General features: G+C 38.2%; 2 protein-coding genes and 1 pseudogene across 4 annotated transcripts in view; all 3 read left to right on the forward strand.

The window, feature by feature from the left end:
- Positions 1-3908, forward strand: part of Rsrc1 (arginine and serine rich coiled-coil 1) — a 304871-nt gene extending 300963 nt beyond the window's left edge. Inside the window, exons 9-10 of the mRNA XM_051199552.1 lie at positions 2805-2957; positions 3543-3908. Of these exons, the coding sequence (XP_051055509.1) occupies positions 2805-2957; positions 3543-3635 (246 nt within the window). The 3' untranslated portion in view covers positions 3636-3908. The remainder of the gene's footprint in view (positions 1-2804; positions 2958-3542) is intronic.
- Positions 3909-19618: 15710 nt separating this feature from the next.
- LOC127232887 (RNA-binding protein with serine-rich domain 1-like) lies at positions 19619-20603 on the forward strand (annotated as a pseudogene).
- A 17296-nt stretch (positions 20604-37899) lies between these two features.
- On the forward strand, positions 37900-60609 carry Mlf1 (myeloid leukemia factor 1). 3 transcript variants are annotated; one of them, XM_051199034.1, is made up of 8 exons: positions 37900-38051; positions 49071-49218; positions 51449-51493; positions 53406-53489; positions 54472-54600; positions 56403-56562; positions 58541-58679; positions 60488-60609. In XM_051199034.1, exons 1-8 carry the CDS (start codon positions 38005-38007, stop codon positions 60591-60593), a joined length of 858 nt encoding a protein of 285 aa, XP_051054991.1. In that variant the 5' UTR covers positions 37900-38004; the 3' UTR covers positions 60594-60609. The 3 variants fall into 3 exon arrangements, with proteins under 3 accessions (XP_051054991.1, XP_051054992.1, XP_051054993.1); XM_051199036.1 differs by lacking the exon at positions 37900-38051 and adding an exon at positions 38551-38635; XM_051199035.1 differs by lacking the exon at positions 51449-51493.
- The last annotated feature ends 339 nt before the right edge of the window (positions 60610-60948 follow it).

Consider the following 60948-nt stretch of genomic DNA (forward strand, 5'->3'; position numbering starts at 1 on the left):
CAGCATGAGATTTATTGACCTCTATAATAAGAATGTTATCTCTGAAGAGAGAAAATCCACAGCTTCACCGCATCTTTTCAAGGCAGTTCAACGTGTGGTCAGCATCTCCTGCCAAAGTACTGTGGGAACATACTGGGGTACAAAGTTTTTATGAGGAAACATGGACTACCAAAAATTGATTTATTGAGTCTTATTTAATTCCCTGTGCAGAATATTGGGCTTGCCTTTAACACAATTTCATAAAATGTGTATCGTAACTTTATTTCTAGGGCCATGTACCTTCTAGGCCCAGTAGATCAGAGATATACAAATATTTGAAATCTGGATAGCATGGTAGGGGGGTGAAATGACTATAAAATATAAGAAAACACCAAATAAAATTTAATAAATATTTCTCTTTAATGCCTATATATAAAAGTTAATGTTGTGGTTCACATGAATGTCATTAATTATTTGGTTTAGTGTTCCAAAAGGATACCTTCATTTGGAAACAATTTGTAGCATAGATTTCTCTAGTTTGTAATCATTTCTGCTCTTGTTTGATGACTTCCCAGAAATATAGCCTTCAGGGACATTTTGTTTATAAAAGAATAAAAGTCATTTATGCATACAGACCAACTTTCTTTAGCATGAAAATGAATTCATGCTTGAATCAAATAAATGCTAAAACAATGAATGAATCTTACCATTATGCATTAGTTCTTATTGGATGGTTGAGTACATCAAGATGAAGGGATGGTTAAGTGCATCAGGATGAAGGGATGGATGGTTAAGTGCATCAGGATGAAGGAATGGTTGAGTACATTGAGATGAAGGGATGGTTGAATACATCAGGTGCTTGTCATGTAAGTATGAGTACCTGGGTTCCATCTCCAGAACCTCATATAAAAGTGTAGTGATGTGCTTGTAATCCCAGCACTGGGGGAGGCAGAGACAGGTAGGGTCCCTTCCATCATTGACCACCAGGCTTAGCCTGTTTGGTGAGCACCAGGCCTGTCAAGAGACCCTTTATCAAGAAACATCTGGGAAACAGCACCAAGTGTTGCACTTTAGCTTTAACATGCATGCACATACATGTAGGAACTGGCTACTGACCACCATATAAGGACTTTCCCTTCTACCAAAACAGTTACAGAACTAGAAAAGATGTATGGAGCAGTTTTCAGGTTTCTGACATTAGGTAGCACAAAAGTAAACCTTATGATGAGTGAAGCAAAGTATGATTCTCCCAGTTCCTGGCCCTTCTGCCTGGAACCAGTTTCCTGCACTGGTGCTGAGTAGAGGTGTGGCTGGGTTTAGCAAGCAGCCATCAAGGGTGTAACTGTACACTATCGACTCTGGCCTCCCTGCTGATGTTTCTTCTTTCAAGTTGTACACACTGCTCCCTATGACTAAAGCATTCTCTTCTTTTCTCTCCATATGTCTAGCTGTTCATATTCTTCAGGTCTTAAATTTACCTCCTAAATAAAAAATAATGTGCCTAGGCATCGGATTGAAACTAGACTCACCTCTCCAGTCCCCTTCATTCTTATTTATTTCTTGCTGGAGTATACTATTATTAATCATTATGCATTTATTTTTATATATGTGTTTATAATCTGTTCATTCAGTCAACAACGAAACTCACCAGCCCTTTTCTAGTTTATTCTCCCTTTGTATCTGGGACTTACCAAGCAGTGTGTAAATTTTCACTTCAGATTCTTATCCAATTCATTTCATATAATCCCCAAAACCTTACTGCTTATCAGTCACTCCTCAGGCCACCTCCTCTGTCAGGGAAAATTGAAGTTTACCTGAATCAGTACATGCCACTTATTCCTCAAAGGAACAATGATTTCTCAGTCTTTGTGTTCCCAGCACTTACAACAATGTGTGGGCAGCCATGGCATGTCATTTGCAAAAAAACACTGCATGTAGTTTGCAAAAAAAGTGACATATTTAGTTTTATTCTTATATAATGTGATGTTCCTTTTTTAAAACATTTATTTCAAGATATTTAAGTAATCTTAAAGATACCCTATAAGGCCAGCAATAGATGATGCACAAATCAATGTGTGCAGATCCATACAATGGAATATTTTTTAGCAACTACAAAAAATAAAGTACTGGTATACTATAACATGTGTGATTCTTTAAAATACTAGGCTCAATGAAAGAACCAGCCACAGAAAACCACTTAGTGCATGCATCCTTTACACAGAGTGTCCAGAAAACTAGAATATCCAGAATAAAAAAAGCTGTCATCGAGAGGTTGAAAGAAATAAGGAGTGATTACTAAGAGACATGGAATGTTGGAAGAAATAATGAAGATATTATAAAGTACATCGTGATAACTGTTTTATAATTTTGCAAATATGCTAAAACCCATAGTATGCTATGTAAATTATAGCTAGCAGAGATAGATATGCATTTTAAGGTTAACTTTTGGATTTGTCTTTATACCTGAGGCCAACCAAATATTAGAGGTATATTGTAATGTTTTTATTATTATAATTTAGACACCAAATATGTGTATATGCATGTGTATGTGTGTCTGCATGTGAGTATATTTCAATTGTATAAGTCTATACACTGATTTCCTAAGAAAAGCACACTGGTCATAGGAAATGAAAAAAAATTCCCTCCACACTTGTATTTGTATTTTTGAGTAACAATTTTTTCCTCATTCAGGAATGTGGAACCTTTTGAGATGAACATCATCTCAGAGGAGACTTACTACAGAGCAATTATTGTTCAATATTAGATGTCATGAAACCCAACTTCTAAATGTGTATCATGCTTAGATTTCTGTGCTGCATTTTCAGTCTGTAGAACCATGTGAAGTGAAGCATGCGACTCCAGCATCAGGACCAACATCAGTAGCTGCTGACCCGCCCAGCACTGGAAAGGAAATAGACCCTGACAGCATCCCCACGGCTATCAAGTACCAAGATGACAATTCTCTAGCACATCCAAATGTGAGACCCTTAAACCTGATGAATCTGCTCACTGAGTCACCCAAGCAGTCATCACTTTGTTCTGACACTAGAAAGACATGCAGGAAAGGGTTCATGGCTTCTCTTTGCTACAAATGGGCAGCTGCTCAGGCCTTAGGATTGTTTACGTATATTTGAGTCTGGTGTTGTCTACAGAACAATTCTATACTTAAGAAAAATGGTCAAAAAGGAAAATGGTTTTCCTTTGTTTAACTGACAATAGAAGTTCTAATGCTAGCTCAGTTCTAGTTTTTCAGCTGTGAAATATCACTAACATCATACTTTCCTGTCTTTACACACTGATAATGTCTTTACACACATGTCCTCAGGAACATGGTAAGAAATAAACTCACAAACATAGGTTGTGAAACAGCCAGCCAGTGAATCCACTATTGCTGAGTGCTAACTCACAGTGGATGGGTTAAGCAGTGACATGGCCCTCAAGGGTTAAGCAGTATACACTGCTATTCCGGGAGTCTTCATTCTATCAGAATGATTTGTGTTATGTAACATCAGTTCTGAGCTACTGACACACAGTAACGTTCCTTCTCCTTTCTTTTACTGTAGTTATTTATTGAAAAAGCTGAAGCTGAAGAAAAGTGGTTCAAGAGATTAATTGCCCTCCGTCAAGAAAGATTAATGGGCAGTCCTGTGGCTTGAGGAAGAGACTTATGGTTGAAATGACAGAAGTCTTGAAAATTGTGGTTTTTAAATACAAATATTAACTTTTACTCAAAATAATTTAGCCAATTACATAGAAAGAAAATCTCATTTCTTCCCTCGTGTTCAACTGAATATTTGTTGACTCAAATCAAACATTGTGAATAGTGAATCTATTATAAAAGGTATGAGTGCATGAACATTATCCTGTTAATAAAGCTAATCACAAAAATGTCATTGATGAAGTAAATAAATATTCAGTAGTGTTTCTCATTATGGTTTTTACAAAGTTATGTTTTTCACCCTTTTATGAAATCTAAGCAATGACCATGTCAGATTTGAAGGCAACATTTTCTGCTAAAACTTCTCTTGGGCCAAGTGTAATGTCAACCCTCTAATCCTAGTCCTCTAGAGGCTTAGGCAGGAGGATCTCAACTCCAGTCTACAATACACAGCAAATGTTGAGACATCTTGAACTACATGGTGAAGCCTTGTCTGAAAATATTTTAATTAGAAATCAATTTGTGCTCTTTTGAAACCAGTTTTGAAGTCAGTTAAACAAAGGAAAACCAGTCCTTTTCTTTGGAAATCACATGCCCATTATATTAGTCACTTTCCATTGCTGTGACCGAAAGGCCTGGCATAACTTCAGAGGAAAGGCTTTCGTCTATGGCTTGAGAAGATTCAGCCCATGGTCAGCTGGTTCCACTGCTTTCAGATCTATGGCAGGCAGAAATACAGCAAGAGGGCAAGGCACAGGAAAGCCTCCCTATTGGATGTCAGGAAGCAAAGAGACAGGAAGGAGCTAAGGTCACATTGTACCCTACCTTGGGAGATACACTCCACTCACCTGCTCCTAGTGTGCTCCCTCCCTCCTGGCCACCCATTAAGCTGTGGGCTTAAGCATTAATCCATTGACAAAGTTATAACTCATATGATTCAGTAACTCCCCCAGTAACACCACCAGTGGGGATCCAATCCTTAAACATTTCAGCCTTGGGAAGACACTTCATATCCAAACCTTAACAACTGTGCTAGACCTATTTGATTAACCAGATACCTATGATGAAAAACCATTTCTGAGAAATAAGAGCTCTCACACCATTCTTGCTTAGCCAGTTTCTGTTCCCTCCTGAGGAAGCATCATGTGCTGTGTGTAGAATTCCTTTCTCTAGTGGTTGAGCAACAGAACTCACTACAAGCCATAGCAAATAGACTAGAGAAAAGACTTGGGTCCTTGCTGTACAAAATTGGATTTCAACCCCTGGCACAAATACTTCCTTATTCTATTTTTCTCTGCTTACTTTCAAAGGTCTCTATGAGAACTAGAGCTTAAGACAGTTATGGAAACTCCTTGAGATTTACATAGGACATTTTGATTCCATCTTTTTCATACTGTAGTACTACAGAAATTCTTGGCTCTGTTAAAAAAATGAAAAAGTTGAAGTATTTACACTCAGTTGCAAGTGTTGTGCAGAACTTTGTTTTAAATGCTTGCTTTTATGAATACATTTCCTTTTTTATGAAAACATTTTAGTAGAGGCTGTCTCCCTCAGCTCTATAATTAAACATGGCCAGTATGAAGTCAGTTCTGTGTAGTTGTTGATGCAGATACACGGATATACAGTAGTGGTTTCAGAATGGATTAATGTTTCTGAAATATTTTGCTTTTTAGTTCTTTGTATAATATGTAAACTGTAACTATATTCTCACCCTCTTAGGAAATATATGTCTATGAAAGGATATAGGTTTTCAATTGGCCATAGGGAGTCTCAATATGCTTGAGTCTCCCCATCTGTACATCAATGAAGATACTATGACCTACTTTATAATATACCTTCCATTCATATTCCTTGATAACAGATATACCAAAAACAGATGCTTGAATTAGAATGAGTTTGTATTTTAAAGATAAATGCTTTGTGGAAAGAAAATCAAGTTGAAGTTTGTTGTTTTCAGTGAACAAATAAACTTGGTCCTAAAGAACTCAGTGAATACCTCCTCCCTTCACTTTGGTATGTCATTAATTTCATTTCCTTCTAAAACTACAATATGACCACAGAAGCCAAATCAGATTTAATGAAGAGACTTCATAGGACATTTCAAAAGCATTTCCAGACTCAAGCTGGATGATGCAGCCTGGCCATCTTTAATATCCCAAGATAATAAGCTTGTAAAACACAACAATCCTTTTCATGTTACTTGATTAATGATAATAATTTGCCTTATATGTGACCTTAAGTGCATTGAAAAAGGATTCCTAGCAAATGATGGGCGCTAATGCATGTTAGGTGTTTATTCCCTGCACTAGGTACATTGTTAGAAAGAATAGACTAAGAACAATGTTTCTGGCACTCACTGTTGATGAGAAGGCCCAAATGATGAGGGGACAGAGTATTTTAGGTCATTTACCTACTTGGCTTGAGCATCCTCTCTAGCATGTAAAGTGAGGATATTAATAAATGACCTTCCTGCTTTGATGTGGTTTGGTTTTGTTTTGTTTTGTGGAAGGAATAGCATTAAAAATGTTCATAGAAAAGTACTTTACTTAGCCCAAGTGAACATTTTGGCTTGGGGAGCATTTTTGAAATACAGAATAAGCAGTTGCATGGGTAATAGTTTAAAAGCTGTCCTCCGGCTGATGTGTGTTTCTTTGTACTTGGATCTGTTCTTGGTTCTGTTCTGTCAAAAGGAATCCAGAACTTCTTCATGATCATATTTACCAATTTATTTGTGAATATTATTTTGAGTGCTTAGTTTATTCTCGGTACACTATAGGGACCTTTAAACATACACAAGGTGTGTCAGTGAGGTTTAGCTACAAAGCCCAGACATGGAAATAATATAAGAAATCTAACACAGGAGAGAAGACTGAGTTACGAAAAAAAAAGAAAGAAATTAGTCTGAATGAAAACAGTTCAAGATGGCGCCTCCAGCTCACAGCTGCTGTTTATCCCTCCCAAAAATGACTTTGGGAGACTGGAAGCTTCCCCAATTCTTTTGCCAGTGGTTAGTTCTTTCCCAAAGTTTTTGGTTTGGACATCAATCAAAAATGTTTTGGTGAAATGACCAGATAACTATTAAATACTATCCTAACAAAACTTATTCTTGGACTCACTTGTGGGAAATCCTGTTCTCTTTCTTTATAACAAGCCTACTCAAGGCTTTACAAGAGATCAAGAATAAACCATAGGTAAAGAATACTGTGGGTTGGGCATTATCTTAACCTTTGCCATGAAGATGGACTTTTAATATTTATGCTCCAATTTGTGGCAGTTTTTTTTTCCTAAACCAAATAAAATGTCCAGACATAATATATTTCAAAACTGCTTTTGCTATCATTTTACCCCAGAATTTGACCCAATGTTTGACACAGGGATCACAACTGTTTTTTGTTTGTTTTGTTTTGTTTTTGTTTTTTGTTTTAATTATGAAAAATCCCCATTCTTTTTTCTTGTATTATACATTTTTTTATTTTTATTATTTTACATATCGATCCCAGTTCCCCCTCCCTCCCTCTCTTCCTCCCATGTCCCCCCCACTCCCATCCCATCCCCCTCCACTCCACAGGGAGGGTGATGCCTTCCAGGAGGGATCATCAAAATCTGTCAAGTCATGCGCCTCTAGGTTAAGGGAGTATCCCTCCATGGGGAATGTGCTCCCAAAGTCCTTTTCCTGCACTGAAAGACCAACAGAGCGTGGACCTTCACGCTCCCATTCAGAAAAGGTGACACCCTAAATCACTCACGAGAAGCGGTCTTGATGCAAACTGCATGAGGTCTGGTTTATCCCAAGTGCACTGGGATCCAGTCATACACCATGCAGGGGTGGAGGACTGAGGACCCTGAGTACAGAATTGAGACAGCTGTTATGGGTTTACAACAAAGCCCGCACATCCTAAACCAATCATCTCATAGCATCCAGAGCCTGCACGGTGCGGACCAATCAATTTAAACCATCCAAGCCCACGCTTTATAGACCAATCAGTTTTCTATAGCCCTGGAGGTCTGCATTTGTGTGGACTCCTAGGTGGGGTAACAAATTGCAGTTAGGTTAGGTCACTGGGGCGGTGGTTTCACAAGCAGTTTACAAAGTCAGATAAGCAACAAGGAGTGTGACCTTTCACTTATTTACTGGTTGAGGACAGGGTCTGGAATTTAAGGTATTTAGTATTTTTAAACTTCTTGCTTCCTGGGGTCATTGGAGAGTTAGGCTGTATTTTTCCATCCTTACAGCACCAGGGATACATCGTGGTCCCAATATTAGAGGCCCCTTATACTGCCCAGGCTTTTTAACTGAGACCTATGTTCATGGGGTCTGAGTTGGTATAATGCTGGTTTCCAAACTATCAGTCTGGGGATCCATGAGCTCCCCCTTGTTCAGGTCTAGTACTCTGACCCACACACCACCCCACCCAGAACCTGTCCTCCCTGTTGGGAGCCGTCTTTGGGGGCCTGCAATCAGAGCCAGTCCAGCGGCCCCAAGTGCATACCTGAGTGGGGGAGTGTGGATAAGGGAAAGGCTAGCTATAGATAATAAAGAAAGACAGAGACAGAATAAAGATCAGGAGGGCAGATCAGTCAATACTAAAATGACGCGAGTTTATTTTTTTGCCACTCTTATATACCATAACCAAAATGTGTAACACAGTACCATGTATATGGAACAGACTTTTTTCTTCCTCATTCCAAGGGTTCAGTAACCACACCTTAGCTCTAACTTCTTGTTCCCTAGCCTTGAGGTCAGGAGTAGCCATACCTTAGATTCAACTTCTCCTTCCTTAGCCTTGACAGCCAGGAGTAGCCGCACCTCAGATTCAGGTCTGTTGTTATTTAGACTAAGATGGCAAGCCGAAACATTCTTCTTTAGCCATACCTTTGACCTTTAAGTCTTGTGACTTGCTGACAGCTTTGAACTCTGCCCTTGTGCCAAGATGGAGTGCAGCCATCTTTATGGGCTGCACAAAAATTTCCCATTTCAAATAGCAAATCTTATTAGCTGTCTGTTTATTTATACTGTTCGATTGGGGACAGGGTATTTATGTTCATTTCTTATTGCTGGGATAAAAATCCCTAAGGAAAGCAGCTTATAGGATGGAAATTTTTCTATTTCTTCTAGGTATGAAGGTTTCAGTCCATCATGACAGCAGAACATGGCAAAATAAATTATATGGTAGTTAGCAGGAAGCGCAGTGTATGCCTGGCACTAGCAAGGTGTTTTCTTTCCTCACCTTATAGGACAGTGACTCTCAATCTTCCTAATGAAGATTTGTGGTGACTCCAGTTATAAAATTATTTTTTGTTGCTACATCATGACTGTAATTTTGCTACTTTTGAATTATAATGTAAACATTTTTAGAGACAGGTTTCCCAAAGGGGTTACATCCCACAGGTTGAGAACCTTTCTGTTTTTGACTATTCATGTTACTGAGCCTGTGGGATGATGACAACCACATTCAGAGGTCTTCCTCAGTTAGTCCTTTCTGGATACATGCTTGGAGATACATCTAAAGGTTTGTGAAATCTTAGATACTTCTCTAGCTAGTTAAATTGACAATTAGGTTAACCATCATTGTGATGGAGTGCAGGCTATGGTTTCAAGCTTCACCACCAAAAATACACAGAAAATGTAATAAAATAAATTTCTTAAGCTCATTGTAACAAGTATAAAAACATAGACTTTACAACAAATTTAGTTTATTTTCTCTGATTTATATATCCAATGTCTCTAACCCTACAAAGTTTTGCTCCCATGAAGTACAAGATACATGGTACCTTCTCTTCTGAATTCTGTGCCTACTGACAGTGACTCTAGACTTTGAGCAAGCATCTCATTAGTCTCATATTTTCCCAGGCTTTCATTGCATAATTTGCATTGAAACTTTTTTAAAACATAAATGTTTTTTCAAATACCAGCACAATGAATTTATGGGTAGTTTTGTTTATTTGTTTGTTTTTTTTTTAACAAATTCTATGGATAGATCAAATTATGTGAGTATGGTCATTCAGGATCTACCCTATGCTGCCCTCCTATGACTTCTTATCCTTCCAAAGAGATAGATCAATTTTCAAAAACTAAAACTTGCCAATGTAGTAAGACAACACTTTAAACTCCACAGTGTACCGCTTTATTTTTAGGTCTTTGAGCGGAATTGCAAAATGATACCACTGCAGTTCTCAGAGTAGTGAACCGAGCTGACCCTCTCTCCCTTCCTGGATCCTATACATGGTACTCAGTTAAACCCCACAGTACAAAAACTCTGACTTCAGAAGCTTTTCACAATGAGCTGCCAAGGCCTTGTGTAGAGCAAACTCCATGACTGTGTCTGTCTCCATGTTCCAAAAATATGAAGTTAAAATGGAATTTTTTAGAAAGCATAATTGGTTTCCAAATACCAGGACAATGTACTGAATACTTATATTAAAGATGGGGGTGTTCTTGGGGGAGGGGGTATTGCTTGAATTTGTTTTGTTTTGTTGTTTTCTAAAAATATGGATAGATCATTTAGACTTTTTATAGCTTCTTGATCTGGAGAAGATAAGTCTTAGAATTGTTAAGTTTGTAACAGTTTGATATAATATCTTTCTTTCAAAATACAGTATGTTTGAATGACTAATATCTACTCACAGGGGTAAAAAAAAATAGAAGGCCATCTAAAATCTTCTAAAGTCATAAATATGCTTTGCTGCATTTCATAAGAACGTGTTTTAGAAAAATACTACAAAGCATAAACAGCAATGTGAGCCTGGTGTCATTTAGTACTCTTTACCGAGAGCACTTGACCCTTCAAGGAGAAACTCATTTTCACATTAGCACCTGTTCTCTGTGCCTATGCTCATCTTCAACTTTGTGTGGCCCACCTTCAACAGAGGCACTTATGCAGACACTTTCAGCATGCTTTTATAGTTGACAATGAGAAGGTGACAAGTGACTGGCACTTATATTACTGTTCACCACAGGCTTTAACTTGAAGTTCCAATTTTAAGGGTTTTTTTTTTTTTTTTATCTTAAAGTAGCTGTGATACAATTTCCAAGAAACATGGATCCACTAATTCCTAAGTTCCTAGGAAGGGTATTAAACATAGGCCTGTGAGATCTTTGAATAGGAGTTATATGAAAACATGTCTTATGTGAAAACCTATTTTGAAGTTAGCACGATCTATAACAAAAATCTCTGTCCCTTTTTTAATAACAAAGGCAGCATAGATCAGTAGGAGTGAAATGGTAGATTTCAATTCTAAATTGAACTTTGTAAATTAAATGATTGCCTGCCATCTTACTAGATTTCACAAGTTCTTCAAAGTTCCCAATGTTTGCCAATATATTTTAGATAGATTATATAATGAAAACATTTCAGGTAGCAATGCAGCTGCTCGTTTGCTACCTTTGTATACAGTTAATAGCTTTCTTAAATAATGTAAGATGAAAGTTATACATTAAATTACTATTTTCCTTGTCACGGTTGCATGGGTCAGTCTGTAACAATACCTGCCACTGAGCCTTGCACCCTGAGTTCAACCCCAATAGTGCACATGATGAGAAGTGAGAACTGACTTGCACAAGTTGTTCACTGAGCTCACCTCAAGGGAAATAGGAAGCGAGGAAGGTGAGGTCATGGGAGCAAAGTATATACCTTCAAGGGCACACCTTACGTGACCTACTTTCTCTAACGAAATCCCGTATCTCTCTACCAAAAAATGCTAGCAGATTTTGAAGCCATTTGTGAATTAAACCAATGGATTTAGGTTAGAGCTTTCTTGCTCTAAATGCTTCCTACAAGTCCTACTTTTGATAGCTACACTGGGACCACACCTTCAGCACATGAATTGGGGGAATATTTAATATCCAAAACAAAGTGGGATATAGTGTTTCAATTTGTTCATAACAGAAAATTTCCTGACAGTTCTGATGTGAAGTTATCTCTAAAAGCCAAGTTCTCTTAAGAAGCCACGTTTTGTTGGGAGCTGTCTTTGCTGGTCTGCAATTGGAGACAGCTGAGTGGCCCCAAGTCCGTACCTGAGTGGGGGAGTGTGGATGAAGGAAAGGCTAGTTATAGATGATAAAGAAAGACAAAGACACAAAATAAAGATCAGGAGGGAAGATCAGTCAATACTGAAATGCCATGAGTTTATTTTTCACCACTCTTACATACCATAACAAAAAAGGGGAACACAGTACCGTGTATAATGGAACAAATGGACTTTTCTTCCTCCCTTATTCTAAGGGCTCAGTAACCACACCTTAGCTCTAAACTTCTTGTTCCCTAGCCTTGAGGTCAGGAGCAGCCACACCTCAGATTCAGGTCTGTTGTTACTTAGACGGCCCCGAAACATCCTTCTATAGCCACACCTTTGACCTTTAGGTCTTGTGACTTGCTGACAGCTTTGAACTCTCTGTCCTTGTGCCAGGATGGAATGCAGCCATCTTTATGGGCACCCACAACATTTATATTGAAGGTCCTACAAACTCACTAAAGGACTGTGATTATGGAGAGCTGGAATACTAGAGATCAAGAGCCAAAATTATCTTAGGCTATCATCAGTACCTTTTAATACCCACTTACCATCAATATCCGTATCTAACTAACAAACTCATAACTATGAAGTGAAACTTTTAGGATCTATTATTGAGCTGAACAGAAAGCTAGCTTCCACAGATCTTTAGTTAAGAATGCTATATGGTAACACAGAGGTTTCCCCTTGGTTCTACTGGGCCTTTTTGATACCTCCACAAAGGCATTTGGTAAAGACACTGTGGTGTCTTGAATGACAATAGCCCCAATTGTTCAAGCATTTGAATGCATGGTCCCCAGATAGTGGAACTGTTTGTGTAGGATTAGGAGGTGTGGCCTTGTTGGAGGAGGTGTGGCTTTTTAGAGGAAGACACATCACTGGGTTTGAGTTTTCAAAAGCCCACACCTGGCCCAGTGTTTCTCTTTCTCTGCCTGCTGCCTGCATATCAAAAGCTACTGCTCCTGTGGTGATATATTGTTTATGGTTTATTAAAGCCACTGGAGATTAAAATAGCAAAGCTGCCATACTACTTAGCCATAGAGGCCAAAGCACACAGTGGTGGCACACACCTTTCATCCCAGGACTCAGGAGACAAAGGCAGATGGATCTCTTTGAGTTCAAGGCCTCTCAGGGCTACAGGAGATAAAATCAGTCTAAAATAATAACAGAGCTCACACCTTTAATCCCATGACTCATAAGAGGTATTTAAGACAGGAACAGGGTCTCAGAGCTGGCATTCATTGAGATTGATTCTCCAGCCACACTGAGGAAAGTCAGCAGTCTGAAGATTGGTGAGAGCTCATGGAGACAGGATCAGCCCTTTCAGCCTGAGGTAGTGGTAGAAGCTAGTGGCTTGGCTGTTTTACTTCTTTGATCTTCCACTTGAAACTTGAACCCCAATATCTGTCCCTGTGTTTGTTTTTTTTTGTTGTTGTTGTTGTTGTTTTGTTTTTTGTTTGTTTGTGTTTGTTTTTTTTTTTTTCTGTGCTACATGCTTCAGCATCATGCCTGTCTGCTTTCCACTTCGATGATCATGGACTCAACTACTGGAACCATGAACCCAAAATTAAATGTTTTTATAAGATTTGCCTTGGTTGACCTGGGCAGTGTAAGGGACCTCTGACAATGGAACCAGGATGTGTCCCTGGTGCACAAAAGGACTTTGTGAGCACATTCCCCATGGAGGGATACTCCCTTAACCTAGAGACAGGAGGGAGGGCCTAGACCCTACTTCAAATGACTTGACAGATTTAGATGACCCCTCCTGGAAGGCATCACCCTCCCTGTGGAGTGGGGGGGAAATGGGGGATGGGAGGGACGTGGCATGGAAGAGAGGGAGGAAGGGAGGGAGGAAGAGGGAACTGGGATTGATATGTAAAATGAGAAGAAAAAAAAAATAAGAAAGTGCTCCAAAAAAGAAAATTTTACCTTAGTGATGGAGTCTCTTCTCAGGAATAGAACACTAACTAAAACAAGCACTTATTTCTTTCTTTGGTTCTATGACTGTAAAAGTTCACATGGCCCTATCCACAATAAGTAGCATTGTCCAGGTAACCTGAATTTCTGTCCCTGAAAATGTTCATTTGTTTTTGGCCCACCATAATGTATTTTCTTTCAAGAAACATCTGTGTTTTACATCAAAAACTCATAAGCAAAACTTTATCCAACAAACAACTTAGCTATACAATACATCTACCCCATTCAAATTTCTGTTAATATGAGGAAAAAGCTTAATCCTTAGCCTTCTCTCAGCATTCCAAGTGCTAGACAAGCTCCTCCCAGTGAATTTACACTAAATATAATAGCCATGGCCTTATACACATTTCAGAAGTAAAGTGAATGACATTTAAATGCTGAGAATTGCTAACCTCCTATGCTCTTCAACACTTTATTGCAGACTGGTCCCAGCCAGTTAGAGTAGGTTTGTAGGTTTCAGCTTGACTCTGTCTTGAATGTATACATCCGTGGGATGAAGGCCTAAGGGAACATCATCAATTTAACTCTGGCTTCTGTCCAAATGACAACTTAGGTGCATAGTCTTTTAACTAAACCTTCTCTCTTTTCAGAGGAAAACCAAAATGAAGTTTTTTCATTCATCATATATTCAACACATAGAAAGTGCTCAGTTCAGTTCCAGTTCTACATTTTCTAAACAAACTTTGCTATGTGATTTCTGTCTTCACTGGACTTATCTCTCCGTCAACAGGTTCTAAATTACTACTGACTTACCCAGATGTGTGATCTCATGTAAATGAAACTTTCAGTAGGTCTTACTAAGTATTGTCATTGTTTTTAAGCCTGCACTTGGTCCTCAACTGACAAACAGAAGGGAAATAGGAGACCTAGTCTTGTTCTCTGCATCCTCAGGAGAAAGATTCCCTGGCCAACTTTCCTAAGACGCCAGCTCTGGAAATCAAGGGCACAAATGCCTGAGCATCCCCTACTTATGTGTATGAAAAACATATAAGTAGGGATATGTATGAAAAACATATAAGCAGGAGATAACTGGACAAACACCAACAATCCACAAGTAGCATTTTATAGTAGACTCTTCATTACTCTCTGTGATGGCTTTGAAACATATCCAAATTTGTCATGACTGAATGTTTATCTGTCTCCATGACTTGCAAACAACATAATGCACCCAGCTAGTTCAGAAAGACTTTTGCCTTTGCCCAACTCTCCTGGAACACTCATACTTTCAAGACTTGAGAAGTCACAGAAAATGACTAGACCCACCGTAATCTGACAAAACCAAGCTCCTGTAGAATCCACTGTTGGTGTTATATAGGAAATAGTCTCAAATGAGTTTCTAGCTCTAAACCCGCCCTGCATCAAACATCAGAGTACAGACCCCTTTGGGCACACAGTCTTCCCACTAAGGCCCCAACACAAGCATCATCATTTGTCTGTTAGGTTCTTCATCCACTGCATTTATGAGGCTAATAATGTGCTTGTTTAAAGCACAGGGGTTGGTGTTTGGGATGCAGCAATAATAAAACATCAGCTATACTGAGTCACTGAAATCTGCTTAAGCCACATACTGATGAATACTAATATTTATATGAAGGTTAGTGAAAATGGACCCCATAGGCTCATAGATGTTACTGCTTGGTCATCAGAGACAGACAGTATTTGAAAGGATTAGGAGGTGTGGTCTTGTAGGAGAAAGTGTGTCACTGGGGGTGGGCTTTGGGGTTTCAAATGTTCCCTTTCTTTGTGCTGTCTAGGGATCCAGATGTAGAACTCTCAGCTCCTTCTCCAGCACCATATCTGCCTGTGTGTCACTGTGTTACCAACCATGATGATACTGGACCAAATCTCTAAAACTGTAAGCCAGCCCCAACTAAATGCTTTCTTTTATAAGAGTTTCTGTGGTCATGGTATATCTTCACAGCAATGGAACACTGGCTAAGACAGTCAGCTTTATGCTGGGCAATTGCTACTATTATTAGAGAGGCTACCTGACCTTCTGCCCTGAACTTGAGCTGTAGAGTTCAGATTCACTGTTGCAAGCTTCTCTGTTTCATGAAAACAGAAATTTTCCATCATATCAAGTTCCTACGTGAGTGGGAATTTATATGTGTAAAATATTTAACATAATGCTCAGGAAAAAAAAAACAGAGCCAATAAAAGTAGGAATAATACAATTCTCTGAGTTTATGTTTGCAGTCATTTTGCTTTTTAGGGTAAATTTTTTCTCATGAGCAATTTTCTTATTTTTACAAAGCAGGTTCATCATAGACATTTATGGGCAATACCTTGTAAATGTGTTTGGGCTAAATGACAAGTAGAGTTAGAAAATGAGAGACCTATGTTATAACAAACACTGGGTTATTTAATGTCTTTAGTTGAAAAGCAGCAGGTTCTACAAAGCTGACTGTCGTAAGTAAGGCTCTATGAGCCATAACCATCAAAATGACTGTGAATTAAGAGAGAAAATTAATTCCCAAAGGAAATCACTGTAGATCTCATTATTTCAGGAATAACCCACCTTAGGACTTTAATTAAAAATAATATTTATTCAAAATAAATGAGTGCTGGCAGGTTTCTGCAGAAGCCATAATCTTGGTTATGCTAAATCTTCTTATATTAGTGCTGACATCATTAATCTCATTTGAGGTGCCCTCCAGTCTGACAGCCCTTATAGCACTGGGGCAATTTCTTGCAGAAGCCTTTTTATCTTCACTGAAGAGTTATAATTCATGCAGATACCTAATGTAAAAAAGGCCTGGGCAATTAGAGACATCACTCTGAGATCGTCACTGGCACTTTATCATGTCAGCGAGTATCCCTTAATGAGTTTGTTCTCAGACAGAGGCCAATATCTCAACGCTGCCATCAAATTAATGGTGGCTACCTTATTGCTTTCTTTATGTATACCTCCTAGTATGTGTTCTAGAAAAGCATCAGGTGTTTTTATCAAAATTCACAGAATAAGTCTAGATAACATGCAAAGTTTATTAAATCAGAAAAAAACAAATCAGTGAAAAGAGAGAGTGGAAGCAGAAAATGTAAGAAGTTAGACTCAGGCAAATATACGAACTATGCACTACTACAGTGTTTAGTTAAGACACACTTTCAAATTTGCCAGTTAATTGTTGGCTGGCTATTTCAAGCCCAATATAATAATTAACTCTGGTCATTTTGTTCTGGCCTATTCTGATTACTTTTGTACAAGTGGACATGTGAACAATTAATACATAACAATGCCTGGCCTCACAAGCGTCTATCTCCAGTATTGCAATACATAAAAGGAGGAAGGATCTTTCAAGTGGACAGGGAGAGAAACATCTCAGCCCTCATGTTGCAGATGTAAGGCCCTGGGTTCAATCTCCGGTGTAACAGTAAGAAAGTAAAGAGTAGGTTTACTACTATGTGACAGCAAACACTAAGAGAGTAAAATCTTGGAAGCGGACAGTTTTATTCACAAACTGTTTTGTGTGAGCTATTTTATTCTAATATCAATAGAATTATTTTATCAAAACTATACTGAAAGGCAATCTAGAAAAAAAATTGAAATGTAAGTATTTTACACCAGAAGCCAATATAATTCCAATCCAATTTAAAATTTACTAAAATTGATTTTAAAGGTAATAGAATACATTGAATCTGACAAGCTTGAACTAAATTTGTGATCTGGGTGAAAATTAGTTTACAGTCTAAATGTCCTGCAGAAATGAATTTACTGCCTTGTGATACTGACATTTTAAAATCTAAACCTGGATGATGTGGCTGAGGACTGGTGTCCAGAAGGCCTCATGCCAGAGGCCAGGGTACATCTTACCTCTTTAAACACATGATTTGCTGTTGGTCAAGTTTAGAGTTACTGGCAGAAGCCAGTGTGTGGATGTCGCAGGGCTCATATGTCTCTTTCATGCCATGAAAACACTCACAGTAACTGGATCACAAGTTGCAGCCTGCAGCCAAATTCAGCCACAGGCTTGTTTTCTGTGGCCTGCTTGGAGGTACTTTGTTTTTAATTAGTTGTGAACTTTAAAAAAATTAAGAGAATCCATATAAAATCCCTATGACCAGTGGGCATGAATCTGCAGGGATATCCGAGAACTATACAGTATCAGCAGGAAGCCAGCCCCCTGCAGCAACCTACAGGCCTACCCCTCTAGGTCCCTACAAAGACACAGCAGGATGACAGGAGTGGGGCTTCTCAGCAGACTGAGGGACCTGAACAGGTAGATTCTCTGCTCTGCCCTGATCATGCTCTTGTGTAATAGGCAGAGTGCTAATGTTTGTGTGTCCAGTCTTTCCAGCATTGAAGCTATGCCCAGCACACGGCAGAAGCTCAATAAAGTTGTTTGCTACTTTGATTATTAAGCCCATTGCCATCGTTCACTTCCCACCCTCCCTTTTATTTGACTGGCTCCAATCGGTGTCTGCATTTTTAACTCTGCCCCTCAAGAGACAGTAAGGGAAACAGCTCAACGAGGATTTTTGCTTTTGTTTTTGTTTGTTGTTTCTTTCTTTGGGTTTGGCTGTTTGTTGGTTTGTTTGTTTAGAAAAGGGGGCCAGAAGAGCTCATACTAATGTGTTGGTTAAAAACTGGATTCCACAGCCTGACCATCAAACTTCCAATCCCAACCCTACCACTTCCTGGCAATCATGCCTTAGGAAAACTTCTTATCATTCCCTGACAATTCATCTTTTCCTCAATGAAATAATGATGGGTTCTGTGAATAGCCCTGACTACAGGAGCTTTTATTAAGTAATCCAGACACATAAAGACATATACCATGGTTTTTTTCATATGTGGATCCTAGATTTCAACTTTTATATTTATAAATGTATGTAGATAATATAATTAGAAAGGGAACCATGATGGAGAGGCATCATCCACCCCCACACACACACAGAAAGAGAGAGAGAGCAAATACACACTGCAGAGAGCACTAAACTTTGCATAGCCTTGCAGTGACTGGAAGCAGATAATCTTACTATTGCAGCTAGTAAAGGCATCCAAACACAGCACAAAGGAATGAAGACATTCTAGTCCTCTGTAGTTCTCAACAGATTCCCTTGGGCATCTTGCCAGTGGGGCCCCTACTGAATTCTTTCCAAAAATAACTTTCAAAAATAGCTCTTTAGATAGCCTCGTTAAACCACTTCTGAAAACGGAGGGCCTCTGCTATTTTCTGAAGAAACTTTTCTGCTTTTCCAGTTGGTTTTGATTCACTAATTCTGTTTTCTTTTTTAAAGTGTTACTTCTTATCTATGTGAATGCAAAACATAGATCTCAAGGCAAAGGGAATAAGAAGTAGCTCATTCTTAGCCAAATATGGATGATGGTAGTAACATAGAGTCAGGTTGCCCTGAATAAGATGTCCCAGTATGAAAGCTATTAAAGGAGATTTAAATAAAGCAGAGAACCATTAAAGTCACAAATCAAGTCATTTACCAAATACTATAAGTAAGCAAGTAGTAACAAAGTTGAGAAAACTCTGCTATGGACTTCAGCTGTTCTCAGAAGCCTTTCTTGGGTTTTGGATTGGTGGAAACCAGTGAGTGCTAAGGATACATGCAACAGGTTTTGATATGAAACAGAAGCAGGGTTGGGCAATGCATGGCTCTAAAAGGGACCGAAAGAGCTCAAGACAACTTGGCTCTGGGTGTGCAACAGTCTTTTTTTTCCACAGTCACAAAGTTTAACCATTTGGTCTTGTACAAGGGTATACTTTTTCTCTGGAAAATTCAGTCTACATCTATAAACACAAACCATTACCGAACTTTTATGTGCCAAATCAATTGGAAAATACTGTTCCTTATGAAAGAAAAAAATTCACAAAAGTACTTCTCTTTAAGAAAAAAATTTTGTGAGAGTTGCGCTGGCCTCCAGGTCTGAGAAGACCAGGAGGAGGTGGCGGGCGGCCTCAGGAAGATCTGGAGACCTAGGATCACCATGCCAGGCCCTACCTAAGCTGTAAGTGGAGAAAGGGTGGGAGGCAAGGACGATATATGTGGCTGGAGCCCACGGTGCCGATTGTGAACCACTGTCCTAAAAGGCTGCTCTTTGGCCTAAATTGCAATCGATTTGGGATCCTTTCTAAGACTCGAGTTAGAAGTGAGAATTCAGGTAAGTGAGGCCGCCATTGCTGCTTTGAACATCTCAGGAGTGACAAAAGGAAGAGCTTGCTAGGAATCAATGAAAATAATAAAAAGTCCAGCACTAGGGCTCCTCCTCCTGCCAAGCACAAGCACCGCTCTGACAAGATGTCCAAGGACTCTAAAGGTAACCGGGCCACTAACGAGTCAAGCGAGAAGGTTCTTGGTAAGGAAGAGAGGCAGTGCTTCTAGTGGAAGCAGCAGCACCAGGTCTCAATCCCCTCAGCCTCCAGCTCGGGCTCCTGCACTAGCACAGGCTCAAGCAGTGACTCCAACTCCCACTCTGCGTCCAGCAGCTCAGGAAGCTCCAGCATATCCCGAAACTCCAGTTCTAGCAGACTCCCCAAGCTGCATGACAACAGGTGGCCTTCCTGCTCCAAACCAAGCCACATAAAAGAGATGAAAAGGAGAGGGAAAGGAGGAGCCCTTCACCTAAACCCACCAAAATGCACGTTGGGAGGCTTACCAGGAATATGACCAAGGATCATATTATGGAAATATTTTCTGCTTATGGGAAAAATCAAAATGATTGACATGCCTGTAGAAAGGATGCATCTTTGTCTATCCGAAGGCTATGCATACGCGGAGTTCGAGAATCCAGATGAAGCAGAGAAGGCGATGAGACACATGGATGGAGGACAAATTGATGGACAAGAGGTCACTGCTAGTGCTGTGTTGACACTGGCCTCGGCCACCCCCACGGCGATTCAGCCCACCCAGGAGAATGCTTCCACTGCCTCTCATGTGGTGCAGGCCACCCCCATGGATGAGGAGATGGTCTCAATCCCAACGGATGACAAGAAGGTCTCCATATCCCGGCCTGCCACTGTCGCCATAGGAGCCACTCCTCCCCTATAAGCAGTGACATTATAGTACCTCTGTAACTTATGTTCCCCCAACTCAGTTTTGTCTAGCCAAATGTGGATCTGTAGGGAAGGGTCCCATACAGGGTGGTCTTTGAAGACAGCACTTGAGATATCTCCTCTTCAGGAGGATTCTGGCTGCGGAGGTACTGTTGATTCAGGACTGTGCCTATTTGAGGTCTTTGAAGACAGCCGTTGAGATATCTCCTCTTCAGGAGGATGATGGCTGCAGAGGTACTGTTGACTCAGGACTGTGCCTATTGAGGTACCCTGTAGTTTGCTGGCTAAAAAGTTCACCCCTTCCAGTTGTTGCAAGTCCAGTTGGTAGCAGAGATAGCACAAGCAAACCTCCATAGTGCATCAGACCATTTTCCACGGGTGACCGAGAACCCGTCAAACAACCTGGTCATGCCCTTGCTGTTGACATGGCACATCTGCAGACAGGGAACCAAGCGGCAGTGCTGTTATGTCTGACCATGTATCTTTCCCTGTCCCCATGACTCTGTTACTCCCTGAAATGGTGAGCCAGTTAGTTCTACTGTGGGGTCCTCATGGAATCTGCCACCACCCACATTGTCTCCTGCCATTCATGATGATGTTGCAGGTTAACCTTGGCAATGTATACATTGCCTCTTTTTGCTTTTATTGAACAATCAGTACTATAAAATTTGTTTTGAGTTTTATAACTTTGTAGCATTTTAGATAAGGTTGTGTTTGTACTTGTATTGAGTGAAAGGACTGTGTTGAATAACCCTAGGGTTAGAATGCAAACAAAAAGAAAAAAGAAGTAAAGAAAAAAATTGAGGGACTGGAGAGATGGCTCAGAGGTTAAGAGCACTGGCTGCTCTTCCGGAGGACCCAATAACCACATAGTGGTTTACAACCATCTATAATGATATCTGGTACCCTCACACATGCCAGCAGAACATGCCAGCATAATAAATAAACAAATATTTTTTAAAAGAAAAAAATTTGAGAATCTCTGATGGGAGATGTCATTCTGTATATGTTTCTCATACTGGTTAATAATAAAGCACTGTTGGCCAATAGGAAAGGAAGATGGGAGGGATTAGGAGACAAGGGAAATAGGAAGGAGGAAGGAGGAGTCAAGATGGAGAGTCTAGAGAGAGCTGGACGCCAGCCGCCTCCCCGGTAAGAGAAGGCCATGTGAAAATACATAGATCAGCAGAAATGGGTTAATAATTAAAGGCAGAGCTAGCCAATAAGAAACAAGTAACCGGGCCAACAGTATTGTATCAAATACAGAGTCTCTGTGTATTATTTGGGGCTGGCGCGGCGGCAGGACAAGACCGGGCGGCGGCAGGCAGAAAAACCGTACTCATTACAAATCTCAAAAATAAAAATTTAACAATAACAGAACGTTGATTTTCAAAACATACAAGTATAGTCATATCAGCCTTATGTTTGAAAGCCAAATAGAGGAAAAATTCAAAACTTTATCAAGGATAGGTGGTAACTTCATCAAGGGTAGATGGTAACTTCATACACGGTAAGAAAGAATAAACTACCACTACATGACGCAATAGGGGTGGGCTCAAGGAAAATAGCAAATCTTAGAACGTAACTTTCCCTTGAGAGGTGTGGCCTAGGAGCAGCATGAGGAACTCTTTTGGGGTATTAGTAATACTTTCTGGTCCACGCCTTTAATCCAAGTACTCAGGGGTAGGGCAGAGGTAAGCAGATCTCTGTGAGTTTGAGACAGAGGTAAGCAGATCTCTGTGAGTTCCAGGACAGCCAGGACTGTCACACAGAGAAACCCTGTATCAAACCCTTCCCCCTTCACCTGAGACAAAGCTCTTTGGGAGCTGGATAGTTGGCTCAGCAGTTAAGAATACTGGCTGCTCCTCTAGAGGACCTCGATTCAATTCCCACATGGCAGCTTACACCTGTCTATAAATCCAGGACATCCATCACACTAGGCATGCATGTGATGCATGTATCTGTGCATGCAGGCAGAATACCCATACATATAAAGTGATATAAATAAATCTTTTTAATTTTTTTTTAGAAAAAAAGAAATGCTTTCATATGTGTAACTTGGTGGTGTTTACATCTGCCAACTACTCCAAGGTATTATGTTTCCCTCCAAAGTTGTCACATGACAACTTTTAGGAGCACATTTGTCCTAGTTTCATTCTGTTTCCATGACACTCCATGGTTAAAAGCAATTTGTAGAGGATAGGGTTTATTTCTGTTCATGCCCCCAGGGTTACAGCAGCTCCATAAGGGAAGACAAGGAAGACACTCAAGGCAGGAACCTGGAAGCAGGAATTGAAGTAGAGATCATGGAGGAGTGCTGCTTCCTGGCTTGCTTAGTCTCAGACTTGGTCTTTACTTGCTATCTTATACAGCCCAGGCTCTGAAACCTAGGAGTTTTGCCTCCCACAATGGGCTGAGCCATCCACATCCATCATCAATCAAAACAATTCCTCTAAGGCATGGCCACAGGCCAATCTAAGTGAAGCAATAGCTCAATTGAGGTGCCCTCTTCCCAAGTAGACCAGGGTTGTGTCAGCTTGACAGAAAAACTCACCACATGCAATGTCTATGTGCTGTTAAAAGAGGCATTGAGATCGCAGGGCTTCTGCTAAAGAGGCCTCAGCTGGAGAGTGCCAGGTCCCAGCAAGATCCTCCTATTGGTGCAGAAATATCCTGAGTATCAGCCCAGCCTTTGTGCCCCATCGCCAGGCCTTGACTAGAGCCAATTCTGGTGGACTCTTCCCTATACCTTTCCTGGGAATTCCTTGGGTTGGCCCTGGATCTCCCTGTCCCTGTGTCCTGTCCCCATCTAGAGTGCTCTTGGAGCTCTGATACACCCCTACCCACCCCCACTAAGAGCCTGCCCTCCTCCTACCCTGTGCCCTACCGTGCCCACTGTCAGTATGGCAGTTGCTCAGGAAAATGGGAATTAGTTTACCACAGAACCTGGCAATCCACCTCTTAGGCATATACCCAAATGATCCACATCCATGCAACAAAGACATGTGCTCAACTATGTTTATAGCAGCATTATTTGTAATAGCAAGGACCTGGAAGCAATGTAGCTGCCCCTCAATTGAAGAACGGATAAAGAAGATGTGGCACATCTACACAATGGAATAGTACTCAGCAGAAAAAAAAATAATGGAATCTTGAAATTCGCAGGCAAGTGGATGGCACTTGAAGAAACCATCCTGAATGAGGTAATCCAGTCACAAAAACAGGAACATGGTATGTACTCACTCATATATGGATTTTAGACCTAGATCAAAGGATCACCAGCCTATAATTTACACCACCAGAGGAACTAGGACACAAAGTGTATTCTAAGAGATTCATATAAAGTCTCTCACAGAAGGGGGAAGGGACAAGTCCCCCATAGCACAGGGGAAGGGTGCGGGCAGTGAATGGAGAGAGAAGTAGGAGAAAACAAGGGGGAGGAAAGGAAAACACGTGTGACTAGGAAAATTGAGCCTGGTTAGGAATAGAAGACAGGAGAGAGAGAGAGAGAGAGAGAGAGAGAGAGAGAGAGAGAGAGAGAGAGAGAGAGAGAGAGAACATAAAAGCGGGAGCCATTATTGGTCTGAAGAGAAAACTCAACCTAAAGAAAGGTCTAGAGACCTACAAGACTGCTGCCAACTAACAATTTAAGCAACTGTGGAAAGGCTACCATAAATGCCCTTCCCTGATAGTGAGATCAACTAACGTATCCAACATCATGGAGCCCTCATCTAGTACCTGTTGGAAACAGAAGCAAACACACATAACTAAACACTGAGTTGAACTACAATCCAGATGCTGAGGGAGAGGACAAGACCAGGATACAGAAACACATAGAGACAGCTGAACAAGGAGGAGCTAATGAGCCCCCAGACTAGGAATCCAGCATGGGACTGACTCAGACCCCCTGAATATGGATCTCAGCTAGAAGGACTGAATAGTCTAAGGGACCTCAGACAGTGTAACCAGGATGTATTCCTGGTACATAAAAGGACCTTGCAGACACATCCTCCATGGAGGGATACTTCCTTAACATAGAGACAGGAGAGGAGTACTAGTCCCTACTTCAAATGACTTGACAGATTTACATGACCCCACCTGGATGGCATTGCCCTACATGTGGAATTGGGATAGGGGGATGGGAGGGGAGGGTGGTCAGGGTGCATGTGAGGGGGGAGAGAAGATAAGAGGGAGAGAGGGAGAAAGAGAGAGGGAACTTGGATCAACATGTAAAATAAAATAATAATAATAATACAAAAATTTCAAAAAAACAAAGCAGGCATTGAGACTAGGGCACTGAGGCCTTGGGTGAACTAAAATCAAGTCATGAAGATGTTTATAACAGTCTAAAACTAAGGATTCTGGAAAACTGTAATAACATAAAAATCTTCCCAGCATTCAGGAGGCAGAGGCAGGCGGATCTCTGTGGGTTTGAGGCCAGCCTGGTCTACAGAGTGAGTTCCAGGACAGGCTCAAAACAAAACAAAAGAAAAGAAAACAAAAAGAACATAAAAGTCTAGCACGCCTAAAGATTTCTTCTTTCTTGGGCACTTGAGATGATATATTAGCAATATATTGAAAACTCGAAGGTGCTACAACTGAATGTTTATAGAATGTCTGATACAGGAGCTAATGAACTGGAAAGTAAGCTCCAATAGGTGATGGGAGATGTCATTCTGTAAATATGTTTCTCATACTGGTTAATGAATAAAGCACTGTTGGCCAATAGGAAAGCAAGATAGGCGGAAGTAGGAGACAAGTAGGAAAGAGGAAGTAGTAAGGAGGAGTCAGCATGGAGAGACAGGAGAGAACAGAACTGCCGGACCCCGCTCTCCACTAAGGCCACGTAGAAATACATAGAAATGGGTTAATAATTAAGACAGAGCTAGCCGATAAGAAACTAGTACCTGGCCAACAGCATTATATCAAATACAGAGTCTTGGTGTATTATTTGTGGATGGCGCCGTGGCGGGACAAGACCAGTGGTGGGCGGAAAAACTTACTCCTTACATATGGCACCCACGTGGCTAAAAAGAACTTCCACTTAAAATGTAACAAAAGCTTAAAAAAGGGTTTTACAGAACTCCCTGGGTTGGCCCCTGATCCTGCTGCTCCTGTCTCCTGTCCCCATCGAGAGTACCCTTGGAGCTCTGATACATCCCCACCCAACCCCACTGTGAGCCTGCCCCCCTTACCCTGTACCCTAGCCTACCCACGGTCCTGCCGCTCTGGTTGAGCACTGGGACAGAGGATGGAGCCAACAGTCCACCCTACTTCAGAGACTTCTCGGAGCAACTCTGAACAAAGGAGACCTGCCTATCCACGCAACCACCTGTAATTTCCACCTGCTTGGTCTCTGACCCCCACCTCCAGTCCTCTGCTGGAGTCCTGGGCCCCTCCCAGAGATCCGCCTATCTCTGCGGGACCACTGTAAGTTCCTGTTGACATCTTCTACTGGATCCTCATCCTTGACCCCATCCCTGGGTCCCTGTCTGTGGAGAGACATCCTAGAGAGCTTGGACCACACAGAGCTACAGATATTGAATCTCTGACCCACATAAGCTCACAGGGGAAGTACCATAGAGAGAAGGGGAGACCCCACCAACACCTACTGGAAGAAGCTATGGGAAGAAGGCAATATAAGAAAACACCTAACAACAGAAAGATAAGCATGAAACCACCAGAATCTAAGGAATCTACACCAACTAGAACGGAACACAACAACAAAGCAGAGGAAGAAGAAGGGAACGAATCAAAAATTGCCATCATAAAAATGATGGAGGAACTCAAAGAAGATGTGAGAAAATCTCTTAAAGAAATGGAGGAAAAAACAAACAAAAAAGTGGAAGAAATGAACAAATTCCATAAGGAAAGTACAGAAAGCCAAGAAAAAACAATTAAGCAGGTGAAGGAAATGGTTCAAGACTTGAAAACTGAAATAGAGAAAATAAAGGCAACACAAACCGAAGGAAGGCTGGAAATAGAAAAACTGGGCAAAATATCGGGAACTACAGACACAAGCATAACTAACAGAATTCAAGAGATGGAAGAGAGAATCTCAGGCGCAGAAGATAAACTAGAAGAAATAGATTCATCGACCAAAGAAAATCATAAATCCAACAAATCCTTAACACAAAACATCCAGGAAATGTGGGACACCATGAAAAGGCCAAACCTAAGAATAATAGGCATAGAGGAAGGTGAGGAAGCCCAGCTCAAAGGTGCCGAAAACATATTCAACAAAATCATCGAGGAAAACTTTCCAAATCTGAAGAAGGACATGCCCATGAAAGTACAAGAAGCATACCAAACCCCAAATAGGCTGGACCAAAGAAAAAAGACCCCTCGACATATAATAATCAAAACACCTAGCATACAGACTAAAGAAAGAATATTAAGAGCAGCGAAGGAAAAAGGACAGGTAACATATAAAGGCAGACCTATCAAAATTACACCTGACTTCTCCAATGGAAACCCTCAAGGCCAGAAGGTCCTGGATAGATGTTCTAAAAGTATTAAGAGAACACGGATGCCAGCCTAGGCTACTATATCCAGCAAAACTCAATCATGATAGATGGAGAAAACAAGATATTTAATGACAAAACCAGATTTTCCCAATACGTATCTACAAATACGGCCCTACAGAAAGTATTGGAAGGAAAACTCCAACCTAAGGAAGATGACTACACCCACAAAAATGCAGGCAACAGATAATCCAACTACACCAGAAACCAAGAGTAAAGCAGAACTAATATATTCACAATACCACTGCCAATAACAAACCTAAATCAAACAAGCATCAACAATCAATGGTCCTTACCCTCAACATTAATGGTCTTAACTCACCTATAAAAAGACACAGGCTAACAGAATGGATACAAAGACAGAATCCATCCTTTTGCTGCATACAAGAAACACATCTAAGCTTCAAAGATAGACATTACCTCAGGGTAAACGGTTGGGAAAAGATTTTCCAATCAAATGGAAATAAGAAGCAAGCAGGCTTAGCTATCCTAATATCTAACAAGTTAGACTTCAAACCAAAATTAATCAAAACAGATGAAGACAGTCATTTCATATTCATCGCAGGAGAAATCCATCAACACAAAGTCTCAGTTCTGAACATCTATGCCTCTAATACAAAGGCACCCACATTCATAAAAGAAACACTACTAAAACTCAAAGCTCATATAAAACCTCACACAGTTATAGTGGGAGACTTCAATACTCCACTCTCAACACTAGACAGGACCACAAATCAGAAACTCAACAAAGAAACAAAAGAACTAACAGAAGTTAAGTCTCAACTGGGGTTAACAGACATCTATAGAATATTCCATCCAAAGACAAAAGATTATACCTTCTTCTCTGCTCCACATGGAACCTTCTCTAAAATCGACCACACACTAGGTGGCATAACAAACCTCAACAGATACAAGAGAATAGGAATAGTCCCCTGTATCTTATCGGACCACCATGCTTTAAAATTGGAATTCAACAACACAAATAGCAGAAAACCTGCAAACTCATGGAAACTGAACAATGTGCAATTGCAACACTCCTGGGTCAAAGAAGAAATAAAGAAAGAAATTAAGGACTTTCTAATATTCAACGAGAATGAGGACACAACATACCCGAACTTATGGGACTCCTTGAAAGCATTGCTATGAGGGAAGTTCATTGCACTAAGTGCCCATATGAAGAAAACAGAGAATATTCACATAAGAGAATTAACAGCGCAACTGAAAGCCTTAGAACAGAGAGAAGTGAATTCACCCTGTAGGAATAGACGCCAGGAAATAACTTGAGGGCTGAAATCAACAAAATAGAAACCAGGAAAACAATACAAAAAAATAATGCAATGAAGCGTTGGTTTTTTGAGAAAATCAACAAGATAGACAAACCTTTATCCAAATTAACGAAAAAGCAGAGAGAGAACATGCAAATTAACAAAATCAGAAACGAAAAGGGGAACATAACAACAGACACAGAGGAAATCCAGACAATTTTCAGGTCATACTTTGAAAATCTGTATTTCACAAAAATTGAAAATTCAAAGGAAATGGACGAATTTCTGGATAACTATCACTTACCAAAATTAAATCAAGAACAGACAAACAACTTAAATAGGCCTATAACCTGCAATGAAATAGAAGCAGTCATCGAAAGCCTTCCAACCAAAAAAAGTCCAGGGCCAGATGGATTCAAAGTAGAATTCTACCTCAAACTGTTCAACAAGATAGAAACAGAAGGTTCATTGCCAAACTCTTTTTATGAGGCCACAATAACCTTGGTACCCAAGCCTCACAAAGACACAACTTAGAAAGAAAACTCCAGAACAATATTCCTGATGAACATCGATGCAAAAATACTCAATAAAATACTGGCAAACCAAATTCAAGAATACATCAGAGAAATCATCCACCATGACCAACTGGGCTTCATCCCTGGAATGCAGGGATGTTTTAACATACGAAAATCTATCAACGTGATCCACCATATAAACGAACAGAAAAAGAAAACCATATGATTATCTCCCTAGATGCGGAAAAAGCCTTCGAAAAATTCAACACCCTTTCATGATACAGGTCTTGGAGAGGTCAGGGATAACAGGAACATACTTAAACATAATAAGAACAATATACAGCAAACCAACTGCCAACATCAAACTGCATGGAGAGAAACTTAAGCCAATTCCTCTGAAATCGGGAACAAGACAAGGCTGCCCTCTCTCTCCATATCTCTTCCATATCGTACTAGAAGTTCTAGCTAATGCTATAAGACAACAAAAAGAGATCAAGGGGATCCAAATTGGAAAGGAAGAAGTCAAACTGTCTCTATTTGCAGATGATATGATAGTTTACATAAGCGACCCAATAAACTCTACCAGGGAACTCCTACAGCTGATAAACACCTTCAGCAAACTAGCAGGATACAAGATAAACTCAAAAAAATCAGTAGCCCTACTTTTTTCAGACGACAAAGAGACAGAGAAAGAAATCAGAGAAACATCACCCTTTACAATAGCCACAAGCAACATAAAGTATCTTGGTGTAACGCTTACCAAACAAGTAAAAGACCTATATAATAAGAACTTTGTGGCTCTAAAGAAAGAAATTAAAGAAGATACCAGAAAATGGAAAGATCTCCCATGCTCTTGGATTGGTAGGATGAACATAGTAAAAATGGCAATCTTTCCAAAGCAATCTATAGATTCAATGCAATCCCCATTAAAATCCCACCACAATTCTTCACCGACCTTGAAAGGATAATAATCAACTTTATATGGAAAAACAAAAGACCCAGGATAGCCAAAACAACCCTATACAATAAAAGAACTTCAGGAGGCATCACCATTCCTGACTTTAAGCTCTACTACAGAGCTATAGTTCTGAAAACAGCCTAGTATTGGCATAAAAATAGACAGGTAGACCAATGGAATCGAATTGAAAATCCTGATATTAACCCACACACCTAAGAACACCTGATTTTCAACAAAACAGCTAAAATAATACAATGGGGCAAGGGCAGCATCTTCAACAAATGGTGCTGGCACAATTGGGATGAGGGTGTGTAGAAGACTGCAGATAAACCCATGTCTGTCGCCATGCACAAAACTCAAGTCCAAATGGATCAAAGACCTCAACGACAATCCAGCCACATTGAACCTCTTAGAAGAGAAAGTAGGAGGTACCCTTGAACAAATTGGTATAAGAACCTGCTTCCTGAACATAACTCCAGGGGCACAGACACTGAGAGAAACAATTAATAAATGGGACCTCTTCAAACTTAGAAGCTTCTGTAAGGCAAAGGACACAGTGGACAAGACCAAACGGCAGCCCACAGACTGGGAAAAGATTTTCACCAATCCTATACCCGAAAAAGGGCTGATCTCCAAAATATACAAAGAACTCAAGAAACTAGTCAACAAAACACCAAATAACCCTATTAAAAAATGGGGTACAGAACTGAAGAAAGAATTCTCAATAGAGGAAATCAAAAAGGCTGAAAGACACTTAAGAAAATGTTCCACATCCTTAGCTATCAGGGAAATGCAAATCAAAACAACTTTGAGATACCATCTTACTCCTGCCAGAATGGCTAAAATTAGAAACACCAATGATGACTGGTGTTGGAGAGGATGTGGAGAAAGGGGAACATTCCTCCACTGCTGGTGGGAGTGCAAACTCATACAGCCATTTTGGAGATCAGTATGGCGGTTCCTCAGGAAAATAGGAATTAGTTTGCCACAGAACCTGGCAATCCACCTCTTAGGCATATACCCAAATGATTCACATCCATGCAACAAAGACATCTGTTCAACTATGTTCATAGCAGCACTATTTGTAATAATAAGAACCTGGAAGCAACATAGCTGCCCCTCAATTGAAGAATGGTTAATGAAGATGTGGCACATCTACACAATGGAATACTATTCTGCAGAAAAAAATAATGGTATCTTGAGATTTGCAGGCAAGTGGATGGCACTTGAAGAAACCATCCTGAATGAGGTAACCCAGTCACAAAAAGAGGAACACAGTATGTACTCACTCATATATGGATTTTAGACCTAGATCAAAGGATCACCAGCCTATAATTCACACTACCAGAGGAACTAGGATACAAGGTGTATTCTAAGAGATTCATAGAAAGTCCCTCACAGAACCGGGAAGGGACAAGTCCCCCAGAGCTCAGGGGAAGTGGTGGGGGGGGGCAGCGAATGGAGAGAGAAGTAGCAGAAAATGAGGGGGAGGAAAGGAAAACATGTGGGACCAGGAAGATTGAGCCTGGTTAGGAATAGAAGACAGGAAAGAGAGAGAGACAGAGGAGAGAGAGAGAGAACATAAAAGAGGGAGCCATTATTGGTCTGAAGAGAAAACTCAACCTAAAGAAAGGTCTAGAGAACTACAAGACTGCTGCCAAATAACAATTTTAGCTTCTGTGGAAAGGCTACCATAAATGCCCTTCCCTGATAGTGAGATCAACAACTTATCCATGGAGCCCTCAACTAATGCCTGTTGGAAACAGGAGGAAACACCCATACATCAACACTGAGTCGAATTAGAACTCAGATGCAGATGGAGAGGACAAGACCAGGCAGCAGAAACACATACAGACAGCTTACCTGAACAAGGAGGAGCTAACAGGCCACCAGACTGATAGCTGGGAAGCCAGCATGGGACTGACTCAGGCCCTCCTGAATATGGGTCTTAGCCAGAAGGACTGAACAGTCTAAGGGACCTCAGACAGTGGAGCCAGGATGTATCCCTGGTGCACGAAAAGACTTTGCAAACACATCCCCCATGGAGGGATAACTGCCTTAATCTAGAGACAGGAGAGAAGCCCTAGTCCCTACTTCACATGACCTGTCAGATCTACATGACCCCAACTGGATGGCATTCCCCTACATATGGAATTGGGGTGGGGGGATGGGAGGGGAGGGTGGTTAGAGGGCAGAGAGGGTAAATGGGAAGGAAGGAGGGAGGGAGGAAGGGAAGAAGGGAGGGTGGATGGAAGGGAGGGAGGGAGGGAGGGAGTGAGGGAGAGGGAACTGGGATCAAGTAAAATAATAAATTAAAAAAAAAATGCTTTGACTCCAAAATTTAAGTTCAAGGACAAGTTACTGGGGAAAAGGATTTCTATTTTTGTTTCCACAGAAAATGAAAAGCTGTGGATTCCTTCCAGACTAATGTGGTTTGATCAAGCCAGACTGCCTGAAACAGAGTACTGGGTGATCCTACATTCAAAACAGCTGGACAAAGCAGCCTGACAGACTACAGCCAGGATTTCTGAATCTTCTTCGAATCTCCCATGACAGCGCCCCTTAGCAGCAGGAAGTAGTTTGGAAAGAACGAAGCCCAAATTCCCAAATATTGTCTATAAATGTTTGTTTTCATTTAAATGGACTTGGTTATATAAAATAAATTTTAAAAGGGGGGATTACAAACAAAAGAACAGAGACAAGCAAGGTTTCTTGGTAGCAGCATTTTTCTCAGTTGGACTCTGCTTTGCGAGAGACAAGCAGATAATTGCGCAGCTCTTTTAAAGGAGGTTTCCTGACTCAGCATAAGCGGCAAACACACACACACACACACACACACACACACACACACACACACACGGCTTTAAAAAAAAAAAAAACACTGCTGACAATTTATTGGTGTGTACGAAAGCTGGCAATGGCAGTGACCACATCTCCAAGCCAGCAACATGCTGCTGGCTTCTAGCACAAACCAAGGCAGTGAGCACAGCTCTCACTGCTGGCAGTAAAGGTACCCACTGCCATCTTTGGTAAACCGTGGCTGACACAGCTATGACTTTCATTTTAGCAATGTTGTTTACCATATATACCATATAAAAGATTGTAGCCAGAAAAAGATAATGATTTACAGTAAAGACAGATTCATATTAAGAAAAACCTCTAAAGGTTTACAGTGTGTTTTAAAATATTCATAGACATGGGAGAAAAAAAGAATAAAATGGTTTTTAAAAGACAGAGAGGAACTGGGTGTGGTGGCACACTCCTTTAATCCCAGCACTTGAAAGACAGAGGCAAGCAGACCTTGTGATTTCAAAGTAAACCTTGTATGCAGAGTGAATTCCAGGACAGATAAAAGTTACACAGAAAAACCCTGTCTCAAAAAATGAAAAAATAGAACTAAAAGAAACAGAGTAATGATCCTACATTCCAAACAGCTGGACAAAACAGCCCTGCAGACTACAGCTAGGATATCTGAATCTTCTTCGAATCCCCCAAGACAGCGCCCCTTACCAGCAGGAAGTAGTTTGGAAAGAACGACGCCCAAATTCCCAAATATTGTGTATAAATGTTTGTTTTCATTTAAGTGCACTTTGTTATATAAAATTAAATAAAAATAAATAAAAAAAAGAAACAGAGTAATAAAAAAGCCACATAAAGATGGAAAGCACAGAAAAATTATGGATGCTATATGCTATTCTGTTGTCTTTAAATTGTTTAACTGCTGAGGAAATAACAACTGATAAAAGAATGCTGCTAGATTAATTCAATTTACATATTTAAAAATGCTTTGACTTCGAAATTTAAGTCAAAGACAAGTTACTGGGGGAAAGGATTTCTATTTTTGTTTCCACAGTAAACGAAAAGCTATGGATTCCTTCTAGACTAATGTGGTTTGATCAAGCCAGACCCCCTGAAACAGAGTCGCTGGTGATCCAACATTCAAAACAGCTTGGACAAAGCAGCCTTGCAGACTTAGGATTCCCCATCACAGCGCCCCCTACCAGCAGGAAGCGGTTTGGAAAGAACGACGCCCAAATTCCCAAATATTGTCTATAAATGTTTGTTTTCATTTAAATGGGGTTGGTTATAAATGGATCACAACCAATATCTTTTTAAAGGTAAAAAGGGAATTATGGTACAGATATGAAAACCTTGTGTTGGAATGAATTTTCATTTATTGATACAAATTTAAAGTCAATTTTGTGATATGTATATGTCTCCTTTTGTTTAGGTATTGTGTTTATATAGCTCATTTAGAAATGTAATGTATAATGGAGTACAGATTATAGATAATTACCTATGATAGTCAAAACTTAAGTTAGGTTTTCAAGATACACAGAGATGTATTTGAGATAGATAGGCATTCTTCAAACCTTTCAAAGACCTACAGAATATGGCATTTAAAATGGTTTAGGGTTTTTCTTGACAATGAGGCACAGTTGCTCTTGAGGCACAATTGCTTCTGGCAACACCTCCTGCGTCAGAAAGGAAGATGGACATTGAAGAAACTTGTTATGGAGTTTACTTCCAATATGGTAAGACTAGCCATCTGGACAAGATACTACTCTTGTCTGGACTGTTTGACTTTATGCTGTATAAACTGGACGTGCAGGACCCACAGAAAAGTGACTGCTGATTCAAGATGGACATTGCTACGGAGTTCCTGCTTCATGGAAGAGTCTGCCAGACAGTCTGCAGGACACAGAGAAAAATGACTGACAAACTGCCAGTACAAGAAGACAGTTTAAAGTTTCCTGCTTTGTTGAAGAGTCTGCCAGACACAGTATGGCCTATGGGCTGAAGATGGTAGATTACAGAAGAACTTCAGGTGACTGACTGGGCAGTGAGTTGTCTCTGTCATTTCTAGAGTTTATGTACTATCCTTCTGTGGTCTTTGAGGGAGTTGAAGACAAATAGTTATGGTTATAGTTTTCCTTAGTTAGGATTAAAGATAAGTTACATATAGGACTTCAGACTCACAAAGATAGGATAGATGATGTAATATTTTCTTAAATCTTATTAAATGTTAATGGACTTAATATTGTTAACTGTGATTCTTATTTGATAACTGCTGTGTGATATATTTTGCTTTGTTAAGATTAAAACCCTCCTTTTTATTTAGACAGAAAAGAGGAGATGATGGGAGATGTCATTCTGTAAATATGTTTCTCATACTGGTTAATGAATAAAGCACTGTTAGCCAATAGGAAAGCAAGAGGGGAGGAACTGGGAGACAAGGAGGAAAGAGGAAGTAGTAAGAAGGGGTCAAAATGGAGAGTCTGGAGAGAGCAGGATGCCAGCCGGCTCTCGGTCAGATAACCACGTGAAAATATTAGATGGACAGAAATGGGTTAATACTTAAGACAGAGCTAGCCAATAAGAAACAAGTAACTGGCCAACAGCATTATATCAAATACAGAGTGTTTATTGGGGCTGGCGTGGTGGCAGGACAAGACCAGGTGGTGGGCGGAAAAACTTTACTCCTTACAAATAGGCCAGGGAATTTTGTATTCTAAATTGCTAGGCTAGTGTTTGAGATGTAGTTGGTCTGTCTTAAGCAACTTGTGAGTTAGTGGTTGAAAAAAACATGGACCTTGCCGACATTCTGAACTCTTATTGTCATTAGTATAGTTTTAAAATTGGCTTTGTTACATGCATTTCTCTGGAAGTCTTTTCTTGATTTGGTCAGTATTTTTCCAGATGAAACATAAGTAGTAGTGTGGCTAGAGATTACATGTGTGAATATGAAATTTTACACACAAACATACTAGTATGTGACCCCTTTAAACTTTGCAGGGAGGCAAAGCTGGATGATGGAGATAATATAAGCTTTGGAGTGGGACAAATCTCGGTTTAAAGTGTGCCATCACATCTCTGGGCACCAATGTTTTCGTATGTAATCAAGGAGAAGCATTTTGTTACACATGGTATTGGAAGGTTCAACTGAGAAAATGTACTTGGAAGCAATTAGGACAATGTTTGGAGCATAAGAATAACTAAGAACTATTGCCCTAATTTTAAAAAAAAAGCTTTTACTTTACTGTCTGAAGGTGTGTCCCAACTCACATGAATAGAGCTATACATGTAAGATATCAGGCACTTTTGTAAGGGTCTGGAAAGTTTAAATAGGTATGTATTTCCCTCCTATAGCATTTTGCTCAAATTCACTTTCCCAGGGAAGACCATGTGGTATCCCCTATTTATAACTGTATACTCCATCCCCTCTCATTCTTCCAAGTTTTTGGTTAGCATTTACCACCTTTTAATTTCTAACCCACCCTCACACAACTGCAGGAAGGTTACACTAATAATAGTTATTATAATTGCCTTTAGAGCCATTTTCAAGGCCCTCTCCTCTCAGCTTGATCTATATCTCTAGGGCTTCCTTAGTGGGGTGTCCATCCTCTCTTGACCTACCCCTTCATTTGTTTCCATTTAAAATAGATGTCACAGATTTTGGTTACAATTCTTTTTCTTCTAACACCTTTTTAAAAAAAGCATTATACATGGTGTCTAAACTGTGTTTATAGCTACTAGCCTGTCCCTGTACTCAGGTTTTCCTGTTTAACGATGTGGTAAACTCCGTGCAAAAAGATAGAACTTTTTCTTGAAATTTTCTTTATTTAGCCTCAATGCAGAAATATTTTAATATTATTGCTTGTCGTACTGCTGTTTCTATTCATTTTATTTTTTTTAAAGTTTGATCTCTTTTACATTTGCTTTGTATTAAACAAACTAATATGGAATGTTGTACAGAAAGTTTTGCCATGGAAGTAGTTTCCAAGTTCCCTGATCCATAATGCTCTCGGAGCATCATGCTGAGGCCAGAGGAAAATTAAAATAGCCCATTTGTTTCCTGGAAGGGCTGTGTTATCTTATACTGTGAAGTCTGCCCTGCCTCGAGCCAGTAGTCTCAGGGAAGCAGGACTGTCAGAGAAACCTGGTGAAATGGGGGAGGCGTAAAGGTTCAAAGGATTAAATTTCCAGCTCCAAAAATAACCCTGAGTACTCCTTCCCCTTCCAAATCAGGTCCTGCACCTCTCTTTGACAGGGCCCTGAGGAGCCATGGACACCCCTCCACCTCCCCAAGGGTACTCCCCAGAGCGTGTGGGAACAAGCTAATTGAGGGTGTATATGCAAGATGCCTTTTCTCCCTTCCTTGTCATTATCCTTTGTCTTTGTCCTTCGTCCCCAGCTCTTGGAAGGGCCTATATAGTACTTTCCAAACCTCAACAATTGGATATTACTTTAATGCTGCCTCCTTCCCCCATAATACCATACCATACATCTCACCAGTACTATTTCCTAAAGATCGTTTACAATGTTTGGTGTTATCATTAAGGTTTCTAACTGCTGTAAGGTGAAAACCAGTTTTCCTGTCATAAATAGAAGGTTCCTTTACACCATAATGGAGATAATAGAAATAAAATTTAGTTAGATAAGGTTGCTTGTTTCAGATCTTGTTCCCCAATCCTGCTTGTTAAGAATGCTGGGATGTTGTTAAAGATTTGTTAGCTTCAGCATGAGCTCTGATCCTTGAAATGGACGAGAGGACCAAAACGAGAGCAATTTCTTCTTCACTCCTCATTTTTTGATCCTATGTCTACATGTTTGATGTATTGCTTTGAGTTTTAGGTCACAGAAACAGGAGTGTCCTTCTAGAAGTGAATGCTTGATAATTGTACTCGAAACCTTTTTTCACTTTTTTCATTATTTGACCAGCTACCACAGAATGGTCTGGAGGGACCAAGGGCGATTTGGCCAAGGTCATAAAGAGGCAGTCTAATGTTTTGGCTCCCGCAGCTCTGATACTAAGCTGTCTCTCAGGAGCCTCGCTGAAAGGTCGCCTCGGGCCTGGAGCCAAACTTCAAGCCTCCCGTGTGTTTACCGCGGTTGCCATGGCAGCCGCGCACCGTCCTCCCTTCACCCGCCTCACCTTAGTGACGTCACAGAGTCGGGACCAATGGGAAAGCGGCGGACGTCAGGCCCCGCCTGAGTCGCGAGCGCGGCTCTCGCCGCGGGCAGACGCGCGAAGCGAGCGGGAAGCAGGCTGGTGGCGGCGCGGCGAGCTGCGTCCATTTCCACCCCGGCCCGCCGCCCGCCGTGCAGCCACGATGTTTCGGATGCTGAGCAGCGGCTTCGAGGACGACCCCTTCTTCGCGTGAGTGTCGCGGGACGGGGACGTGCGACGGCCCCGCAGGTCGTGGGGTGGACAGCGGGCGGGAGGCGGACAGGTGGCTGTGAGGAGGAGCAGGGTCAGGGTGAGGAATGGATGAGGAGAGATGGTGTGAGGAGATTGGGAGTGAGGAGAAGCAGGTGTGAGGACTGGGAGTGAGAAGTGGCTGTGAAGAGAAATGGGGAGCTGAAAGAGAAATGGGGGCATGAGAAGACTGGGACGGTGAGAAGTGGGGATGAGTAGAAGAGATTTGGGGATCATTAGGTGAAGAGATCAAGGTAGGGGACTTGAGGAGAGGAGTTAAGGCTATAAGGCAAGAAGAAACGGAGGGCATGAGAGAGGATGAGCTGAGCAGGATTGGGATGTGAAGAGGATTTAGGGGCCTGAGGTGAGCTGGTGGGAGGTGAGGACGAGGCTCCCGAGCTTCTGAACAGTTTTCTATAGCTAGAGGCCCAGGCCGATGATGATTTAGCACAACTTGGGATTCAGTGGCCTTGGATCTGAAGCCCTCCTGTGCAGTAGCAGGGCTTTGGTGGGGGACCCTAACTGCCATCTTGGTGGAACCTCTGGTGAGAATTAGTCACTTTAATAGATAGGGATGGGGAGTGCTTTATAAGGTGACAGTCCGTTAAAGGCTAGGCTCACAACCATAAATATAAGAGAAACAGTTTTTTTTTTTTTTGTTTGTTTGTTTGTTTATTGCGGGGGAATTTTGTTTATATTTTTAAATGTTGGTGTTTATTTTGTTTTAAGATTGGGTCCTACTCTGTAGACCTAACTGGCCTGGAACTCTTTGTAGACTAGGCTAACCTCAAACTCAGAGGTCTACCTGTTCCCTCCTCCTGAGTGCTGGGATTAAAGGTGTGTGCTTAGGTTCCTTAACAAGTTTTCATATAGTGAAGGCTGTCACCTTGGCAGCACTACCAAACAGAGTTGTGCTGGATGCTTTGTGGGGGCTGGACGTTGCCATGCAGCCACCTCTTGTTTTCTTTGCCTGCTTTATTAACAGAACTGGCCTTGTTTGGAAAGGGACTTCTTATTTATAATGCAGAGATGGGGGAGGGGAAAGGAAATGGTGTACAATGAACACCTCAGGTGACAAGGAATGGTGAATGGTTCCCAATGAAATAAATGAGGCCTTGGGAAGAAGACATTCAGAGATAGGCTTTATAATTTTCTGAGAATATTTGAGTTTATTAAATGAGTAGTCCTTAATTAAATGTGTGATTTGATATGTATTTAGTATCTTTTTTTAAAAAATGTCTAGCAGGAGTGTAATTTAAACTGTTGGATGACCCTCTGAGCAAAGGCAAAGAACCCAAGATTTGAGATAAAAAATAGTAACAGATCAGAAATAGACATACACATCAAAAAGCACCCTTCTTTCATGCTTAGCATGAAAAAAGACCTTCAGTCATACTCTTCAACACTTTATAGCCTTCTTCAGATCCAAGCAACCATTGTCAAAAACATAAGGCAAATATGTAATAATTAACTATAAAACTGATTCATGCTTATAATTTATTTTTGTAACCATTGTACATAGCATAAACACATCTGAGGATAAACAAGGAAAAGGATGAATTTACATTTCAGGTAATCTGTCCTTTGACCTATCCTTTTCACTCCAATCCTAAAAAAAAAAAAAAAAAAAAAAAAAAAAAAAAAAAAAGAAATTGTATTCATTGTTTAATATTAAATTAAAGAATTTATTAAAATGATACTTACTAAACTATCTGTTGAACTTAGGGACATAAAAGGGAAGTAGGACACATATTTCATACAGTTTTTTTTTATAAAGATTGTTCCTAATACTAACTTTGTACCTGACATTAGGTTCTCTAGTGTTACTTTAACTTAAAAAATATTCAGTAAACATTGCTTAATGGTGATCTAGTATCCTTTATAACTTATGGAACAGTTTATGTATAGTGTTTCATGACTGCTGATAGTAATTACTATGTTCATACTGGAATTTCCTAGTTAAAATACTACTCTTAATTTTTTTTTCTTTTTAAAATAAACTTTATCGTTAAAAAGCCTTATAAGTAAATAAAAACATCACATATACAAATTACTTGACACATGGATATTACACATAGCACTAAAGTACAGGATGAATATAAAAACTTTCTGGAGAAGGTTCTGGGAAATGGCCCAAGCATACATATACTGAAGAAGACAAAGCAGTTGACAAAAGGAAAACAATTCTACCTTGAGCCCAAGCTCCATATGCTCCATGCAAAGCAGCCAAAACTACTACAAGCCTCAAAAGTCCTTTTGGCCTAAGAACCAAAGACAGGGCTCAGGATTACCATGGTCACTGAAAAGTATCTGGTGAGGGTGGGAGTGGACAGTGTCCTGATAGAGAGGTAGAGAGCTTTCCTGTGGATAGATTCTGTAGAGATCTCTTTTACACTTAACTATCTGCATAAGTCAGACTCAGAGAAGCTTACTGAAGAGGATACAAAAATCAAGCAAAATTTAAGGGAACACAATCTGCTCAGTCTCTCAGTGAGAAGCAGGCTTTGGCGGTGAGTCACACAGGTGTTGGTCATCATCAGTCAGCGGCTGCCAGACAATGCTCTCCAATGCATGGGGGCTATTATAGTTGCTTTATGCCCCAAAGTCAACTTGTCAGCAGCAATAGCTTTTAGACAGCCAGGCCCTCCCCTGGCTACAGGATCAAGCTTCTTTGACAGATAAGCAAAATTTGAATTCTAAGGCAAACACATTACCTGCTTAGGAAATATAACAAGATTTGGAACCTCTCTACAATGAAACATAGAGGTCAAAATTATTTAACAGGAAAAGTGACTCATTTTCTAGATAAAAGACTTATCCTGAAGTTAACCAGATATTAGAATAAATGGGCAAAAAACTTAAGGCAGTTATAATTTTGCTGCATTTGTGAAGGAAAATAATGATTGTCACAAAAGAAAATATATGACATCTCAACAAAGGAAATGTATGTGTAACATGTCTATCTCTAATATGTATATATACAACATGTATATATTATGTATCAAATAGAAATCTAAAGCTGAAAATCATATTTGAAAGAAAAAATTGAGTGAGTAGGCTTAGCAGAATGGAGATGGCAGAACAATCAGTAAACTTACATAAAGGCAAATAGAGAACCAGGAGTGATAGTGAATACTTTTAATCAAGTTCCAGGCCTGCTAGGGCTACACAGTGAGACCCTGTGTCTAGGAGAGAAACATGAAGAGAAAAAGCTCCCCTTGAATTAGTTACTATTAGCATAGAGCAGAGATAATACTGACATTGTGATAGATTTTTCTGCAGATGTTGCTGCTTTGGGATCTTTTTAGTTTAGTTTTGTTTTGATTTGTTTTTTCTAATTTAGGCTTTTGTTCTTTGTTAAAGAATTGTATTAGTTCATTGCATTTCATTCAGTATACACTAGTGGCAATTACAAACCATGTTTACCCCCATTTCAATCTTCTGTGACCATTTTATGCAGACTTGGCAGAAATTGATGGTTTTCCTTGAAATTACTTTAAATAGTGTTATTATAGGAACATGCCTGTGGTGGGCAGAATAATGGTTCCTGTAAAGATAATCATATCCTAATTCCAAGAACCTGTAAATATGCTATTCTGCTTGTCAGAAGTTCCATAGGCTTCCTGTACCTGTTTCAGCTGCCCTCTAGTTTAAGAGTTTATTCTTGTAATGTGTATTAGCTATCTATTGCTGCAGTAGCTTATACATCAAATCTGTTGATCAAGAAGCTTAGTTGAGTAGTTTTAACTCAAACCTCAAGAGGCTACACTCAAGTCTATTGAACCTGAAGTTATCACAAGTATTGTTGAAAGGAGCATTCATTTTTCAAGTTCATTCATGTGTCTGTTGGCTGGTTTAGAAATGTGCTTCTATTTTCCCTTGTGTAGACTTCTTCATAAGCCCTCCCAGCCATTGTGCATGAGAGAGCACCTCAGACAAAACTCAGTCTTTAAAATATGTAATTTTGAATGTAACATCCTATTCTGTTATAACCAATTTATTAAAAAAAAAAAAAAACATGAAACAAACAAACAAAAAAACCTAAAACTAAAAAACAGGTCTAGAAGTCCAGTTCATTTTCGAGGGCAGAAGAGGTTACAAGATGACATGAACACCAGGTATTTGGCACCATTGAACCATTGGAGTAGGGTCAGTCACATCTAAATGAGTGACTTCCTTAGTATACTAAGTCATTAAATTTTAAACATGTATACTGTATTAGGTCATAATCTGTGGTGAAAACTAAATACCTATGCTGTGGGTGTAGCACAGTTGGTAGCATTCTTGTATGAAGCCCTGGATTTGATCCTCAATACCACATAAAACTAGGCATAGTGGCAGATGCCCATAACCCTAACACTCTGAATATAATGGTAGAGGGATCAGAAGTTTAAGGCCATCTTTATCTATATAGTGATTTCAAGGCCAGCCTATGTGACACCCCATCTCAAACAAACAAAGATAAAAATAGACCACAACCTGAAGAAAAAAAAAAAGGCTTACAGCTATGTAGTTGATACTTTAAAAGGAAAAGGCAAGACCAAGGGTTGGAAAAAAACAAAACAAAAACTATATAAAGATTTTTAAAATCTTTATTATGTATAGTGTTCTGCTTGCATGTATGCTTGGATGCCAGTAGTAGTCACCAGATCACACTATAGATGGTTATGAGCCACCATGTGGTTGCTGGGAATTAAACTTAGGACCTCTGAAAGAGCAGCCATTGCTCTTCTGAGCCATCTCTCCAGCCCCCTAAAGAACTCTTAACAACCAACAACAAAAGACAAACATTTAAAAATAGGTAAGGTATATCTGTGCACTAATTTTTTATCATTTATATGAATAACAAATACAAAATAAAATCACACTGATATGATTATAGTACTGTTCAAATAATTTAAATTGAAAAATCTAACAGAACCAAGTTCTAGCAAAAATACAGTACTAAAAGGGCTCCTGGTACACAGCATTATATTATAAAGTTATGTTCATACTATACATACCAGCAACTGTACTTACAGATGTTTATTAAAACAAAAAAGAAACTTTATGTGCACAAAATATAAGTAGCCTTATCTATAAAGACAAAAAACTAGAAATAGTTTTGTTGTTATATATACATATACACACATATGTACACACACACACACACGCTAGATTTAGTTATAGAACAGCATGGATAAATTACAAAAGCATTATTCTAAGTCAAAGAAATTATATATAAAAGATGACACACTATATAATTTCATTATATGAAATTCTGAAAAAAGGCAAAACTGTACTGACAAAGCCTGTGATGCTTATTGATTGCCAACTTGACTTGATTGAGAAGTGCCTAGATTTGTAAAGCACACCTTTGAATGATTGCGATAAGGTTCTGGAAAGCATTAGCTGAGGTAAACAACACAAGGTGAATATGGTTGGCACTATCCCAAACAGGCTAGCAACCCAGATAGAGTACCAGGGAGAAAGGAGAGAACTCATGGCATGGGTGTCCTCACTGCTTCCTAGTCCCTTGCACGAGAGCAGCTTTCCTGCATTTTGCTCTTCTCTGCCATGATATAGTGAAACTCTGAAAGTATGAACAAAATGAGTCTTTCTGTGAAGTATTTCATCATGATGATGAAAACCTAACACAAAGCATATTAGTGTAAGTAGGATTTGGGGAGATGATTTTTTGCAAAGGCTCAGAACATTGGGGTTGACATAAATATGGTATATCATAATTGTGGTTAGACTATAAATTTTTGAAACTTCGAAACTGTACAATAATAAATTATACCCAAAGTTGAATTCAAACAAAACAAAACAACAACAAAAAAAGTGTATGTACAGCCAAATACAAATTCAGTTAAGCATTTGCTAATCCTAAAGCAGTTATATTTGAAGCAATTGTGCTTTTTTAGATGTTTTCACTTTTTAGAATGTTTTTGAGGAAAAAGGATGGTGGACAACATGCAGGCATGGTCTGCTATAATTTCTGAGGCAATAAACCAGGGCCAGTTAGATACATCATGAGATGAAGTGGGTGACTGCCAAAAAATTTCTAGTTTTAATTGTAAAGTGTAACAGGAAACTTAATAGCAGAACAAGAGACAATCCAGAAGGCTCAGCTGGAGGCACTGCCAGTATTACTCAGGAATGTGATTTGCATCTGGGAGCCCAGAAGGAATGCTTAAATCAAAGCTGGAGCCAGCATGCAGGCAAGAAAACATTTAATCTACTCCCATCCACGTCTTTCCAATTCACTTTCTTTCTTGCTTTATTTAATGTCCACTGCAGTTTTAACTGTTCACATTTTTTCTTTTTTCTATTTTCCTTCTCTCTGTTCTCTTTTCCTTTTCCCCCTCTATCCTTTTTAAAAATTGAATTCCAAGAGCATGCAAACATCTGAATGAAATAAGGTTAATATGAGATATAAAGATAGAATTCAGTAAAGAGAAATTGAGAAGAAAACCAATATGAAATGCTGGAGGTACAATATTCATTGAATCAAATAAAAAACTCAGAAAAAACTTCACAATAGAATGGGCCAAGGGGAGGACAGAACATTAGGGTTTTAAGACAAGGTGGATGAAGTGGAACATTTAGTGACGAGGAAAACTTAATAAGAAAATAACAAACAGAATATACAAGAATATAAGACCCAGGGAACACTGTGAAAAGACGAAATCTATGGATCATATATGCAGAAGAGTTTCATGCTAAATGCATAGGGAATATTTTCAATAAAAATTATAGTAGATAATTTCTCAAATATAAAGAAATGTTTATCCAGGTTCAGGAGGTATGTAGGTTTTCCAACCAATGAGACCAGAAAAACAAACTTCCGTACATCAAGTAGTTAAAAATTAAACATGGGGAGCAAAGAACATACACTGAAAGCTATGTGAGAAGCAACAGGTCACATATAGACAGGATTATCAGAATAAAAGCAGATTTTTCGAGAGAAACTCTAAAAACTAGGCAAGTAAGTTTGGAATGTATTTCAGCTTGAAAAGATTCAGTCTAGGTAACTATAGCCATACATTGGAACAATTCCGTGTTTTTTTCCACTGGCCACAATGGAATAAAAGCAGAAAGCAACAGAAAGAGAAACTGTAGTACACATACAAACTCATAGAGATTGAACAACAGATTTGTGCAACAGACTGTTGAATAATGAATCATTGAAGAAATCACAAAGGGAATTTTAAGAATCCTATAACAAAAACACAACACACCCATACCTAGTAGATGCAATGAAAGCAGCTCTAAGAGGGGAGTTTATAGTTACAGTGCCCACATTAAGGAAAGAGAAACCTCTAATAACTTAATGATACACTATATGGGTCCTTAAAAAACAAAAACAAGCTAAACCCAAAATTAGTGGATAGAAAGAAATAACATAGCAGAAATTAATAAAATAAAAATGAAAAAAAATACAAAGGATCACTGAATGCCCCGTGGAGGCAATATTCATTCAAACCACCACAGCAGTCAGTAAGAAAACAACAGCCAATGCTGGTAAGGATATGGACAAAAGGGAGCCATTATATATTACTGGTGGGAATGTGAACTTTTCCAACCACTATGAATATCTGTATGAGGTTCCTCAAACTAAAGATAGTCTACTATATACTTATATATACCATTCTTATTATTATTGTTAGGCTTAAATTTATTACAGGGATACTTGCACATAAGTTTTTATTGCGGCACTGTTGACAGCTAGTTATGTTATGGAACCATGCTAAGTGTCCATCAATAGGAGAATGGATAAAGAAAATGTGGTGTATATACACAATGGATTTTTTTCAGACCTGTCATTTGCAGGAAAATGTGTACAACTAGAAGTCATCAGAATATACAAATAAAGTCAATCTCAGAACAACAAATATAATTTTCTCTCATTTCTCTCATTCACAAATATATGAATCTACAGGTGAAGCTGTCTAGAACAGAAGGGTGGGCCAATGGGAGGCAATGTTGTGACTACACTAAGCCAAAAACATATAGAAACCTATTTAATGTGTGTTCTTCCACAGTGTCAGAATTTATTAACAAATTCATCAGGCTTAGCAGTTTCAGTGACAGCAATTTGTCATATTATCAACTTAACTTGGTAGCCTATCTGAGACACATATAGGTTCTTTTACAGATATTAAATTTATATTATACAGCACACAGTAAATATATTTAAGAAATTGCAGCAGAGTTCATGTGTTTATAAGTAGGCTAAGAAAGCATCTGTACTAATAAGGAACCAGTCCAGTCCAATGAGGGAGCTGCTTCAGGACCTGCTGCAGGGCTCCCAGGAAAAAGGTTTGACAGTGAACCAACTAGGTCAAAGCCCCAACCAAATCAGGTCCAGGTCTTACAGAGGTAGCTCCCTTTCTTTTCCCAGGAGGAAGTCACTTGTAAGTCTGTGCTAGATGGGTGGTACCTAACTGATGGTACAGGTTCTGGATCCACCCAGGGCAAATCAGGGCCTTAAAAATTCATTTCTTTATATATAATATGGAATAATTTAGAGTAAAGCACAGCCTGATCTTAACAGGCAGGAATACTCTCTCAAAGTATATTATATAGTTGTAATAAATATCCTTATATAACCCATTCCATAACATGCCATGACTACACCCCAATAAAAAATAATTTTGGTACTAGAGATTGAACCTAGAGCCTCATCTATGATAGGCAAACATTCTTCTACTGAGCAGGTTTGCCGCCATATGCTGCTATTTTTTTTTTTTTTTAACTTCCAAGGTAATGTATGAGGAAATCTGATTCTTGATAGTAGGATTGAATTTTAAACTAATGCCATATAATTCAGAAGAAAAGCCCTTTCTGTCTGAGATACTGACAGATGTTGGCTTTTTATGCCTTCATTTGTGGTAATGTCAAAGAATTAGAACTGGATTAACAAGAGAATTTTTTTTTCTTTTTTTTTTTATGCATATAGAGTATTTTTTTTTTAATTTTATATAACAAAGTCCAATTAAATGAAAACAAACATTTATACACAATATTTGGGAATTTGGGCGTCGTTCTTTCCAAACTACTTCCTGCTGGTAAGGGGCGCTGTCTTGGGGGATTCGAAGAAGATTCAGATATCCTAGCTGTAGTCTGTAGGGCTGTTTTGTCCAGCTGTTTGGAATGTAGGATCAGCTTGTACTCTGTTTCAGGCGGTCTGGTGTGATCAAACCACATTAGTCTGGAAGGAATCCACATTTTTTCATTTTCTTAACAAGAGAATTTATTGATGGTAACTGAAGTGGAGAATTATGGAAGGAGGCCACACTGTTTTGGGGAGTTCAGTTAAACAAGGGGAGCCATAGTTATTGGTAAAGTAAGTCACAATCATGATGTTGTGATGAAGTATTAAAATTTTTAGGTTTTTGAATTGGAATTGTAATGAAAGCGTTAACATTAAGAAAGTTAATATTAAGAATATTAAGAAAGGGGCTGGAACATTATCATTTCTGCGTGTTTTTAAAGTAAAATCTCTGTCCCCGAGAAGCATTTAATGATAGAAAAATAGGAAATGGTATCTATATATTAGAGAGGAAGTGAGAGTACAAGAAATGAACACTTATTAAACTTACTAATGTATCAGATACTATATTTTGTGTTTTCAGGTTACATAGTTTTGATCTTGATAACAGGAATATTTTACATTATCCTTATTGTATAGTTGTGAAACCTTGTCTCCAGAAGGAATACTCAGGTTCTAATTAATTCAGATACCACAGAGTCACAGAGGACCTTGCTCCTCAAAGATTGATAAAGACCTATTTGAGTTAAAATCACCAGGAGTACATATTTTTAAATCAGATCCAGAGCCAGTGTATTTGATTTGTCATGCTAGGTGTGAACAAGAAACCATATTGTTAAGCAGCTTGATAGTTGGTTTGGTAATTTCAAAGAAACTTGACATTTCTTAAGGCTTGATATTTAGATATTTTGATGGTCGTAGTATTTAGAATTAGTAGAAATAAAAATTAGCTTTAGAAGCAAAGCCATCTTTAACCCCAAGCCTTGGGAGTCAGAGTCAAGTGGATCTGTAAGTTTGAGCCTAGCCTGGCCTACAGAGTTCCAGAGCAGCCAGGGCCACCCTGTCTTGAAAAAAAATAATTTCTCATAAAAATTATCTGTGGCTTTGGCTTTGACTTTACAGATATAATCTGTACTTTTATAGTGTTCTTTAACATAGCTATGGTTCTTAATGCTCCTTTCAATGATAAACTCACAGTAAGGAAAGTTAAAAATAATGGGTTTTGTTTGTTTGTTCAGATTGTAGGGGTGGGGTGGGGTGCAGAAGCCTGTAGAAAAGCCAGAAGAAGGTGTTGTGTTGTCCCCTAGAACTATAGTGAGATGCAGTTATTAGTCTTCTGAGGATACTAGGTACCAAATCCCTTAACTACTGAGCTATCTCTCCAGCCCCAAACAGTATTATAATTATATTTCAGAGAAGTTCCTTTCCAAACTTTTATTTGTGTATGTTCAATTTAAAAAGAAAACTTTTGTAGGTTATTTGATGCCTATGGAATATTCAGCATGGATTATTCTTTATTAACCCTATGGAATTATGTTGTAGACATCCTGTAGTGGTCTTACCTGATAGAAATATTTTTCAGACTGTTTTCACAGTTTTCCTCTTCTTAAACAACTTATGATATGGTAATTTGTATTTACCATTTTTATATAACGAGATGAAAGTATATTTTGTTCGTATAAATAGGATAGGATTTTATTTATGTTTATAGTTTATAATATCAAATAATTCTCATCTTCTAAATTGTAATTTTTGTTTGTTTGTTTTGTTTTGGACCCTGTCCTGGAACTTGCTCTGTAGACTAGGCTGGCCTCGAACTCACAAAAATCCGCCTGCCTCTGTCTCCCGAGTAAATTGTAATATTTGTCTCCTTAACAATTATATTAGCACCCAAGGTTATTAAATTACAACATTAATTTTCCATTATTCTGTATTTTCAACAGTGATTCCTTTCTTGCACACCGAGAAAGCATGCACCACATGATGAGAAGTTTCTCTGAACCTTTTGGAAGAGACTTGCTCAGTATCTCTGATGGTAGAGGAAGAACCCGTACTCGTAGAGACCGTAAAGATGGAGAAGATTCCTTAACTGTGAGTATTATTAAAGACCGCCAGCAAGAAAGTTCTGTAGGAACAAGACAAAAATTTTATAGAAGTTACATACTTATAAAGTTATGATACTTCTATCATGGAAATATTTATTACATAAAAGGAGATGTATGTTGAAAAGCTAAAACCTGGAACAATGAATGTTAATGGTACAGAATTGCTTTTTACTATTAGAACATAAAGTTATCCAATTAAAAGCCATACTAAGCCATTGTTTCTTACATATTTCTCCTCTGAGAACTTCCATGTACTGAATTAAAACCAGCAAGAACTCCTGGTGCCACATACTTCAGAGTTTTAAATAGTAACAAAATCTAGTGTGGTATTTTATATTTATTGAACCACTAAGTTTTTGTTGGGACACATAAGATATAAACATACTCAATTTAATAAAAGATAGTTTACATATGTGTGTTAACCATTTTGGACTCATTTCCTCTTTCTGTTATTTTTTACCCTCAGAAATGGCAATTACAGAATCCATAGGAATTTCCATAAAAATGGATCTTTACAATTGAAATATATTTAGAACTCAGCAAACATGATTAATCAATTCACAGAATTCTAGACTACTCTAGAAAAATGTTTTCATATTTTCAGACAATAAGTCTGAGAGCAAGATAGTTTAGATCATCATAAAACCTGATAAAATTACATGTGCCATTTCAAATAAGAGTAAGCTTTGCATAGTCACACTTGTTACTTTCCTTTTCATTAGTTAATAGTGTCATTTATAGGCACTAGATCTATAATAATACTATAAATTAATGTTACATGGTGAGGTATATATATAATTTTCAGTTTAATCCATTTTTTTAAATGGAGTATTAAAAACTTTTTGTATTTGCTGTATTTGCTCATCAAACATGTATCTCTTTGGATTTATATGTATAAATGAGCTACTTATAAGCATTCATGAAGGAAACTTATAATTCAGCTGGAAATGTATTGAAGATGTTTATACAAATGAGCATTAACTCCATTGGTCACCTGTTGGGGCAGAAATAACTGTCTCTTCCACAGACACTAAAACCACTAAATGTTTAAGAGGAACTGGAATAAGAGAACTATATAGCCAAATAGAAATGTTTCTGTGAAACTGTGGTTGGTAAGATTCACTATTTAGAACTATTTGCATATAAGTATTCTTCAAATTATATTTGTCTTGCCAAAGTTTAAATCAATGAAAGACTTATTGAAGAAATACATAAATGTTATTATTAAATAGGAAAGTCAAGTAGGAAAATAATTCAGAATATAAAGAAACTTCAAGCTGGGTGGTGGTGGTGCATGCCTTTAATCCCAGCACTTGGGAGGCAGAGACATACAGGATCTCTGTGAGTTCAAGGCCAGCCTGGTCTGCAGAGGGAGTTCCAAGATAGGTTCCAAAGCAATACAGAGAAACCCTTGTCTCAAACCTCCCCTCAAAAAAAGGAAAAGAAAGTTCAGGACCAACATTTAAAAGAAAATTTAAAGTCATTGGTTCCTTATTTTCATGTGTAGTTAGTGGCTGTAACAGAACACTTCAAACTGAATAGCTTATAAGCAGCACCCTCCAGGGCCTCTGCATCAGCTCCTGCCTCCAGGTTCCTGCTTGAATTCCTGTCCTGACTTCTTTTGATGATGAACAAAAATTTGGAGGCTTCACCCAACTGAGCCCTTTCCTCCCCAAGTTGCTTTGGTTATGGTGTTTGTCACAGTAATAGTAACTCAAATTAAGACACTGTCTTTAAAAAAAAATAACATAAAAACTAGATAATCTGATATTTAAACTTGCTAGTTACCTTTTAACTCAAGATACTAGGTGATATGTCAGAGCATATCTAATCTATTCTTTCAATTCAAAGAAATAGAAGTAAGAATTTTATTGATGCATCCAACATGTTCCTGTTCTAAAAAATATGGAATATCAGTAGAAATAGCAATAGAAAATGCTTTAATCCTAGTCATTATACTTCGTTTTAATTTTGAAATGTTTTCTTTAGCCTATAGCAAAGACTCTCTTTATTGTGGCTTCTTTATTTGCTGGCCAGACAGGTGCTACAATGCATAAGAAATAGATAATTTTTAAAATACGCATTGAGAATTTTTTACTAAAAATTTCTGTAATGATGGTAGTTCTAAGCTGTATGGCTATACAGAGCAATTTTATATTTTTGCTATGCCCATATAATAAGTGCAACCAAAATTTATTGTATATTATTTTTTCTAGGCAACAAGTGTTTCTCTTGTGCCTTTTGGAAGGTTTGGTGGTATGGTTCGTGTCATGAGACAAATTATTTTAGCTTTATTTTTTAACAGATACTTTCATTAACTCAAGCAGAGTGAGTTTGCATGCATTTCATTAACCTCCATAATAGCTGTTAAGCTTCATACTGGAAACCTTTGTTTCATGTATTAAATTCACCTAAGTGCATAGACATGGGTTTTCTAAAGTAATTACCAGGATTGTTAGGGTCAGAGCCTGGGCCTGACAGCACTATTAAGCCAGGCTTACCCACTGATCAATTAAACAGACAAGTAATAGTGAAAAGCTAACAAAGGAGATGTACTCAGTGTTTCCACATTAGGAAGAACTAAAATCCAGAGACATTTCCAAATCCATCTTCAAGGTCTTTACCTGAGCTTTTGATGTGGAGGGAGGGTGTATGTATTAAGCAGTTCTAGTCACTGTGTGGTTCCAGCCATCACTGACCTATTCTTGTCTCTGCTCCAATCTCTCCTGCAAAGTATCTGACAAGTTGTCATAACTATGGGAAATCTCTTCCCAGGAGACAAGTTCCTCTACTGCCTAGTATCAGCCTTCAGCCTTTTCATTTTCCAAATTCCTGAGGAAAATCATGTCTCTTGGGGATTATTTCAATAGTCTGATAGCCATAGAGAAGCGCAAATATATTTTTAGAATATCTTCATTTCTGTTTAGATCAGTGGTTTTTAACCTTCTGGTGATGACCAAACAACCATAAAATTACTTTTGTTTCTACTTCCTAATTTTGCTACTGTTATGAATTATAATGAAAATAATTTTGGAGACAGTTTGCCAAAGGGATTGCAATGATAGTTACAGTAAGTAAATCAACATATAAAATCAGTCTTCAGAAATGGAAACATAGATTTTTAGGGAACATTCACTTATTTTTCAGAGAAACTCAATAATTGTATTTCAAACTTGGACTTCCACATGCCTGTATTGACTTTCCACAAAGTAACAAAGCATAGTTTTTTGGAGGTTTTCTTTCTGACTTTGTTGACAAGGAGTCCTTGGTTTTTCTTAATACCTACACAAGTATGGCTGCTCTATAGCAGACCTTGCCAACCTTCTAGCTTTCATCTGTTTTACTAGTTTCTAACACCAAAAAGTTATCCAAGGATTGGAACATAATAAATTTAGAATATTTGTATCTATATTTTCATGAAAGCCTTTTTATTTTGCACTAAATTTGAGTTATTTGTTCTCTGAAGTTTGAGATGTAATGTTTGTCCTTCCTGAAGAACTAGTTCCAGAAGAATGTAGCATATCACAAAGATACTAGTAAAATGATAAGGAAATTCATACTATGGTAGCACACAGAATACAAGCCCACAACCCAAAACTTTTGCATGTAATGGTGAAGATCAGATGACTCTTAAAAACTTTTGTTTATGTGTGGAGATTTGTATATGTCAGTGTAGTACTAAAAGAGGCCAAAGAATGTCAGATACTCGGTAGCTGGAGTTAGAATTATAGGCAATAATGGGCTCTTGACTGCTGGGAACTAAACTCAGGCCCTACATGAGCAGTACGCGCCAACTCAGCCATATCTCCCTAGAGAAGACATTTTGAACCTTAAGGGTTAGCAAGAAGAAGATAAATGCATGGAAGAAAAAGAACAACCCTGGTTTAAGCAAGTTGACAAAAGATATGTCTGTATAAAGTATATATACAAATGTGTGTGTATATAATGTGTATATATTTTTACAGTGTTATTAATTTCCTAATTTATATTGGCTTTTTGCACTTTTGCATATGCTTATCTTCTTTAACTCTTATTGTATAGTCTTTCATTTATTTTTGCCTAGTTGATTACTGCATGATACAGCAAATTGAGGAATTTTTTTCAACTGTTTTGAGAAAATTTATTTGCTTCTTTGGTGTTGTAGTTAATAACATACTTCCTAATATCCTGTAGCATACAGATGTCAACCCTTTTCAGGCAATGGATCGGATGATGTTAAATATGCGAAATGGTATGCAGGAGTTACAAAGAAACTTTGTAAGTACTAAAAAGAAACTGATGAGAACATTATTTTTTATTATTGATATCCTATATTGTAAGGATTTTCAAACATCTTTAACCATAGTGAAAATGGCAGAAAATGGTTATGATTAACCCATATACAATATTACATGATTATTACATGTAGTAATTAGCATTATTACCTGGTTAACAGCATTGCATAAGTTACATGATTAACTCATATACAATAATTGATTCTTAAATAATTTATTCCTGAAACAAAAGTTATATTAATTAGGATATTATAATAATATCAGCTTGCTATTTTCTCTTATTTAATTAAAAATTATATTTAATTAATTTATTTTATAACCTAAAAGTCTGAAAAGTTGCATTAGTTGGCTTATAAACAATTAAAAAAAAATCCAACCTCAAAATATTCTTATGTCACTATCGTATATTTTCTATACACTTTCATATTGTTACCTTTAAAAAAATCTCTGAGAACAGAAATGATTTGGATACTAGTAGATCCATACATTCTAAATATTATCAACAAACACTAGTACTCCTACTGTGCTGCTTATAGCATCAAAACAAATAACTTGGTTTGATCATTGCAATATCCAGTTTGAATTCTATGGATCATTTAAGAATGATAAAATCTAGGGTGTTAGCAGTGGTTTTAGGAACGTATCAATCTGGTGCCCAAATAAAATATGAAAGTTCCTGGTACATACATAATTCACTTTGTTTAGAATGGCAAGTCTGTACAAGAGATAGCTTCTGCCTAAGGGACTGTATCATGTTTATTTAAATCTAAGCCACACAGACTGAGATATGTGACTCACCTGTTATTCTTTCCAGAAGAAATAGAAATTAGCACCAAAAGTAGATTAGAACACTCAGTTCCATTTTGATCAACTATATATAACTAATGTTGTTGCTTATTTGAACTCTTGTCATTCACCCTTCATATTTAACTGGAATCTTAATTTACAATTTCCTTTGTCTCTAGGGTCACCTTTCAATGGATCCAAATGGGCATTCATTTTGTTCTTCCTCTGTTATGACCTATTCCAAAGTAGGAGATGAACCACCAAAGGTTTTCCAGGCCTCAACTCAAACCCGTAGGGCTCCAGGAGGAGTAAGTTTTTATTTCTGTTGTTTTTGGATAGAGTCATACTGTGTAGACTCAGCTGGCATCAAACTTGGAGCAGTCCTGCCTCAGTCTCCTAAGTATGGAATTGCTGGTTTGAACTTCCATGCCTGGCTTTCAGTAGTTTTTAAAATTCTTAGTGTTTTATTAAGTTATAGAAAAGTAGATTGTCTGGGCTGGAAAGATGGCTTGGGTTAAGAGCACTGGCGGCTCTTCCAGAAGTTCTGAGTTCAATGCCCAGCAACCATGTGGTGACTCACAACCATTCGTAATGAGATCTGGTTCCCACTTCTGGCCTTCAGAGATACATGCAAACAGAACGCTGTATACATAAAAAATACATCTTAAAAAAAAAAAAAAAAAAGGCAAGTAGATTGAAAGTGGCAGGGGATGAGAGGGAGGCATGGTGAAAAGACACTCCACAGTTGGATGCTAATCAACTGTGGTTAGTTGATGGAAGTGGGGTTTACTACCCATGAAGGTGACCATCACAAAAATATCTATTGATCTTTATTACATCTACACATTGATAAAATAGACACTAAAAGAAGCCTTCATGAAGTAAATGTCACCTTAGAATTTATATATGAATTTTTAAACTAATAAAATAATGAAATTATACAGAAAAGATGCATGATAAACCCATATTCCTGTCACATGGTTTAGTTAAATCAACATTTTTCTCTATTTCCTTTAATACTTATTCTTTATTATTTTCCTGTCTCTCAGGGACAACCATTTTCCTATACCTGAAGCTTGTCATACTTGAATATTTTTCATGTATTCTTTATGAATACAAAATAAAATAGAAGATTATTTTATAGGTTTCTAAACTTTATACAAATAGTATCATTTTCTTATGTGTCCTCTACTTTTATTCAAGTTATACATGTAATCCAGGTTTCTTTATTTTTTTGTTTGTTTTGAGACAGGGTCTTACTGTGTAGCTTTGGCTGGTTTGTAACTCACTATGCAGGCTAGCCTGGCCTTGAACTCATAGAGCTCTGCCTGCCTCTGCCTCCTGAGTGAACCACCATACCCAGCTTTTTATTTATTTTTTAACTACTATGTAGTACCCATTATATAAATATAACATAAAATTTTATCAGCAATATTTTGTGTAAGAATCTAGGAATATGGCCAGGCGTTGGTGGCCTGAGTACACTCCCAGCACTCAGGAGGCAGAGGCAGGTGGATCTCTGTGTGTTTGAGGCCAGTCTGGTCTACAGAGCTAGTTCCAGGACAGCATATAGAGAAATCTTGTCTTGAAAAACCAATATATATATATATATATATATATCTCAAATTTACTGGCATTTTATACTTTGCTGAACATAGTGAAGTCTTAAATGTAAACTGTAGATGTCACATGGAAAATCACATTAATAATCATTGGCTAGCATAAACATTCTAATAACACTTCCATGGAATTGGTAGGTTGTAGTCATGAGACTCAAGCTCCTTCAACATAATTGATAGTAAGTAGTTGCACTTACTAGCTTCCATCCATTACATTGTCAAACACAGTGTTAAAGGTTTTATATAGCTTACTTTATATAACTAAGTTTTATATAACTTATTCTGTTTTAATATTGTAATACAACTTGGAAAAGGTTAACTTGAAAACAGTTAAAGATTAGAAGTTTTATTATTACACCAAGTTGATAATGGAACTGAGTATAATAGTTAAATCATCTTATTGTACAAAATGATGAACTGAAGAATGTAGAACTAAGTCCATTGTAATGTGTTTGAATGTTAACTGAGTAACTTTTACTTTAATTTTAAAGATAAAGGAAACCAGAAGAGCAATGAGAGATTCTGACAGTGGTCTAGAGAAAATGGCTGTTGGTCATCATATCCATGACCGAGCTCATGTCATTAAAAAGTCCAAGAATAACAAGACTGGAGATGAAGAGGTCAATCAAGAGTTCATCAATATGAATGAAAGTAAGTTATCACAAAAATTATTTATCAAAAGGTAAAATAGTAGCTGCATTTCTAGAACTTCATGAATTCTTTATTAAGATATTATAAGGAATGTGTATGAAATGTTGGGCAGAGTAATTCAATTGTGGTTCTATCATCTAACATATTTTTATATTTACTTTTGTTAAGGTGAGGTACTGTTCATTTATAAAATGGTTGAATGAAAGTTTTTAAGTTTTTTTTTTAGTAATGTTATCAAAAGGCAAAATGAATTTTTATTTTTTTGATTGTAAAGAAGCATACTTGGAAAGTTTAAAGAAATAAAAATCAGTCTAAACTTCAGTCCCAAAACATCACTCAAGATTTGATGAATTTCTTTTTAATACTTTTATGCATAAACATGTTTTTTTCAAATTTATATTATTTTTCAAAAGTATTGAATGTTACCTAAAAGTTTGTAAATAGATCAAACTTCAAAGAGTTTGTCTAAATATTAATAATTAACCTTTCATATTTTAATTAAAATTAAATTGTTTTGAAATGTTATTACTTTTATCTCATTTTCAGAAAAATACTTTGAATAATGGTTTTTTTCATAATAAAGAATTTAATGTATCATTTCAGAAAAGGAAGTTATTTTAATTAGATAAAAATGATAGGAGAGAAAATATCATTATGCAATAAGATGAAAGCTAAAAAACTTGAATTTTTAAAAACTATAGTAATTATGATCTTATTAAAATATTAGAGGTGCCTAGATAGATGGATTAGTGGTTAATAGCACATAATTCTCCTGAGACCTGAGTTCAATTCCTTTTGTCAGGATATAGGGAGCAAAGGAAGCCTTGAGTAAGTGAAGTTCTAACTGAATGTATGTCATCTATGTAGACACAGCTAAAACAAGGACCAAGGCCTCAGACCCATGAGAAATAGGCATTCCCCAGTGGGTCAGCCTAGGACTTGATAAAGCTTTCTTCTTCTAGTCCAAATGTGAATGTTTACAGAGGATTGATCAGTGTGCACAAAAACTAGCAACTTCAGCTTCTTCCTCCTGGCTCTTTTTACAAATTTAGACTACTTGTCTATAGAGACCTCTTGTGGAAACTAGCTTAACAACCAACACACACACACACACACACACACACTAGCTTAACAATCAACACACACACACTGTGCTGCTCAGAAAAAGCACTGAGGTTCCAGTCTGGGTGTAGTTGGTATCACTCAAGCAGAGTGCTTACAGCCTACCTGACCCCAGCTTTTCTGTATGTGTGTGTCTGTGATTTCTTTAGTCCCTCTCCAGTCCTTGTCAGGGTTCAGGGCCAACCTATGTGTGTTACATCATCAGGTGGCTCACAAGTACCTGTAACTGCAGTTCCAAAGAGATGCCTCTGGCTTCCAAGGGCACCAGCACTTATATCCCCACACACAAATCATATCTACATATAATTTTAAAAAAAAAATATAATATATGTACCCTAAGTGTTTTGTAATGATCAATATTTTGGAAAGTTTAACATGTTTTTATAAAGACAGTCTGAAAGAACAAGAACAATCAATCATCTATGTGTTTGTTATTTTTATAGAAATTAGTTTATCTACTTCCTGACATCATAAATTGATAATGTTAGGAAATTGACAACAAGCTTAAGGCAAGTTAGAAGCATGAAGAGGTAACTAGAAATGCAACCTATTGAAGGACTGTCCAAGAACATGGGACGTCATGATCATTTTTAGATGATTCAAGAGGAAAGTCTGTAAATGAGAGTACTTGAATCATCTAGTCCACATAGAATAAAAGGATAATCAAGAAGCTAAGTGAAAAACCATATTACCATAACCATATAGGCATTAGGAGAGAAACAAACAAGGAGGGAAATATTGCAGATGCCTCCTGCCTCTATTGTAAGGTAGACTACATGAAATGTATGATGACCCAAGGCAATACTGACAGAAGAAACCTAAATACTTGTTCCCTTTATTTTGACATTTAATATAGGTGATGCTCACGCTTTTGATGATGAGTGGCAAAATGAAGTTTTGAAGTTCAAGCCTAGTGGACAATCATATAATCTAGAAAACACTAGAGTGCGAAGTGTGGGTCATGAAAATTCAGTGTCACGAGAACTCAAAAGGAGGTAAAAGTTGTTTCTAAGTGTGCTCTTAAAGGATATTTCAAAGTATGTACTGTGGGTGGGGGAAATAGCTCATTCAGTAAAGGTTTTGTCATGCAATGTCAAGGACCCGTTTGATCACCAAAACTTATATTTAAAAAAATAGCCTGACCAGGAGTCCCTACTCCAAATGACTGGACAGATTTTGTTGATCCCTCCTGGAAGGCATCACCTTCCCTGTGGAGTGTTGGGGGTTGGGATGGGAGGGAGGGAGAGGAAACTGGGATCAATAATAATTTAAAAAAAGAAAAAAAAAAAAAAAACAGCCTGACATAGTAGCATGCACTTGTAATTCAACCAGCCGACCAGCCTTGCCTGCCATTTGAGTGAAAGCCTAAAGAATGATAACTAAAATTTGTTATGATCTCTATAACACATGAACATGAATCTACCCACATATGTATTCTTATCCCCACCCCCACACACAAGCATACAACAACAGTGTTATATAACTATCTCTGATCAGGTTCTTAAGAGTATCTAAGTTGTATATACAGTATCTTTTATGAAAAATTTAACAGCTTTATATTGAATCTAAGTATTCCATGCAAATCAAAATTTTGTTAGAACTGTTCTTAATCATCAGGGAAAAAATAGAAGGTAAAAATCCTTAAGAAATTTTATATATTGGTATGTAGTTAACTTGTGAAACAACTCCTAATGTGAATATTCAAAGTCATACATGTTACACCAGATTAAGATACTTATAAGGGGAAAGGTTTGTATTTAGAAAACATCCTTACCAAGCAAAATCCAGCATTTAATTAATGAATTTTAAATTTCACAGTATGCAGTAGTATTATTTGTTTCATGAAATGTAGTATTTTATGTGTACTAAATATGTGCATTTAGATATATTTTACAAAAATTTTCATCTTCCTTGAAATTGCTTTTGGAATAATTGGGAAAAATAAATTTGCTGAAACCACATATTAAAATTTATGGTGCTTTTTATAAATGTAGTACATATTTTGAAGTTAATTTAAGTTCTTGGGAGAAACTTCAACAGCCCTTGAAACAGAAATCTACTCTAGCCAGGCAGTGGTGGCACATGCCTTTAATCCCAGCACTCGTGAGACAGGCAGATCTCTGTGAGTTCGAATCCAGCCTTGTCTCCAGAGCTAGTTCCAGGACAGGCTCCAAAACCACAGAGAAACTCTGTCAGGAAGGAAGGAGGGAGGGAGGGAGGGAGAAAGGAAGGAAGGAAGGAAGAAGGAAGAAGAAAGAGAAAAAAGAAAGTAAAAAAACCTTTTTTTTGGGGGGGGGGCTCTATCTTTTTGGTAATATTTGTCACAGATTGAATACTTTTGGTTAAACACTTAACATTACTAAATTAAAACACAAAGTTATGGCTCAGTTAGAGAAACCATGCTCATTTTGGATTGTCTATAAATCTGTGGCCCTAGCAGCTGCATTTTCTCTTAGTTCTGTCCATTCAAATTTTCAGAAGTGAATTTCCACACAATAAAGTGTGCTGGCCAACATGTTAACTATTAGATATGCATGACTACTGAATTCCTTTTGACATGTGGGTGGCACAACTCAGGAGCTAAATTAGTGTAAATGTCACTAGTGGCCACCATTTTAACAACATTGTTTAAGCTGCAAGCCATTCAGTATGTCTTAGATAAAATAGTTCATACTTTCTTCAATGTTCAATAAAATAGTTTTCTGAAGTTTTTAAGAAACTTATAAGATGAAACTCTGAACTATAGTGGCTTTTAACTTGAGTATTTTTAAATAGTATTAATTGTCATATGTATATTTCTCAGAGAGAAAATGCATCGAAATTCAGCCATTGAGAATGGAAGAAGATCAAACATTTTTGTGGACAAACTCAACATCAAAGGATCACCTGTGAAAATCACCAAAAAATAAATAGCTGTGCATTTCATTTGTTTAGTTGGTTGTTTTAACAAAGGAAGTCATGGTGCTAGATAATATACAAAAGACCAATCTATTGTTGAATTGATACTGTACTTTGCAACTTTCTTCTCAATCTGAATGTTCTTGTTTTAGCTTTACATTGTTCATACTTTTAGGAATAAAATTTTGATGATCAACAATGTGATTAAATTGGTAAACATACTAACTTTAAAACTCGCATGCTGATTTTGCTTTCTCAGTTATTTAGATATGTACTATATATAGTATATATTATATATGTATATTATATATATGTATTGTATATATATTATATATATATATAATATATACTATATATAGTACAAAT

This window comes from Phodopus roborovskii, unplaced genomic scaffold, assembly GCF_943737965.1.
Source record: "Phodopus roborovskii unplaced genomic scaffold, PHOROB, whole genome shotgun sequence".
Taxonomy (NCBI): Eukaryota; Metazoa; Chordata; class Mammalia; order Rodentia; family Cricetidae; genus Phodopus; species Phodopus roborovskii.

Excerpts from the sequence above, each read along its gene's own strand:
- Mlf1 (XM_051199034.1), top strand. The coding sequence starts at position 38,005 with ATGTTTCGGATGCTGAGCAGCGGCTTCGAGGACGACCCCTTCTTCGC. Across the intron at positions 51,494-53,405 it reads TTGGAAGGTTTGGTGGTATG|CATACAGATGTCAACCCTTT; the intron begins GTTCGTGTCATG and ends AATATCCTGTAG. Across the intron at positions 56,563-58,540 it reads GTTCATCAATATGAATGAAA|GTGATGCTCACGCTTTTGAT; the intron begins GTAAGTTATCAC and ends CATTTAATATAG.